This window comes from Bidens hawaiensis, unplaced genomic scaffold (genome assembly GCF_021521415.1).
Source record: "Bidens hawaiensis isolate Kalapana, Puna unplaced genomic scaffold, B.hawaiensis_p1.1 tig00001336_1, whole genome shotgun sequence".
NCBI classification, from domain to species: domain Eukaryota; kingdom Viridiplantae; phylum Streptophyta; class Magnoliopsida; order Asterales; family Asteraceae; genus Bidens; species Bidens hawaiensis.
The window spans coordinates 277,582-349,670 of NW_027491075.1; the positions used below are offsets into that span (position 1 = coordinate 277,582).

The 72,089-nt window shown below is 37.5% G+C and overlaps 2 protein-coding genes and 2 pseudogenes across 3 annotated transcripts; 1 reads left to right on the forward strand and 3 right to left on the reverse strand.

Moving 5' to 3' along the window:
* Positions 1 to 3,111: 3,111 nt before the first annotated feature.
* Positions 3,112 to 10,525, forward strand: LOC143571876 (DEAD-box ATP-dependent RNA helicase 13-like). The gene is made up of 14 exons (XM_077057190.1): positions 3,112 to 3,299; positions 3,968 to 4,434; positions 4,516 to 4,710; positions 6,000 to 6,176; positions 6,281 to 6,654; positions 7,349 to 7,529; positions 7,617 to 7,739; positions 8,159 to 8,275; positions 8,366 to 8,470; positions 8,557 to 8,697; positions 8,804 to 8,869; positions 9,852 to 10,010; positions 10,109 to 10,190; positions 10,283 to 10,525. The coding sequence occupies exons 1-14, from the start codon at positions 3,161 to 3,163 to the stop codon at positions 10,336 to 10,338; spliced, it is 2,382 nt and encodes a 793-aa protein (XP_076913305.1). The 5' UTR covers positions 3,112 to 3,160; the 3' UTR covers positions 10,339 to 10,525.
* A 933-nt stretch (positions 10,526 to 11,458) lies between these two features.
* Positions 11,459 to 13,570, reverse strand: LOC143571313 (uncharacterized). 2 transcript variants are annotated; one of them, XR_013142075.1, is made up of 2 exons: positions 13,213 to 13,570; positions 11,459 to 12,244 (listed from the first exon to the last, which is right to left on the reverse strand). XR_013142075.1 is itself a non-coding variant. In XM_077056772.1 (2 exons), the coding sequence occupies exons 1-2, from the start codon at positions 13,507 to 13,509 to the stop codon at positions 11,715 to 11,717; spliced, it is 822 nt and encodes a 273-aa protein (XP_076912887.1). In that variant the 5' UTR covers positions 13,510 to 13,570; the 3' UTR covers positions 11,459 to 11,714. The 2 variants fall into 2 exon arrangements, 1 of the variants encoding a protein (XP_076912887.1); XM_077056772.1 differs by having other exon boundaries at positions 11,459 to 12,239.
* A 1,440-nt stretch (positions 13,571 to 15,010) lies between these two features.
* On the reverse strand, positions 15,011 to 15,770 carry LOC143571324 (putative calcium-binding protein CML44 pseudogene; annotated as a pseudogene).
* A 227-nt stretch (positions 15,771 to 15,997) lies between these two features.
* Positions 15,998 to 17,852, reverse strand: LOC143571568 (putative F-box protein At1g67390; annotated as a pseudogene).
* Between the last annotated feature and the right edge of the window lie 54,237 nt (positions 17,853 to 72,089).

Here is a 72,089-nt window from a genome sequence, read left to right on the forward strand (position 1 = left end):
TTTAGGGTTCCTCTCCCTTCCTTTGCGACAATCATAGGGTTTCAACCCATCTTCATTTGATTCGTGACACGCGAAACCCTCTTCTTCCAACTTTCTCGACACGTGAAAATCACCAAGAACAACGAGACCATAACTGGGCTTCAGCCTTTCATGACACGCGACGCAGGCTTAGTATCACAAATATTGAGCTAGTCTCGCGGCTAGTCTCTATCTTTGCCGATTTCCGCTAAATTTTTCGGCTTTTGACGATTCCCCGTGTATCTTGACTTGTTACAATCTATGCTCCTTCATGAATTTGATATAACAATTAATTTCTTTATTTATTTGGTTAAAGACTAGACTTTTTATGTGGAGACACTCTTTGTAATACTATCTATCATAATTTATCAATCTAACTATGGTGTCCAAAACATAAATAAACCTTTGTTAGAGCATTCTCATCCTATAATCAAAAAACATGTTAAGGAAGTTTGCAAATTATAGGGAGATGTTGTGAGTGATTATGAGTGTAATTTACAGGGTGAAGAAAGAAAATATAGTAATTTTTTGTAAAATTTGGAGAAACAAAGTTTGCCCCTATTTATTTTAAAATATTTGTTGAATTGGTTATGAGCAGAAAAGACAAAAAACTGTAATGATAAATAGGGTTGAATTATTCTACATTGGCTAACAAAAATGAGAAGTGTGAGAAGCTATAATTAATTAACATATGTCAAGTAGGGACCAAAGGAAAAAGGATAAAAGTGATAGTACACATTTTCTCTCTTCAAATGCAAGTCACATACTAATTTTCCCAACATTTTTAAATGTCTATAACCTTTTCATATGATATTCTTTTTAAAATAAAATCTACCATAATAACAAGCATTTTTATCTTTAATATGAGTATGATTTTTGTTATATAAAAATAAATTTTTTTACGTCATTGTGTCTTTTTGTTTGTCAATGTATTTTTTCGCTGTTGTGTCTTTCAACTTATCATTGTGTTTTTTTAAACTAATAAAATCGTTGCGTAATAATATGTAAATATATTGAAAAACAATAACAAATTATCTCATACATAAAACACAATGATGAATACATATTACACAATAACCTGAAACGTAAAACACAATAATCTATAATATATATAAACGAAGACATAAAACTCTTACGTGTCGCGACGTGGTCGCTCCCCATTTTTTTTGGAGTCACTAGATTCGCTTGATTTTTAAATGCAGGTTTCTCATGCATTTGACCCGAATTCATGGGTATGGGTCTTACCAAACCCAGATATTCCTTAAACGGGTTATAACATCTCATTAAATTAAAAATTATTCTCACCAAATTATTGATGTAAAAATCCTATAAAATAGGATATAATAAAAATTAATATCTTATTTATTTTATATATATATATATATATATATATATATATTGTTTAAATTAAAAAACCAATTTGATAGTAATAAAAATAAACGGATCTTGTGTCTCATCAAAACCATATAGCTTCTAAACTGGGTTATGACATCTCATTTATTTGTGAAACAATTTATCATCAAACCATAAACATATTATTAACTTTCATACAATAAAAAAATAAAAATTCAAAAATAAATAAATATCAGAACAAACAATATAAAACACCCCTCGTAACGTGTCGCGATGTGGTCGCTTCCCCCTTTTTTTGGAGTCACCAGATTTGTTTAATTTTTAAATGGAGGTTTCTCATGCATTTGACCCGAATTCATGGGTATGGGTCTTACCAAACCCATATATTCCTTAAACGGGTTATAACATCTCATTAAATAAAAAATTATTCTCACTAAATTATTGATGTAAAAATCCTATAAAATAGGATATACTAAAAATTAATATCTTCTTTATTTTAATATATATATATATATATATTATTTAAATAAAAAACCAATTTTATAGTAAAAAAAAATTAATGAGTTTTGGATCTCATCAAACCATAAGTATATTATTAACTTTCATATATATTATTTATAATTAAAAAAACCAGTTTTATAGTAAAAAACAAAAAGGGTCTTGGGTCTCATCAAAACCATATAGCTTTTAAACCAGGTTATAACATCTCATTTATTTGTGAAACAATTTATCATCAAACTATAAGTATATTATTAACTTTCATACAAAAAAATATAAACTCACAAAATAAATAAATATTATAACAAACAATATAAAACAACCTCCGTAATACGGGGGATAAAAACTAGTGTATACATATAACACAATGGCCTGAAATGTAAGAAACAATGGTAAATACATATAACACAATGACCTGAAACGTAAAACACAATGGAATCTACATATTACACATTGACTTGAACGTAATACACAATGAACATAATACCATTCTTCTCAACTTAAGTGAATGTTGGGCACAATGACTAAAACATAATGATAAGTAGAAAGACAAATGTTGAGCATAAAGACACAAAAAGACACAATGATGTAATCTTTGTTTTAATTTTTATCTTTAATATGAGTACCAGTTGATAAACACAATGACCAAAATCTATAACACAATGCATAAAAAAATCTAATTAAAAACTTAATGGACAACCAAATAACACAATATAAAAAACCCACTAACTTTTTTTTTATTTCTATATAACAATATGATATTCATATTAAAGATAAAAAAAACGTTTGTTATTATCGTAAACAAATTTATAAAAAAATGTCGTATGAAAAATTTATAGACATTTTTAAAATGATAAAGAAATTGACATGCGCATTGCATGTGAAGAGAGAAAGTCATAATAAGTGGGTTATTACCTTCATGTCATTTTTATCAATTTTTATTCTTAAATTAATCTCTAACATTCAAATTTAAAATCAATGGATTAGATTACTTCTCATCCTTCTCCTTTTTGTTATACTTTGTATTTTAATTTTACCCATGATAAATAATGTATTATTTCGTATTTAAACTTTACCTATGATAAATAATGTATTATTTAATTAGAGATAAATTTAATTTAATGTTTTTTAGATAGATGAATAAGTTGACAAATAAAACCAAAAAAGCAGAAACTTGTACGTTAGCTTTTACCGATTGTACTTGATTAATTTCTATGAGTAGAGCTTAATAATAATAATAATAATCCATCCGCCGCACTCTTCCTTCCATTCAACTAAAACCCTACCGGAGATGGCCGGCCAGAAGAAGCAGAGAAACCGGAATCCGGCCAGAGGAGTAGAACTCGACTCACTCCGGTGGACCTCATCCCTACCTGACGCCGGTGACGGTCCGTTCTCTGCTTTCGCTGGATTAAATGATTTCGAAGGAGGTTCGTATTTAATCTTACATCAACTAACTAATTGTAACTTATTATTTTGCTGATAGTTTAGGTTTATTGTGTTTCTTTCAGTTGAACATATATATAGTCGATTACTCATTGAATTTAATACATTTGCGACTTCTAGGGTTCCCTGTTTATTGTCTTTATTTGCTTTATAATTGAACATTATGAGAATATGAGATGTCAAGTGCTTCTACAACGACTATCCTTGAAATTAGGCCTGTAAACGAACCAGAGGGAAGTTTGTTTATATTTGTTCATTTAATAAATGAACGAAAAGTTTGTGTTCATTTTATTATACGAACAAACATGAACACGTGTTTCGTTTGTTCATTTTTCGATGAATCATCTACTTAATGTTTTATATTTGTTTGTTTAAGCGTCTTCATTTATGTTTGTGTTAATTTACGTTTGTTCATGAATTGTTCGTTTGTATTTTAAATGAACGAACATGAACACAAATATTTGTCCGACGTGTTCGTTTACGAACATGCCCTTGTTTATTTTTGTTCGGTTTGTTTACTGGCCTACTTGAAATATAATATGAAGTGTTTTTGTGTTTTTTTTAACAATTTGAATTCTGAGTATAAGAATTAAAGTATGGATTGGAGCTATGTAAACTGTTTTAATTGATTTTTTTTTCTTTGTTGTTGCAGGCGTTTTGTCTCTTGAAGAGATTGACGCATCCGAGTACGGATTGGAGCTTCCTAGTATTCAAAAAGAAGGGAAAAAACAGAAAAAACAGACAAAGCGGAAACGGGAAGAAAGTAACAATGATGAACTTGTTGAAGAGGAGGATACAGATGGTGAGACTGTAAAAGAGGTTAAAACGAACAAGAAGAAAAAGAAGAAGAAAACAAAGAAAGCTAAGAAGCCTGATGAATCTAAGGACAATGAAGAAAAACCAGTTGATGGTAATGGTGACGATGACAAAACAGTTGCAGATACAAATACAAATGAGAAAGTTGGTGTTCAAGAAGATGAAGTTGATGACTCTGAATATCACGCGTGGTATGAACTGAGGCTTCATCCATTGCTTATGAAATCAGTATGCAGGCTCAAGTTTAAGGAACCAACACCTATACAGAAAGCTTGCATACCTGCAGGTGCTCATCAGGGAAAGGTTAGAATAGGAGTTTATTTGTATAAAGTTCTTGTTTAATATTATACATGCTTCGTTTTGATTTTCTGATTTGTTTCATAGGATGTGATTGGGGCTGCAGAGACCGGGTCGGGTAAAACACTAGCGTTTGGAATACCGATTATACAACGTCTTCTTGAAGAGAGAGAGAAATTTGAAAGGCAAGCTGAAGAAAGAGGACACGCGGATGATAAAATTGTTGCCAAAGGTTTATTAAGAGCGCTTATTATTACTCCTACTAGAGAGCTTGCACTTCAGGTACATGTTACTGTTTTTTTCACCTAATTTCATACATTTTAATTAGACTTGTAAACGAACCGTCCATGGCTTTTAACTGAACAAGCAAAGAACACGGACACTTAAACCCACATATTTTCTTGTTCATGTTTGTTTGTTGTAAAAATGAATGTGTTCGTGTTCATTAACATTATAAACAAGTGGTTCACGAACATAAACGAACAAAATGTTCACAAGCATTAATGAACACCAACAGGCCTAAAATAAGTTAAAAGTAAAAATGAATATTCAAGTTAAAGTTTAAAGTACAATTATTCCTACACCCAAAGGATTGTTCCAAAAATTGATTTTAACGAGTTTAAAAATATGAAAATCAAATTGATTTGAAATTATAACGGTAACTCGGTAAGATGTAATTTGCATGAACATTTAAATAAGCGTAAACAAGCAACATAAATGAACGGATGCAAACGGACATAAAAGAACAGATATAAACGAGTGCAAATGAACTAACATAAACAGACGTAAATGTCTGAACATGACATGTTTCTACGGACGAGACATGTGTTCTTGTTGTGTTCTATGCAGTTAATGCCAAAATTTAGCGGATACCGGTTATTGCGGTGGGATAGCGGTGTGTGTATATATATATAACACCAAAAGTTATCTAATATTAAGTCTTAATACCAAAATCATAAAAGTCAACAGTTCAAAACACAAAATAACAATATTTTTAATTTAAGACATGATTTAATCAATTAATCGAAAGCTATGAAATCATCCTCCGAGTCCACATCAAACAAATCCTCCAATTGTTGTTCAAGGTCGTCCACTTCAATCATATTCAGGGCTTAGGGTTAAATCAAATGGAATTGGGCTCTGGCCAAAAAAAGGTAACGAGAATCATCTTTGGGTCAAACGGTTTAACAAATTTCGGTCAAAAATTTTGAACTGATAAACTCGCCGATAAATCCGATATATCAGTGGTCAATAGCGGCAAAATATCGGTAAATAGCGCCGCAAATATCGGAATCGATATTTGGGCCGATATATCGACCACTATTTTACAGATGGACCGATAACCGCTATGGCACCGCTATTGATAGCATAGGTTGTGTTCTTGTTTGTTTGTTCGTTTAGTTAAATGAACAAAAATCTTTGTTCATGTTTGTTCAATTACTAAATGAACCAACATAAACGAACTGTTCGCTTGATGTTCAGTAATTGCACTGGTTTTTTTCCACCTGTGTTTTCTAAATCCAGATAATATTTGTTTATTCTTTTTTGTATATTTATTTTTCACCAATTAGGTCACTGATCATTTGAAGCAAGTGGCAATAGGGACTGATGTGAAGGTCGTCCCGATCGTCGGTGGAATGTCAACCGAAAAACAAGAACGCCTTTTAAAAGGACGACCTGAGATTGTTGTTGGAACTCCTGGGAGGCTATGGGAACTAATGTCGGGTGGTGAAGTTCATCTTGTTGAGGTAAGTGTAAAGATTAACGTTCAGAAAAACTTAAATCAAAATCATTTCATGACTCTGATCGTTGCTTATAAGTTATAAGCTTGATTTGTTAATGAATGTTGCAGCTACATTCACTATCATTCTTTGTACTTGATGAGGCTGACCGGATGATAGACAATGGTCATTTTCAAGAACTGCAGTCAATTGTTGATATGCTTCCAATGGTTAAAGAAGGGCATGCAGAGGATAGTGAAAACTGTGTGACGGATTTAGGGTTTCAAAGGAAGAAAAGACAGACGTTTGTGTTTTCTGCTACAATTGCTTTATCCTCTGATTTTAGGAAAAAGCTTAAACGTGGATCCGTGAAAGTGAAACAAGACGGTGAGTTGAATTCAATTGAAGCGCTTTCTGAACGAGCTGGAATGAGGTCTAATGCTGCTATTATTGATCTTACAAATGCTTCAATTATGGCTAATAATCTTGAGGAGTCATTCATTGAGTATGTACTTTTCTTTTCCTTGTATATTTTGGGTATGAAAATATCGTCTTCTAAAATTAGATATCGTCTTCTAAAATTAGAGGTGAAAGCGAGCCAAGCCATTTGTGAGCTACTTGAAGTGGGTTTGTTAAAAGCTTGAATTCAGCCGAGGTTAAATAAGCTCGAGTGTTCAAATAAGCATGTTTAATAAAAGAGCCGAGCTAGAGCTTCACTTATTGTGCTCGAGCTGGATCGTGAGCCTAAACGAGCTTATTATTTATATAACTTCTTATTTAATATATTAAGCATATATATGTTTATAATAATAATAATAATAATAATAATAATAATAATAATAATTGTTATATATAAAGCTATGATAAGATTTTCTAAATATATGTTGTGTTATGTGTAAAATTTTAGTTCAAATATATGCAAAAATCTATAAAAAAATATTTATATATTAAGCGAGCCAAGCTCAACCACTCGTTAGTTAAACGAGCCCAAAAGATTTTGAAATAGGGCTTGAAATGAGTGGAGCTCGAGCTTTAGAAATAGAGCTCTTGTAAGTTAAATGAGCCGAGCTTGAGCTTTAGAGCGATATACTGGTTACTTATGACAAAATTTTGCTTGGTTTGTATCCAATTATTACTTTCACTCCGTTCACTTTATCCCAATTACCAAAATTATAAGCCATATACTTGAATGTCTGCAGGTGCAAAGAAGAAGATAAAGACGCATATTTATATTACATTTTATCTGTTCATGGGCAAGGGCGGACTATTGTGTTTTGCACATCGATTGCAGCTCTACGTCATCTTTCTTCACTTATGAGGATTCTTAATGTCAATGCTTGGACCCTTCACGCACAGATGCAGCAACGTGCTCGCCTCAAGGTTATATATGTCATTTTCTTAATTTGTCATTTTGTTTTCTTCTTTTTTTATAATTTCACACTTGTGTACTTATTTCTTTATTTGCAGGCAATTGACCGTTTTCGTGGAAGCGATCATGGAATACTTATTGCTACCGATGTTGCAGCTAGAGGTCTTGATATTCCTGGTGTTAGAACTGTTGTTCATTACCAACTTCCTCATTCTGCAGAAGTAAGTTTTATTGTTTTTCCCCCTTTTTAAGAGAAAATTGCACAAATCGTCCCTGTGGTTTGACCAGATTATAAGTTTCTTCCCCAAATTTTAATAGTTGCAACTATTTGTGAGAGGGTTTCACGTTTAGTCCCCACTGTTAATGCTAACTAGTTTTTAATCGAAAGTGATGTGGTTTTAAATTTGAAAAGGCACAATTACTCTCACATGAGTGGCACATGACATCACTTCTGTTAAAAACTAACTGGGATTAAAGGTAGGGGGACTAAACGTGCAACCCTTTTACAGTTTGCAGTTTTTTTAAATATGGGGACCAAACTTGCAAGAAGGTCAAACCACAGGGACCATTTGCGCAAATTTCTTCTTTTTTAACCTGTTATCTTTGATGTTTTTGTAAGCTGACTAGGATTAACTGTCAGGTTTATGTTCATAGAAGTGGAAGAACTGCTAGAGCTTCTGCTGATGGTTGCAGTATTGCTCTTATCTCCCCAAAGGAATCATCTAAATTCGCTTCATTGTGCAGATCATTTTCAAAGGTTGGTTATTAGACTATATCTGTTTTGGTCAACCGTTTGACCTGAATCCGTTGCACTGATGTTTGTGATTTATATATTTTTCGGATACAGGAAAGTTTTAAGCAGTTTCCTATAGAGGCTTCATACATGCCTGAGGTTTTAAAGAGGCTATCTCTTGCAAGACAAATAGATAGGGTTTTGAGAAAGGAATCACAGGTAAATTTGCTTGTATATATTTTAGGATTAATTTCATATTTTGGTGGATTCTGCTTATTATGGGCTCACAAAATATCTTGTTGTAGGATAAAGCTGATAAAAGCTGGTTTCAAAGAAACGCTGAGTCAATTGAACTGATGATAGATGAAAATGACAGTGACGATGAAAGAGCGAATAAAATTAGGAAAAAGAAAGCAAGTTTTGCTCAACTTAAAAAGCTACAACAGGTTTTTTCTTACTGTCAAATATTAACTGAAATATGGCTTGTATGCAATATGCATCAGCATATTCCATTTGTTGACTTTGACTTTTTTGTGTGTGGTCAAACTGCAGGAACTTAATTCGTTGATTTCTCGTCCACTGCAACCTAAAACATTCTCAAGTCGATATTTGGCGGGGGTATCATCAAAATTTTTATCCCAGTGTTTTATTTTCATTTTTGTTTTTGTGAAGAACTGAAGATTTGATAATATCATACCATAAACACTAAACCAAATCTTTATGCTCTAAACCATAGGCTTGTAAATGAATCGAATGAATACGAATGTGGCATGGTCGTGTTTGTTTAACTTTAAGCGAACAAACAGTTGAACATGAATAGTTAAACAAAGGGCTTTTTAGTTTGTGTTCGTCTGTTTAGAAAATGAACATGCTCTTGTTCATTCGTTAACAGTATAAACGATTCAGGAACAGCGCGTGCTCGTATTTGTATGTTTAGCTTTAACCGAACAAATGATTGAACACACACAGTTTAACAAACGAATTTTCTTGTTTGTGTTCATTAGTTTAGAAAATGAACATGTTTGTTCGTTAGCAGTATAAACGATTCACGAGCGGAGCATGTTCATGTTCGCTTGTTTAACTTTAACGGTGCAAATGATTGAAGTATTGAACATGAAATTTAAACGAATTGGGTTTTTGTGTTCTTGTTCGTTTATTTAGAAAACGAGCATGATGCTCGTTAATAGTATAAATGCACCACGAACGTAAACAAAAGAACATTACTGAGCTAAAGCCAGATAAAAGTAATGTGTACTGTAGAACAATGTATGGGCCACAAAAGTTATAAACACTTGAATAATTTGGAATGTGCCAAAACTTTTTAGTGAATAGTTAACAAACGTAAATGAATGAACTTAAAACAAACGAACATAAATGACTGTACATGAGCAAATTTAAATTCACGAACATCAACGAACAGGCTTGGGTTCATGTTAGTTTGTTTAACTAAATGAATAGTTTTTTTTTGCTAATGTTCGTTTGTTTATTAAATAAACGAACTTCCCGCTAAACTGTTCACTGGACATTCTGTTTGTTTACCAGCCTGCTAATCCATAAACACTAACACTTGTTTTGTTTTTTTTTTGTGTTTGTGTTTTAGGCTGGCATTTCGCCTCTTCTTCAACAACAATTTGTAGAACTGGCAAAACAGAAAATAGGTGACCTTGGGAACACAGGAGATAACAAGAGGAAGAAAATGGTTGTTATTGGTCAAGATTGTGTTGAACCACTTCAAGCACTCAGAAGTAGCGGTCAGGAGGTAATGCTGACAAGTTAACATCTTTTACATTTTTAACTTTAAAATATTAGAATGCGTAAACCGTGTCACATTTTGATGACATCATTTTGTGTTATTAGGTTTCCATGGACATCAAAGGGGCTGCTGAAAAACGAAGAAACTTAGACAACCTACGAAGAAAGAGGAAGGAGGATAAAAAACGTATACTTCTAACCTGGAAAAAAGAATGGTTTTATTTTTTCTTTAATAATTCTGCCTTGATCTTGTTAATAATATTCGATTTTGTCATTCAGGGTTGCATGATCAGAAGAGGAAGGAAAGAAAAAGGTTAAAAGCAGGAGGCGATTAAAACGAATCCAATCGAGCTATAACCGAGAGGTCACAATTTTGTTTCAAATACATTAGTTTTGATGCATCACTTTTCCATACGTTACCAATGACAATGATATCAACTTTGAACCTTGTTATCTACTTTATTCCAGCTTATTATACTTGCAGTTGTATTGAGCAGTTTTTTTATTCAGTTATTTTTCTAAGTTATGTTAGTAGATCATTTTGTAAGTTTAATCTATATAACTAGGGATGGCCTGTCTAGTTTTAAGTGATACGGTAAATATGTTCCCCTAAATAATAATTCAATTACTGCTGCTTAACACGGTATAGACCAGCGTATTAGGTTTGAATCCCACCTTAAATGTGTTAGTTCTGATGCTTGAAGTAGAACTTGTTAACTTAAGGGTTGTTAAACGGGTTCAAATGGGCTACCACCAACTGTGATCAATTTTTGTCTACACCGTCTACTCGTCGCCCGCCACCGCCTACAAACTCTACTGGCGTTATTATCACCACTGCTATTAACATGCTCCCCACAGTCGCCGCCGCCTGTTTTCACCATCGCTTTCGCCGCCACTGCTGCCACCCTCTAGGGGTCTTCACAGTCTGGATTGGCCAGTTATGACTGCTGACCGTTTAGAATAAATTTTTTGTATTATTATTATTATTTGTTTAAATTGGTAAGGATGATTTATGAAACAAAGGTGAAACGTTAATGAACGTATTGGGCTGTATGTTTTATTAAAAGGATGTGAATATCCGTATCTCACATTTCAGAGATTAATTTAATGTATTCAAATACTTACATCAAGAAATTTTGATATCTTAATGATAACCAATGTGCAACAAGACAACCTGTTTGTTCTCTTTCTCAAGTAGTTTAGAAGAGAATTTCAATGCAGCATGACATTGCTGGGGTGACAATGAGAAGCAATACATGTCAGGCCAAACATCTCGCTTTCGGGGACAGAGAGGGCTTATAATTATAGCAGTTGCATTGAGCAGTTTTTTATAGTGGTACCATTTTGTAATCACTTGAAACCTTAAATGTCCATAACTAGAGATAGTCCACCAAGTTTCAAGCAATTCATGACAAATTACAATCATACCCGGTAAAAGCTACCATAACAAAAAAACTGTGCAAAAAAGCATGTCATAGTACACACAAAACATCATAGAGACACCTACGAGGTAAAGGGGGCATGGAAATGCACCAGAAGTATCTATAAAGCTAAACCTCTGAACAAATTTATATACTCGACCATGTTCTTAGAGAGGTACATATCTCGCATAATACACAACAAAATATGTTCACCAAAATTTAATTGCCTGCTGCTTTATGAAAAGAACTGAATATCAATCCTTTTATGCAAGTACACATAGTTTCATAACTTATAACAGTTTAGTCCATGAGCCTAAAAACGGGAAAACCGCAATCAACAACCTCAAAAGCAACGGCGTCTCACTTCTTTTAACCCTTCTGCTCATTTTACTCTTCGATTGCTTTCGGTTTCCATTATTATTATTATTATTATTATATCTTCTTCTTCTTCCTCTTCCATCCAGTTCTTCCCATCCACCAAAACTTGAAGATTCACCATTGGTTTCCTCACCACTTGAACCATCTCCACCAACCCATGCTTGATACCCTGTGGCCCTCTTCCTTTCTCTTTCTACATATTCTTCTTCTTGTTCGTCTTCTTCATCCATATAATTGGCACCACGTGGTGGTTGTCTCTTGCTCTTGCCTCGTCGCCTTGTTTTGGTTTTCGGTCGCCCCCATACGGTTTGAAATAATAAAGAAAGTGCCGACTGGCCCAACGGAATAGCTAATGCCATCAGAAATGCTTGTGGTCCTGATGTTAATAGGAATGATGAGATCATTGCAGGAAGCATCCATCCAAATGATCTAAATATCTGCACTGGTTATACATATATACATTTATTAATTCATGTTCACTATCATATTTGCAAAAACTAAGTCCAAGTTTGACTTTTCTAGTACCCGAAACACGACCTGAACCTGAAATGAAAAAGAAAAAAAGGTTTTGTGTGTGCTAACACGACCCATTTTCTTAAACAGGTCATCCCAAACATGACCCGTTAAAAGTTGACCAGCTAATCCGTTAAGAGTTTTAGAGAAGTTATTTTTATTTTATTTTAGAGATGAGAAGTGTTAAATTTTAGAGTAAAAAATTTTCTAGTTTTTCATATAACTATTATCTTTTAGAAGTAAAAACCTTTTTTTTATCAACTCTTCGTGTATTCTCGTTCACTTATTCTAATCATGAGCTAAATATGTAAACCCAAGATTGTTAATTGGGAACGAGAGATAAATACACAAAAAACAAATAAAAATATCACAAATTATAAAAATGTTTTATGACTCGAGTAAATTGTAGGTAATTAATTGTTGAAATTGTAATTAAGTCACTAGCCATATTCGTAAATGAACGAAAAATGGGTCAACCCAAACACGACACAAATTTAAATAGGTCTCTCCACACCAACCCGATACGAATAACAATCCTAATTTCCAATACATGGCATTTCAAATTTGCAAGAATTAAGTCAAAGTTACGTATCCACTTTATATAATTTATGATGCATATCATCTTCATTCTTCACTTTGCAAGAACTAAATCAAAGTTTGTCTTTTTAAAGTCACTGATGCGTTTCAAGATTCAAAATGATCATAGGACTTTATACAATTTCTAGATGTATTAATTCATTTTCAATTTGCATTGCATCATCTCACACTGGTCAATTAGACTTTTTTGAGGTCAACGATTTGCTATAAATCCAAATGCAAAACTGACATTGATTATATAAAAAAAAAGCAGCTTAAAAATTCAAGCACCATTAAAGTATATTAATTAAAAAAAAAGACCTTAAAAATGGAGACACCGTCAAAGAAGTCCTCTATAATATCAGCCCACTGACTTGAATCATCATCAAAGTCATCATCTTCATCATCAAAGTCAAAATTCTTTGTTCGGAAAGTCTCTGCGTTTGAGTCCCAGCGGCGATTTGCGTGCAGCCGGTGAGGAATAATAATATTAATATGTGATGGGTTTATGGAGAAAGTGGGTGTCGGATATAATAATAATAATAGTTGATGACGGTGAAACACTGGCAACAAAGGTAAAGGTGGTGGTGGTGGGCGTACGCGTGTTAAGAAGACCATATGTTTTTCACTTCATTTGGTGTCCGTCCGTCCGTCCGACCAAAACCGTTATCCACACCACAAATATAATATCCACTCGACCGGGATTCTTTCGTAAAACAAGCGTGGTGGTGTCGTACGTGTTCTTTTCTACTTCATTAATTACTTCCTTTTTTCTTTTTGCTAATTACATTTATACCCTTGATCTACGTTTTATGAAGGATGATTAGTTAGTTAAAAACATACATTGTCATGTTACTATCACGTAGACACTGAGGAAATAATGAACACATCAAACTTGTGCAACGTTGGGAGCCTTAGTTTACAAGTTACTAATCATGGTGATAATTGAACCAATATAAAATATTCAAAAATTGCAATGATGGTGATTTTAAGTGTATATAGAATGGCGATAGTGGGGGGTGGCACCCAATTGATCAGGGTGTGATGGTGTTTGGCACCCCCACCATAATGACATGGAGGTGGGTGGCGCCCACAACACATGGTTTCAAGGAGCTTTTCTTTCTGAAAGCTCTTTTTTAATAGTAATTTGGTTTACTGACAGGTCATTGACTCACCCTATCATCTCTATTCCCAAAGTATGGAATCATGAGTGCTAAGGCGACATGACTCTGAAGAAAAGCTCAACATCCGTCCCATCAGTCCCGACCTAAAGACCACCCTCAAAAATTTTTTCACCATAAATGAGAAATCAAGAAACTCATTTGCCTACTTAGAACCCTTCCTTTTTGTCACATACTCACATTTTTGTCACATACTCACAGATGGGAATTAAACCAAAGCCCATCTCGATCTCTTTTAAATTAAGTATAAGCTTTTGGGGTGTCTCACATTCCCTCTGAAAACCTTTCTCCTTCTTTTTGGTTTTTTGGTAATTAGTTAGGTTAATACTAAAAAAAAGTTTAATTATAATAATAGAACTAAATAACGAGCAAAATTGAACTTTGGTAATTGGTTACATAAGATGTGGTAATTTTTATCGAGCTTTATGTTGGATGGTACGATAAAAAAAATCGGCCTACTGCAACCTTTATTTTACAAACGCAGTTGTATTAAAAGACCTAATGCAATCCTTTTGTTACATAATACAATAATACAACAAATTTTATTTTAGACAAAATGGGAAAACACGTCCTTTATGTTTACATGATTTTTCAGTTGAGGTCCTTTAGCGAAACAAATGTCAGTAAACATCCTTTATGATTAAAAACCTTATCACGTTTTGTCCTTTGGCCATAACCTAGTTAAGTTTTCTTGTTAAAATTAGTCTTTTACTCTTTGAGGGACTATATATGTAGATAGATTAAACTTTGAGTGAAAATATATAAAGATATTTTTTTATTTCTTGGAATTGGTGAAAACCGAAAGAAGTGAAGGATTTGGTCCATGTTCGTTTCACACAAGTCGGGGTCAGGGTTGCCGTCTTATATGTTACGTAATAAAGTGTATATATATATGCATGGCATCATGCAAGTGCATTTGTTAGCTTTTTAATCACATGTAAAGATTGATTCAATTAACTTGATGTAAATAAATATTTAACAGAGGAAACTGACATTAAATTCAAAATGTTACATGTCTAAGCCATCATTTTCTTGAACTCTTGGAAATCAAGAAAACCATCACAATTATCATCATATGCTTTGATCATGCTCTTCACATCCATGTGGCCCGTCTCGTCCCATAATCCCAACCTCGACAACGCCTCTTCGAGCTCTTCATCACAAATTAGTCCGTCGCGGTTTTTATCAAACACTTCAAACGCCTTAAAAAGATCATTTTCCGACTCATTCTCCCCTTCGTTTCCTTGTTTTCTGATCGTACCATAAAACTCCAAAAACTCTGGAAAATTAAAACTGGTTTTCCCGGTTAAGCATTCTAGCTCATTGATGCTTGATGACACTTTGATGGTGTCGAGAAGCCATTGGAGCTCGTGGAGGCTAATAAGGCCATCTGTGTCTTGGTCGAGTGACTTGAAAAGGCGATAAAGGTCATTGTAACTAAGTGTAGACATCATAGAATGACAAATATTTTTGTTATATGTATGAATGATTGAATGTATATGGATTTATTATATGTGCAATACACATATATATAGAAGTCTTATTAGCATTAGTACAAAATATGGGCAAGAACTGAACAAGTCATGGAAATAATGATGAGTCAAGTGTTAGAAGTCAAGTCTTAGCCATTTGGTACCATATTTTGTTTTGTTGAAACTTTCAGATCATTGCATCACATTTGCTGACGGGTTTCTGGATTTTCTTGTTTGACCACACAAAAGTATATTCTATGATTTTAAATTGTTAATTTCCGTATTCTCTATGATACATTTAAAAAAATCACTTAATAAAAACAATTTTGATTATCTTCCTGTTTTATTTATTTAACTTTGTGTACAAAAATCCGTAGACTTGTGATTTTTAGTAATATTGATAATAATAATAATTAGATAATCATACACAAATTAATTAATATTATTTAATCATTAACTTGCACTCCAAATTAATATCCAAGCCACCCCCACGCACCGAGCCATATACCGACTTGGGAATTCCCAACAATCAACAGCTTCTTCTTTCTCCAAAAAGTCAGATGTAACTATAGCTTCCCCAAAAGCATCACATGTAGGATCTATGACGATTTTTTGAGTCCAACAGCATTGCACAAGAAGCTCAAGGTCACTGACTCGGCCGTAGTATTCAATAATCTCAACAAGCTTAAGGTGTTTGTGACCTTCAGGAGCTACAACTCGTCTTACTTTCCTCCTCCTTTTTAGAGGTGATAACCATAGCAGCTGCGGGAAAAAAAAACCACTTTATGGTCTAGTTATAATGCGTTTAATTTAAATATATTATGAAATATATAGCATAAGTACTTACTGATATTGAAAAAGTCTCCAACCTTGGACATGGCTGAGCTATTGCAGTGAACTCTAGTAGACATATTATCTTCTTTAGCTTCCATTGCCAGCTTTAGTTTCTTGACATTTTGAAATTTGTGAAGGCAATAACATCTAAATTTTTTTGAAAAAACATGAAAATATTCCCCCTTTGTGTGTAATTAACCATTGGCATTATAGTGGGAAGAAGATGGTTTGATGTCCTCTGATATTTAAGCGGGCTAGTCATTTAATCATCAAATGTGATATTTGATTGATTTGTGAATGAATCTTATTCGTGGCTGCTGAACATAATTCTTGTTATACACCTGCTGCATCCGTGGTTGATTATGGTATGTTTTGGATATCAGTGGTTGAAATTTGTTACATGTGACGACGAGCTTTGCGCGGTATGATTAGAGAGAGTTTTGATGGCAGAAGATAGGATATTCTGGCCTACACACAACACAGTTATTATAATTATCGTAGAGAATATTGACATCTTTAAATAAATTTTTTGAAAATTTGAAAGAATTTCAGTAGAGCATTAACAAAAGGTTCACTTGTTACCTGAACCATGCAATGGGCCTATGGGAGTAATATTGCTGCTACTAGTCATCATTTGTTGGGGATACTCAAATTGTGACTGCATAGAATCATGTAAATTAATGAAAATTTAAAACCCAAACAAATCATAGGCATAAGTTAGCCTGTTTTTCACCATACCAGTTTTGTTGAATGGATAGATTAGTAAGATGCACTTCTATTTTTTGACCACGGCATTGGAAATATTTAAGGTCAAAATCAGATAAAGAGACAGATTCTGTCCCAGCACAAGCCACTAGTTTAAATTTTTTCAAGTTAATGTCGAATATGAGGGAACAAACCGACCCAAACATGTATAGGGTTTCAAGATGTGGAGAATTCTTCAAGATTGCGTTTAGGGTTGGTTCTTTTAAGTTGACACTACGCAAGACCAACTCTAAGAGTAAGAGACATTGTATTTAATGATGGTAACATGAAATTTTAGTTTATATCTAGATCATGAACACGGTCACTTTTGTCCAGTAAATTCAGTTCCAGCCTCTCAACCTTCTTGTCTAGAGCAAACTGAATCCATTCATCAATACAATCAGAGTAACTGCCATCCAAATCCGAAAATGTTGGACCATCGGGTGGTTGTGACTGCTAATGACTTTATTCACCTGCTTGATGAACTTACCCGTCTCTAAATCACAATGCATTCATCATTGGCCATCTTGTTTAAAGCTTCAGTCCCGTCAAAGTTCAGTCGGGTCAAATTACGCCACAAGTGTTCCCATCTTGTGGAGAGACTGCTTGTGACCACAACATCTTTTACAGACAAGCGAGATAGGATGATAACACGAACATCATCTGGCATTTCGCTGATGAAATCATTCGAATTTGATAGTCCACGACCCCCTTCACAAATACAAGCCATCAATACACAAATAAGAATACTCGCATACGCAAATGAAGCAGTAAACCTAATGTACGGTTTGCGTGTTCAACATCCACATCAATTAAACCCTAAAAAGAAGAATAATATGCAAAATCTTGATAATTAAGCTATGGTCATATGAACAGTGTATTCGTGTGCCTTACATATTTCAATGATCCATAGGAAAATAATGGTGAGTAGTGATTACTCTGGAGGTAGGGTTCTAGGGTTGTAAACAAGCCGAGTCGAGTCGAGCCAGAGTGTGATCGAGCTCGAACTTAATCAAGCTGGCTCGAGCTCGGCTCGTTTTCTTTATAGAGCTGAAAAATCGAGCTCGAGCTCGGCTCGTTTAAAGGCTCGAGCTCGTCGAGCCGGGCTCCTTTAAATTTTTTAATTTTTTATTTATTATTTTGTTTATCTTATATTTCGCAAATTTTGATATATAAAAGACAAAAAATATATTTTTAACATGCATATTATATAAAATTTATAAACTAGAGAATTTATAACTTTATATGTTTTATTTTAGTTATTCTTTTATAAGGTTTTAGGCATCGAGTGACATAATATATGTATAATTGTTATTTATTTGTTTTTTGGTATGCTTTATTATATATAGATATTAGAATTTTGGGTTTAATCTAAATGAGCCAACGAGTCAAGCTAAGACCGAGCCACCAGCCGAGCTGACCCTCGCTCGAGCTCGACTGTAACATCCTAAAATTTTAATGTTGAATAAAGAAAGTTACGTTTAGTGAATTCGCGTTATTAATTATTTAATATCGAGTAAGGAGCGGATCATGGACTTGGATTAATTGAGATGGGTTAAATGAGAATGGGCCTTAGGTCCATGGGATTTAAGGGATATAAATATCCCCTAAACCCCAAACTATCATTCATTTCACCTTATTTTCTAACACTCCAAAACACACACACCACACACCAAACCCCGCCGGCCGGCCGAGGAGAGGGGCGACCAGATCCGAGAGAGAGAGAGAGAGAGAGAGCGTTGGTTGTGATTAAACAAGTAAACGAGATCCAAACAAGCTCAAAAAGGTATGATTCTTGATCTTTGAAGTTTAAAGATCCAAGTTTTATAGTGTAGATACGACCGAAAATGGTTGGGAAACGTAGTGGGTGATGTCGAACCATAGCAAGGGTGTTAAAATCGCCAAAATGCTTGATAGAAACCAAAACAGTGGCTGATCTGGGCAACTTCGCCGCGAACTGGGCAACTTCGCCTTCAAAGCGATAACTTCGCCTTCAAAGCGATAACTTCGCCTGAGGCCAAGTTCGCCTAATTGATAACTTCGCTTACGGCCAAGTTCGCCTAACTGGTAACTTCGCCTAAAGCCAAGTTCGCCTGATAACTTCGCCTAGAGCTAAGTTCGCCTGAGGTTTAACTTCGCCTACAGCCAAGTTCGCCTGATAACTTCGCCTAAAGCTAAGTTCGCCTAAGGTTTAACTTCGCTTAAAGTCAAGTTCGATTAGAAAATAAATTAAAAATCTAATGAAAAATGTGTTAAGACAGTTAATGGAAATAAAATTTTTCCAAGCTGACCAGGTCAGCTCGACCCCAGCCAGGGGCTCTGCCCCTTGGACCCTGCTAGGGGCTGCCGCCCCTAGACCCCGCTGCCAGGGGCGCTGCCCTCGGACCCCCGTTCGTTGTGGGTCATATAAAGATAGAAATACATCATGAGAAGTGATAGTTAATTGATACGTATACTTGTTATACAGTCAGCCATGAACAACTGAAGAAAGGGATTACGATTAACGGTGAACGTAACCGTGTTCAGGTGAGTTCTAGCCCCATTCCTTGTTATGTTTTCGGGGCTGTGTGCATACTTGATGTGTTGTTAATACATTTATCCTAAGTGATAAGTGTATGCCATATGTGATATATGTGATATGTATGAATGATTGCTTGATGGTACGTGAAAGATCTTCGGATATTGCACGTACTGTCAGGTTGTAACGTTATAAATAAGGTAAGTATGATATGTATGTTTATGTGTATGAACGTAATAAAGTTAATAAAAGAAGGAAATGACGGTTGTATGGTTGTATGGTTACGAAAAGGGTACCGAGCCCTAATAATACTCGAGGTATGATGTATGGTTGTATGGTAACGAAGAGGGAATCGAACCCTTCTAATATTCGAGAACTAGGGACCAGACCCTTATAATATCTGTGATGTTAGGGACCAGACCCTTATAATATCTGTGATGTTAGGGAATCGAACCCTTCTAATATTCGAGAACTAGGGACCAGACCCTTATAATATCTGTGAGGTTATAGGGCGAAAGGCTCTTTAAAACGTATGATTATGTATGTAAAAAAAGTATGAAGGTAAAAATGAAAGTATAAGCACTTAGGTGTGTATGAAGGAAAGTTAAGAGTTTAAGTATGAAATGTAAGAATGTGTTGTATGATTATGTGATTAACTAGAACTCACTCAGCGTAGCTGACTTTTAGTATGCACGCAGGTGAGTAGGATGAGGCAGCTCGCTTGAGGAGACACGTGGCACTGAACAAGAGTCTGGCATCTGAAGACTTATGATGTTTTAATTTTAATGCTTTAATGTTGAAAGACAAAGGATGTTTTGAGACAAGTTATGAATTATGTAATGTTTTATGAAAGTTTTATATTCCGCGTAAATGTTTTAATTAACTCTGATATTTAGAACGGTGTTTATGAGTAAATCCAACACGAAAGTAGGGCTACCGGTAACGGGGCCTTACATCGACTTGTTTAGAAATCGAGCCGAGTCGAGCCTAGGTCATTTAGAAAAGAAACTTTTCGAGACAAGCTTTTTTCGAGCTATTTTCAAGCTACCTTCAAGCGAGCCACGCGCTTTTTGAACAACCCTAAAACCCACCCGCGGATTCGAATACACCACAAGATGGTCTTGGGTATCTTCCGCGAGACAACCCTTATCGCCGGTGGGTCAGCCTTACCACACGCGGACCCGTCCTTATCAACTCACAAGAAACCCGTGTGCACCACCAGCGGGGGGAACTAAAGTGCATAACGGTTAGTCCTTAGGCCAGTCATTGTCCAAGATTCTTGAAGAAACTATGACTGCATGAAGAGCCAATCACAAGATGCCAACGCTGTACTCTTGGGTGTCAACCAGCTGTCACAGTCAATCAGAGACCTCGTGCGTGCTCTCCCATGAGAATAGAAGGTTCTACTGATATTGATAGTGACATCTTGGCCAATCCTCTTCTACCTCCACGGCTATAAATACCATACTTGTACCAACGGTTTAAGGATCCTCACTCTCTCACTCTTTCGATTTACACTCTAACAACATTTACTGATTGACACACAGAGGGTGGTTACAAGAAGAACCCCCATTCCCCTTCTCGTAACGAGCTCGCTATGTTTTGTTCTGCAGGCTAATTTGGTACCAACTTGTGTAGATTTGATCTAACTATAACCCCAGTAGAGATATTAGATTAACCTATCCAGGTTGAACTAGTGTTTCTTCGGTTACAATACCTACACAAATGAAGCAGTAAACTAACCTAATGTACGGACTGATGTGCAAATTTCACATGACTGAAACCCTAGAACGATAAGAATATGTATTAGCAATAAACGGCTTTGTGTCGTTCTACATTTTGGTGGGAAGTAAAGAACGTACTGACAATATGATATCGAGAAGGTGGTCCAAAACGTGCAAATTCGTCGGACTGTTTACGAATTTACATGACATATCAGTCGTCGAATGCGAGCGAGCGGGAGTGATGATCATCAAGTCTACAAATTGACATGCGAAGAATGAAAGACCGAAGTGTTTAATAAATACTAGACAGTAACAACGTGGGACGAGGGCTACTTGTGGAGAATACTCAAGTCGTACTCGAAATGGGTTGAATTAGTTCGGATGCTCATGTAGAGATAGACCTAAAAGTGCTCGGGCAATAAGATTACCACACATCCTACGTTAACCAATTGGAAGAGACCGGGGAAAAAGAACAACTACTGATGTCGATTCAGAATTTAACGAAGACATTCGTAAAATATCGAGTAGTATTGCGGTGGCGGCGGCAGAAGCGAGGCTTTCTAAACAAAGGTTGAGGAACTTGGACTTTCTTACCATGGACTTTAGCAAGCTAGATCCGATTCGCCGAGTGGTATTTGGACAACAATATGTGCTTCTTCTAGAGGAAATCAAAGAAGATCAAAGACAAAGAGGAAAAGGTGGAGTAAGGAAATAAATTTGTATTTTTTTCTTAATCTTTTAAAGATATTTAATGTTTTTTGTTAATAAAATATCTTTTAGTTTTTAATATTGTTTTAAATTTTAGAAAATAACAGAAAATTCGTTGAAGCCTCATTGACCTAAATCACGAGTCAGGTGGCTTCAACAAGGGTTTCAACGAGTGTGCAGTAAGTTTCCAGTCAACACTGCATAGTATTACAATATTATATAATGAATTCAGGGATATTTTCAACGACAACACACAAATGATTTTGTTTTATATTATTTAATGATTAACTCTTAATCTTTGATAGTTTTTAACTTTGTTCTATAGAGTACTGCTAATAGTGTATATACTTAATAGTTTGATTGGTAAATAAGATATGTTAGAGTAGACTTGTAAGTTATAATCATTATTTTTTCTCTAATCTTATTTGTGGGCCGAGTAAAATAAAGCCAACACAACAAACCAAATTGAAGCTTCTTTATGCACTTTGCAGACATGAAAGTCCACCAAATAGCATCCATTTCGCAACTTGTTACTTAACCCAATATCTGATTTAAACCAACTTGATATAATTCGACTTAGTAAACCCTAGAACCATAAAACCCAAATCTAGAATGGTGGGTTACTGGGTTAGATTTCCACCCTTGAAAATCAGAAGAACCCAACGCGGTAAACCTAAAACCCGATAAAATCCACATATATAATACTAATAGGGAGTTGAATTAAAATATCATAATTGTAAACGTTAATATTACCATATGAATTAGATTTGCCTTCTATGAACTATCAACATGTTATAACCGCTTATGTGTTCTTCATTGCCCTGCATCATGAAATCAATAACAAGTAAGCCTGCTATATTGGTGAAAGAATCGAAAGCTTACTATAAAATCAAAACATATTTCTCTCACAATAATAACCCCAAACAAGATACAAAAAGAAATTACAAATAACGAAACAAGAACTAAAGAATGCTTACAACAAGATTATGTTTCTTTTCCTCTAGCATTATCAATAAATCGTTACCATTTAGGGTTGCAGACCACGGCGGCGGCTTGGTGTTATTGAATTAACGAATGGAGAATTAGCTAGGTTAATGATTTGGTGTGGGGTGCGGTGTGATATTTAATAGCTTATGTTATGGGCCACTAAAGTAAACTGTTTTATATTATTGGGCCTACACGGCCTGTTGACACCAAAATGAATGCTGAAATATACTGAGTGTCTATAAACACGAAGCAGAGATTCGAACCAAGATCAAGAGGGCCACGGTGTGGAATACTTTTAATAAATAACAACATAATTGATTAAATAATCAAATTACATAATAATATCCCATTACATGAATAATTTTTAAATATGGCCCCAAAACCTTTGAGAGCGAGACCCTTACTTATCTTCATATGGAATTAAAAACCATATTAGGCTTACATGATACACATGTAAATCGTATGTACTTATATGTGTATACATGCTATTTTTCATATAGGTATCTATAAATTAATAAAAGAACCTACAAAATCTAACATATATGCACGTATGCATTTATGTAACGAAAGAGACCAGGATAAGTTAAAGGATAATAATGTGATTGTTAGTAAGGAGATACTCAAGGAAACCGTTATCATCTATGTATTTAACAAATCAAATCCAGTCAATGATTTTTATATCACAAGACATAAATGAACTTTATTGTATTCATTTATACTTTTGTAGTTATTTTAACTTTCAACATGGAGAATAAGAGGGCTTAGAAACTAAAAAAAATTAAGAGAGATTTTCATCACTCGTGTGGTGTTGGAACAAGGGGTGGATCACACTCTTTGGTGCCTTGATTCTTCTGGTGAGTTTACGACTTGTAGTTTTAGGGGCTATCTTGAGGAAAACTCTTACTCTTGGCCTGATTATGTTTTTTATTGGAACGGTTTAGTTCCGAAGAAAGTCGGGTTCATGACATGGAGGGCGGTACTAGGTCGAATGCGAATTTCGACGCCTTGAGGAAAAGGTCAAGCATGTATTTGTTTTGTGTGTCGTTGTGCAAACTTTGTGGAGTTTGATTTTCCAATGGTGTAAGATGCCCAATTTCATTACATTTTATATCCAAGATTTTGTGGAGTCGTATAAGTTTTCCTCGTTTGGAGAGGAGAAGGCGAATGCGTTTCATGCCATTTGTTTAGTTGTGATATGGTACCTATGGAAGAAGATGAACACTTTGGTTCATAATGGGACATCGATTCATGTTTCAAGTTTGCTGAAGTCAAAACACCTCGCTTTCCTTAGATCAAGAATAGATCGCGGAGGCGTGGGTGGTCTTGGGAGGATTGGCGCGGGTTTCGGGTGTGACGACGACGGGCTGTAAAATGGGTTATTTCCGTTGCTAGTTTGCATTTTGTATTATGCTCATTTGTGTTCTATTTGTTTTTTTGGTGGCGTTTCTTATTTGCAGGTCTAGCTTCTTGCTAGCGTTTCAAATTAATGAAATCTTTTTTTAGCTGTAAAAAAATAATATAAATTCAATATAAGTTACTGCATGTGATATTGTTAACTAAAAGAATTTGATATTTAACGTAATTAGTTTTTTACCAGGCGCGTTGCTCTGAACAGATTGGATAACACATGGGGTAGGTCGAATTTGTTTATGTCCCTTGCGTTGCAATTATGCATTACTCTGGGTTCGGTTGATTAACATATAAAACATTAAAATATAAAAAACAACATTTGTTCGAGCGTTGTTGGTTACGAGCGCTGCGACAGTGAGTCGGAAAACCTCGGGCGTTGGTAAAACCTAAACGTTGTCGGTTCCAGGTGTTGCAGCAGCGAGTCGACACGAATTAGGTCAATTTCGGTCATGTTCGTTACGATTCCGGAAGTAAACAAAAAGGTTAGTAAAACCCGGGCGCTGATAAAAACCTAATGTTAAAAGTCCCAAGTGTTTCAATGGAAGTCGAGACGAATAACCATTTAATTATTAAATTTGAAAAAAAACTAAAATGATGTGGACCACTTTGGTGCCACCACTTGGCTAAATAGGGGCTTAGCGGCACCAAAGTTGTCAATTATCTATACTAAGTTTAAAACCCGCGACGTTGTGTCGCCTTGACGAAAATTTGGTTGACATCGGTTAAGTTTGTCACGACACCCTTACTAAATCAAAAAATATATATTCGAACACCCGAAATAGTGTCAGCACACATGCAACTTATGATCAAAGCGACAGATATACGGTCGGCATCAGTTAGGTTTGTACATGTACCGCCGCTAAATTAGAAAAACAACTTAGTAAACGTATAGCATATGATACAACATATATATATATATGTGTGTGTGTGTATATATATAGAGAGAGAGGGAGAGGATGATTTAGGAGACAAATGATATTAATGCGAGAAATGCGAGAAATGAATCATAACCATTGATCGGGTCTAATCAATGGCCAACAACATAGTGGCAATTATGTAATAACATGGAAAAAAAATATGAAAAGGTTTAATGAGAAAGAGTATGAAGGTCATCATCTATTTTAATTAAGTTTTCAAAAATTAAATAACTTAATTGACTTTCCTAAACTTAAGTCACTTTAATTATTTTTTCTACAATTTTCTAAATTTAATCGACTTCATTTTTTTTTCAGTTGCATAAATAACAATAAAAAATTATAGTTTATATATAAAAAAATGCACAACATATGTAGGATTAATTGTGTGTGGGTGGGTAGAATTTAAGAACCTGCAGGTATGCTCTTCATTCTTTTTACAATGATCGTGATTTGTGTATGTGACAACAAAAAAGTTTTTAATTGTGTAGACTATTATAAGTATGTGTAGGTATATGTTAATATGGCTCATCAAATACGTATTAACTGTGTAGACTGTTAAAAGTTTGTGTATGTATGATTCTCCAAATACATATAAACTTTGTAGGCAGCTAGAAGTGTGTAGTTTAGTGTAGGTAAACAATGTATTGTGTGTAGTTAAGTGTAGGTAAATGTGTGTTAGTGTCGTGAACAGGAAAAATTATATGTAGTTGTGTGTGTAGTTAAATATATATTGATGTTTTTATTAGTAATTGTTTTTTTTTTTGACATTTTATGGATGTGAAAGTGTTGAGTGTGTAAACGTAGTATAAAATATAGGCGAAACCCACTACATAACATCCATAATAATAATAATAATTTTGATAATACTACTAATAATAATAACAACAATAATAATAATAATAATAATAATAATAATAATAATAATAATAATAATACTGTTATCTTTGTGAGCGTACTTATAATAAAAAGAAAGTCAGTTTTAACTTTGTTTCGGTAGGTGAGAAAATAATAATTTGGTTAGACAATCTCTGCATATTAAAACAATAAAATTTTATAATTAGAAAAAAGAAAATGAGAAAAAAGAAAGGAAATAATGCTATAAACAAGTAACTCAAAAGTAAAAGCAGAAAAAAAAGAACATTATTCTGATGTTCTACATAATAAACGTATAAATTCAAAAATATGCTAATGTTTTTTATATCTAAATAACAAACTCATAAATTAGAATAATAGTTAAATAAAAGCTTTCAAACACATTAATACTTACCAAATATAAAAATTACAATGCTTACTATTATACCCTTACATTTAATAAAATGAAACAACAAAAGAAAAAAATGTGATTGGTTGGAATGACTTCTCACAGTTCTCACATTAAGATGACTTTTCGATTGGAAAAATACGGGTGTTGTGGTAGGAATTCGGCCCGTATCGATAGGTTCGCCACAATACTGGACTAAACCGAAAAAATAATTTTGCAAAATTAACATATTTAATACCAAAAAAATAAGGGTGTTGCATAGGTAAATCAACACACATTTGGCCAGTATTAGTTAGGGACTTAGGTTCGTTATCATACAAGAAGTAAACATAAAAAATAATTTTGTTATGGGCTGGGTTCGTTACGATACTAAACTAAAGAAACAAAAACATGAGCGTTGTGGTGATTAGTCGATGCGTATTTTGTTGGTATCAATTAGATTCGTTACGATGCTAAAACTAAATCTGAAACTTAATTTTGTCAAATTATTATAGTTATGAAAAAAATTATGAAAATAACATAAATTCTAATATCTATAAAAAACGTGAAGCCACAACAAAAAGCAAAACAATAAGTAGATAAAAAGAAATTTTTATCAATAGTCAACAACAAGGGATTCAAACCCGGACAATCTAAACACAAAACAAATAAGCGGAACCAATTTCAGCCAACTTACTATTGGTAACGGATTTGTTAAAACAATGAAACTTAAATCATAATACTAAAACAATAAGATTTATGTGGCACCAATCGTCGATCTTAATAATAATAATAATAAAACAATAAATGAATTTAAATAATAAGACACAGATAAGATATTCCTTTTTTATTTTATTATCTCGTCCATTTAATTCTTCCGTTTATTCCATTATCACATATCAAATAAACTCTGATTTTGTTTTACAACAGGCAACATTATTATGATGAAGGTATTGAAATATTTTAGGAAAAATTATTCCACATGTAAAAAGCATAATTTGAATATTGAATTATTGTAGCGAAGGTATATGAGAGCATCTTCAATAGTATTACGTGACAAGTATTTGTATTCCAAACAAAACCTACAAAGGGACTTCCATAATTGAATGTTGCGAGATGGAAGAGAGAGACTACAAAGAGTTTGTGAATCAAAACTGGTTTGGAGGAGTATGACATGACCCACCTTAGCAAAATATATAATATACATCAAAAAGCAAACCAAAAGCACATTTAGATAAGTAGTTGGTTTACCCGCGTTTCACGGCAGGAACAATAAGTTTTCAAGCAAAAAATGTAATATAACATACTGTTCTGTGATTATGATGGACCTCTCTGAAATGTATTCAAATAAAGCATATACGCATATAATACGTTATGCATAAATTGTTAAACACACATGACTAACAATTGCAAGTTGAGTATTAAATAATAATAAAATATTTAGAAACACATATGTACCCAAACAATAAAAATGATTTAAAAGAGGGGAGTGTGATACTCACCTTAGCAATTAAGCAAGATAAACGGATGCGGTAAGATGGGTAGCAAACAAGAGTCATGCACTTCGGAAATTACCAACGAGAAATTTTAAGTAACAATAGTTGCAGAAAAATATATACGGATTGAATAAAGAGTCTAACAATAAATAGAGTTTCGGGATTTGATGATCGAGTGTGTTCTTTGCGAAAGTTAAATATTACAAAGATTTATTATTACTTAAATAAAGAGTATATTTTAATTAATAAAATACTTAAATACATATTTATAAAAGATTTGGATATATTATAGAAAAAAAATTGCTTTAAATGTTAATTTTAAACTAAAGATACGTTTAGTATATTAATATCTATCTTTTTAATATTAATAAAGATTTCTTTTATATTAATTTTGTGAATAATAGATAGCAAATAATAAATAATAATACTTATACAAAATATGATCTTTTAATAAATACGTAAACTATATTTTTAATACGTGAATATACGGGGTGAATTTTTAATATATATTTTAAATTAAAACCCTTTAGCAATTTTAATAACTAAAATATATATACATACATACATATACATTTAACCAAGATTCGAAAAACGATTAGTAATGTATCGGTTTGAAATTAAATACTGGTTAATTATTATATTTTAATTAGGGGTGTTCACGGTTCGGTTCGAAACCGTGAAACCGCCCAAACCGGTCGTCTGTTTGGTTTCACGGTTGGTTTTTTTCTCAAGTATTAGTCGATCGGTTTTAATAATTTCAAACCGTAGTGAATGGTTTGGTTTACGGTCTGTACCAATTACGGTTTGTACCAAAACCAGCCGTAAAAAACCGAACCAGACCATATAATTTAGTTATATTAAATTTTTTTAGATATTTCATATTATATACACATGTGTTAGTACATTTTGTTATATATAAGCTGGTAGTATAACTGTGTAAGTATATATAAACCATATATTCCTAATTGTTTTATTGCAGTATGATGAACGACGAACTTAATTATGTATTTAATTACCTTAATCGATGATCCAAAGTGTGTTAGTTTGTATAGACAGGCGGCGGCTGGATGTGGTTCCAGATCACGATACAAACAACAATGATATGTTAATTGTTTATGGGGTTATTGACGGCGATAGATCATAGGTTGTGTATGTAGATTTAATTGAATTTTTATGGTCGTTATATGATGAATCCTTAAACGAGTTATGTCGGTTATTTCATATAGGCAATATGTATCAAGTTTGATCTTGGTTTCTAAATTCGTTTTGACGGCATGATTGATTTGGCAAGTATAATCAAAAACACAATTTCATTACTAAGATTATAACGAGAATTATGGTTCAAGAAATCAATTTGGGTCATCGGGTACGGGCAAACAGGTTTGGATACATGTTTGGTAAATAGGTTATTTGGTTATAGACAATATAATTTATAAATATATAGTATTTGCATTTTACCCCTAGGAGATTGAAGGTGGAAACATAAAGAAATAAAAGTTTAGTTTGGGGTTATATTTGCCATAAATTGATAGTTGTAACTATATAATAAATAATTAATTAAACAATAATATTATAATAATTAATTGACTCAATAAATGCGGTATTTTTATTGAAAAATTTTTCAAACCTCGAAACGGGTTGGGCGATGATTAATAAAATAATAATTTAAAATCTGAGTTGTTACATATGTAACAAGTCGGTGGTGGAAATCGACCCGATAACAACCAAAGAGGCACCGCCGAAAGAAAAGCTGGCCAAAGAGATAACCACCACTGATGATAGCGACAATCACTATAACAACCAAAATGCCACTAGCAAAAGTACTCATGGTGGAAAAAAGAGTCAGGCAAAAACCAATAACACCCAAATCGCCGTTATCGCTATGCACGACCGGAGTTGGTGACAATGGAAATGGAAAATGTAGATTAGATCACCATCGCCACCACATACGGAAGGAACCGCCAGCAACAACATGCGACCGTCTAAGCCTTGGCATCTCTATCTACAACCACCATCCAGGTAATCGTTGTGCCTGCTTTTGTCTCTCTCTTTGTGTTTCTCTTTCTATATCAAGATAAAGAGTTGCAGATCCACTGCCCCGTGTAATCATCCCATGCAGTCATGGACTCGCCGGGAAAGTAATATAACTCTTGGTGTTTAGAGAGAGAAACCTTAAAGATGACAATGAATTAATAAGGAAGGAGTATGTGTAATAAGTGAGAGAAAGAAAGAGATAATGCAAAAGCTTAGCTGACTTGCAAAAACACAAAAGCAGGGAGCGTGTATTGAAATGTGATAAATTCAACATGCTTTAAAGACTTGTTAATGGTGCATAAATTGTTGGACAGTAGGACAACACCAATATTTGAGACACCAGCCACTTTCAAATATATATATTTATATATATATATATATTCATGAGAAGTGTAAGAAGCAATATGAACCATTATATGATCTATAACACAAAGGGAAAGGATGATCCACTTTGTTTTCAATTATTTTAGGAATTAAAGTTAGTAGTTATTATGATTCCTATATTTTTGCTCATCAAATTAAAAATCACAATAAACTCACGGGAGACCCTCTCAATTGCCGACCACCATCAATCGCGATCACCATCAACACCACCATATCACCAGCATACCTTCCTATATTCTTCACCACCGCAACACCCTTCCTGACATCAATTAAACACTGCTACCTGCCAACGATTGTATTAACACTATGCACAACCACCGTTGGTCTAAAATCCCCGACCACCTTCACCATCAATAGACCACCATCGTTTTCTCTCTGGATTTCAGATTTAGAAGTCTTGTCACCGAGTAGGGTTAATACGGAGGTCTCCAAAGTTGTCGTGCATCGGACTTTGCCTAATATTTGCAGGTTTCCTCTTCGAACCCCAACCATGGTTGGCGGTGCTACCAATAAATCACCACATCGATCTCAATTGGCTCAACCGCCATCTTCGTCCACCGCTCCAGCGGTTATGGTGTGACTTTTTGTAAGGCCCCGATTCCGGTGCCCTACTTTAGTGTTGGATTTACTCATAAGCACAGTTCTAAATATCAGAGTTAATAAAAACTTTCGCTGAATAAATAAAACTTCAATAATTCAATACAAACATTCGATACTTGTCTTAAAAACAAAACATGAATGGTTTATTTAAAACATCATGACGAAACTTCTCTGGATGCCAGTCCCTTCAATCCTGCCATGTGTCCTTCTCTCAAGCCAACTGCTTCAATCTCTTCACCTGCGTGCATACTAAAAGTCAGCTCCGCTGAGCGAGTTCTAGTTAATCAGGCAACATAAATACATACAATCATACATTTACTTTCATATACGCAACTGAAGATACAAATATATACTTTACATGTTACCTTTCTTTCGTACGTTCATCCATTCATCCATATATTCTCTCGTACTGTCACACTCTCATACTTTCATACTACGTACATACTATCTTTAACATCTCAGATATTATTAGGGTCTGGTCCCTTTCTTCTCTATCTCATATATTATTAGGGTCCGGTCTCTTACTTCTCTATCTCAGATATTATTAGGGTCTGGTCCCTCTCTTCTCTATCTCAGATACTATTAGGGTCTGGTCCCTTCTATCTCAGATATTATTAGGGTATGGTCCATTCTTTCCAAACAACCATACCTATGCTTCTTTATACGTGCATTCTATAACATACATTCATATATATATATATATATATTCTTACACATTCATATATCATTCATGCATCTTATGTAAGACACACCTTCCTTGGCGATACGTGCAATATCCGAAGATCGTTCACGTACCGACAAGCATACATTCATAACATAAATATAACTATCACACCTATCATTAGGACATACACTTACCACTTAAGGTAACTGTATTAACATTCACATTGAGTATGCACACAGACCCAAAAACATGACAAGAAAATGAGGCTAGAAACTCACCTGCGTTCTGTTACGTGCACTGTTAATGGTTATTCCTTTCTTTAGCTGTGCGCGGCTAACTGTTTAATAAACACAACATTAAATACCTCTCTAGCCATTCTTCACTGTTTGCTTGATAAATCCTAAGCGTCAAAGTCGGTTTTACTTCATAAATCTTTAATCGGTTAGTTAACTTTTAAGGTATCTTTCATTAATTAATAAAGTCCAGGGGCTATTATATCATTAACTCATTCTTTTCTAAGTCCAAGGACCTTTCTGTCTTTCGTTCAAATTCTAATTTGTTATATATGTTCTTTGATGAATGGGCGGGGGGGGGGGGGGGGGGGGGGTTTCATTTGTTGCTTCTGTCTTTCATAACAAATGGACTCATTCGTTACTTCATAACCAATTGGCCCTTATAACGAATTGGTCTTTATAACGAATAACCCTTATAATGAACTGGTCTTTATAACGAATGAACCTTCTAACGAATGAGGGTTCATTCATTATCTCTCTGTTGCGAAGGACATAACGAATTGCTTGATGAATTGCTTAACGAACGAAGCTCATTCGTTATTCTTTCTTAACGAATGGCATAACGAATTAAGGCCCATTCGTTAATCTTCCGTAACGAATTAGGGTTAGGTGACTAGGTCAGAAAATGTCAGAATATTCTCTGACATTCCCTTTAACCTCGCACGCCATTTTCCGGCGCCGTCATCGCCGGAAAACTGGGATCTCTCCGGAAAAGCGAGATCTCACTCGTTTTCCACCGTTTTGCACCGTTTTCCACCCATTCGATCTAGATCTGAGCTAGGGAGACCCCTAAGCTCATATTTTAATCAGTTTATACCCGATTCCATCCGGATCTCGTGACATTAACGGTTTAGGGTGTCGGCTCATCGTTTCGCAACTAGATCTAGCAGTTTTGGATCCATATAAAATCATAACGTTATTACCTCGGATCGATGCTCGGGTTTTCTTTGTTATTTCGGCTAGAGAGAAGAGAAAGATGAGAGATAGCTTAAGTGTGTGTTTTTGATGGTGTATGGAATAAGTGGAACATGAACGGATTATGGGTTAATTAAGGCATATATATCATGGGTCATGGGCTTAAGCCCATGTTCTTTCTCCTTTTCCTTATTAACCCAAGTCCATTACCCATATTACTTAACCCAATACAAGCCCATCTCATAACATCTAATATTATTATTTTATTAACCAAATGGAAAACGGGATGTTACAAGTCTTCCCTCCTTAAAGAGGTTTCGTCCCCGAAACCTACCTATTACTTAAACAATCCCGGGTAAAACTTGCACATCTCTATCTGATCCTTTACGGTGCTTCCATATCACCTTCACCAAAGGAATAACTTTATGACGAAGCTGCTTTTCCTTTCGGTTAACTATCCCTACCGGCTGTTCAATATAGTTTAACTGTTCATCAACCTCGATGTCTACTAATGGCACACGAGACGTGTCATCAGCTAGAAATTTTCTCAGATGGGAAACATGAAAAGTAGAATGAATTCCTTCCAACTCTTCTGGTAAATCTAGCTTGTAAGCCACTTCACCCACACGATCAACAATCTTAAACGGTCCAATGTACCTTGGACTTAGCTTTCCTCTCTTCCTAAAACGAATAATTCATTTCCAAGGCGAGACCTTGAGCATCACATTGTCACTACCGTTAAACTCGATTGGTCGTCGCCGCTTATCAGCATAGGACTTCTGTCGGTCTTGAGAAGCTTTCATTCTAGCTTTGATCCGATCAACCTTTGGAAAGGTTTCTTGCACTACTTCTAGGCTTCCTATCTTTTCCTGACCAATCTCTCCCCAACATATAGGAGTTCTACAACGTCTACCGTATAGCCTCAAACGGGGGCATACCAATACTCGAATGGTAGCTGTTGTTGTAAGAGAATTCTACAAGATGCAAATGATCATTCCAATTTCCTCCAAAGTCTAAAACACAAGCACGTAGCATATCCTCAAGGGTTTGGATAGTCCTTTCAGACTGCCCATTTGTTTGAGGATGATATGCCGTACTGATGCTCAGTCTGGTTCCCATAGCTTCATGGAAGCTTCTTCTAGAATCTTGAAGTAAAGCGAGTATCTCTATCAGACACAATCGATAACGACACTCCATGTTTAGCCAATACCTCCTTAATGAACACATTTGCTAACGCTTTTGACGAGATGGCCTCTCGTATAGGCAGAAAATGAGCACTTTTAGTCAAATGGTCCACAATCACCCAAATGGTATCATGATGCTTAGCTGTACGGGGTAGCTTAGTTATGAAATCATGGTGATGTGTTCCCACTTACATTCTGGTATCTCTAAAGGTTGCATCTTTCCATAAGGTTTATGGTGTTCAGCCTTGATTTGAAAACAAGTTAAGCACTTACTAACATAATCCACTATATCATTCTTCATACCCGACCACCAATAGTCTCTCTTTAGATCTTGATACATCTTGGTGGATCCCGGATGAATCGAGTATCTCGACTTGTGAGCTTCATCTAAGATTCGACCTCTGAGATTTCCAAGGCGTGGAATCCACATACGGTCAAACCTAATCTTAACACCATGAGTGTTTTCCATCAGCTCGTCTTGTTGTCCGACAATTCTTTCCTTCTTCATTAGCCCTTCAGCTGCCAACACTTTAGACTGCGCCTTGATGATTTCTTCAAAGAGATCTAAGTTAATAATTAACTTACACAACCTTAAAGTTGTAATGACTTCTTCATTCTTACGGCTTAGTGCGTCGGCGACCACATTAGCTTTACCATGATCGTATTTGATATCACAGTCGTAATCCTCTATCATCTCTAACCATCTTCATTGTCTCATGTTCAATTCTTTATATTCGAAGAAATACTTTAGGCTCTTATGATCTGTGTAGATAGTACACTTAGTACCATACAGATAATGTCTCCATATCTTTAGAGAATGCACTACTGCTGCTAACTCTAACTTCTAAGTCATGCATCGGGTAAGTACTCTCGTGAACCTTCATCTGTCTGGATGCATAAGCTATCACTTTTCCTCGTTGCATTAACACGCAACCTAACCAACGATGCGAGGCATCGGTACGAACAACCAAATCCTTATCACAATCTGGTAGAGAAAGGATTGGAGCTTGTGTGAGTCTTTTCTTCTATTCTTCAAAAGCTTCCTCTTGAAACTTACCCCAACTTAATACCACGGTCTTTTGGGTCATTCCGGTCAACGGTGCGTCTATCTTGGAGAAGCCCTCGATGAATCTCTTGTAATAGCCAGCCAACCCTAAGAAACTTCGTATATCAGTCGGATTTTGTGGAGTCTTCCATTTTGTTATCGCCTCAATCTTAGCTGAGTCCACACTAATCCCTTCAGGATTGATCACGTTACCTAAAAACTGCACTTCATGCAACCAGAATGCGCATTTTGAAAACTTAGCATACAACTTCTCTTCCTTCAAGATCTCCAATACTTCTCTCAAATGGTCTGCATGGTCAGGCTCGCTCTTTGAATAAATCAATATGTCGTCAATGAAAACGATAACTGACTTGTTTAACATGGGCCGACATACCATATTCATCATATCCATATCACTTTTCCTCGTTGCAATAACACGCAACCTAACCAACGATGCGAGGCATCGGTACGAACAACCAAATCCTTATCACAATCTGGTAGAGAAAGGATTGGAGCTTGTGTGAGTCTTTTCTTCTATTCTTCAAAAGCTTCCTCTTGAAACTTACCCAAACTTAATACCACGGTCTTTTGGGTCATTCCGGTCAACGGTGCGTCTATCTTGGAGAAGCCCTCGATGAATCTCTTGTAATAGCCAGCCAACCCTAAGAAGCTTCGTATATCAGTCGGGTTTTGCGGAGTCTTCCATTTTGTTATCGCCTCAATCTTAGCTGGGTCCACGGTAATCCCTTCAGGATTGATCACGTGACCTAAAAACTGCACTTCATGCAACCAAAATGCGCATTTTGAAAACTTAGCATACAACTTCTCTTCCTTCAAGACCTCCAATACTTATCTCAAATGGTCTGCATGGTCAGGCTCGCTCTTTGAATAAATCAATATGTCGTCAATGAAAACGATAACTGACTTGTTTAACATGGGCCGACATACCATATTCATCATATCCATATCACTTTTCCTCGTTGCATTAACATGCAACCTAACCAACGATGCGAGGCATCGGTACGAACAACCAAATCCTTATCACAATCTAGTAGAGCAAGGATTGGAGCTTGTGTGAGTCTTTTCTTCTATTCTTCAAAAGCTTCCTCTTGAAACTTACCCCAACTTAATACCACGGTCTTTTGGGCCATTCCGGTCAACGGTGCGTCTATCTTGGAGAAGCCCTCGATGAATCTCTTGTAATAGCCAGCCAACCCTAAGAAGCTTCGTATATCAGTCGGGTTTTGCGGAGTCTTCCATTTTGTTATCGCCTCAATCTTAGCTGGGTTCACGGTAATCCCTTCAGGATTGATCACGTGACCTAAAAACTGCACTTCATGCAACCAGAATGCGCATTTTGAAAACTTAGCATACAACTTCTCTTCCTTCAAGACCTCCAATATTTCTCTCAAATGGTCTGCATGGTCAGGCTCGCTCTTTGAATAAATCAATATGTCGTCAATGAAAACGATAACTGACTTGTTTAAGATGGGCCGACATACCCTATTCATCATATCCATAAATGCTGCAGGAGCATTAGTTAAACCGAACGACATCACGAGGAACTCGTAGTTTCCATACCATGTCCAAAACGCTATCTTAGGGATGTATGCCTCTTTCAGTTCAGCTGATGGTAGCCTGATCTAAGGTCTATCCGCGAGAACCAGCTCAAACCTTGTAATTGTTCAAACAAATGATCAATCCTTGGCAACGAATATATGTTCTTCACCATAAGCTTGTTCAATTCTCGGTAGTCTATACACATTCTCATACTTCCATCCTTCTTCTTAACAAACAACACCGGTGTACCCCATGGGGAAACACTCGGTCTTATCGAGGAGTTCTTGTAGTTGAGACATCAATTCTTTCATCTCGAACGATGCCAGGCGGTAAGGTGTTTTCACGAAGGGTTGGGCTCCTGGTATTAAGTATATCTGGAATTCTTTCTCACGCTCCGGTGGCAACCCCGGAAGGTCCTCAGGGAACACTTCTGGATAGTCGCACACAATAGGAACATCTTTCACTTCTTTCATCTCGGCCGTAACTTTGATAACATACGCCAGGTAGGCACCACACCCTCGTCTTGACAACCCTTCGGCTTTTATCATCGAAATGACATTAAGCCCTGAACTTTCTTTATCACCATAGACAGTGTGTGTATGTAACACCCCGCAACCGCAGCGGAAACGTAAACGGGGTGCGACAGACTCGTCTGATATCAACAGCATTGCTTATAAAGAAAACACCACTACATTAATTTACAGCGTATTACATTGTTCCGAGTTTCGTTACCGTCTAGGCGTTATCACATAAGTTTTACCGATAATACATTAACATATTTAATACAAAATAAAGATCCTTAAGCTTCCACAAAATAGCACACATCATCAAGCACGTAACACTCATTCCAATTTGGGTGTACCTAGAAAGTATGTAAAGAAAACGGGTCAACTACGAATAGTTGGTGAATTTCACTAATTTAAGTAAACGATGACAAATCATTATAATAATCATATATTAGCGATGTCATTATGCTGAACCCACAAGTGAAACCTATGTTAACCCAGAAACATTTCTAGTGACATCTGGGGACACTGTTAACCCAGTACTGTACCCATTCTGGGGGCAATGTTAACCCAGAAACACTTCTAGTGACATCTGGGGACACTGTTAACCCAGTACTGTACCCATTCTGGGGGCAATGTTAACCCAGAACACTGTTGCGGAACCTTACAATATTAGCATCTCAGATAATTACCATTTTAGTACATTTCCGTACGATTCCCGTATAATAAACAATATAAAAATACACGCAATTTCCAGACGTTCAGTATGTACTTAAACATTTTGATAGGAACATGCTTTCCGCCCCGGGAAATTATTTAAAACAATTCAGTAAAAAGGGGCTCGTGAAACTCACCTTTTCGTGAGCAAATATGTAACACTGTGCACGGCTACCGGTCCGGATCTGTAATACGATCCCTAAGTCGTTACTATACAATTTCTATTAATATAACTTAAATTCGTGTTAACCGGTACGTCTGGGGACACTGTTAACCCAGTACCGTACACGATCCGGGGACAATGTTAACCCCGAAACACTTCTCAGAACTTAGATTGTGATATCATTTAGAGTTCTTTAGTCAAAACTATCATTAGTTTGTTTTCCCGTTTTGCGTGCCTAGCACGGTTATCCGTTTTTATGTTTTCAAAAAAAAAATGAGTTTGGTCACACACGACCCGAAAATAGTTGTTACTGATATTTTAATTAAAGTGGTGAAATTAGAGCTCGGGTTAGATACCCCGTTTGGCAGCGGGGCCCGTTTCCGTCTTTAATACACCGGAAACTGCTAAATCGGGTAATATTACCCAAATCATCCGAATTATTTTCGGATGATTTATTTTTACTTGATTAACTTAGTTTCATGAAAATAGTCCATTATTAGGGTTTTTATACACCAGTCAGCTCGCTTAGGCGAACTTTGCCGGTTTACGCGTTTTAAGCTTTAAAAGTTTGTTTTTATTTTCTTTTTAGAACAAATAATTATCCGTTTAGTCTCGGATCTTGAAATTTTGAAAAAATCACTTTTTGACAGTGGGGAATTTTATAAAATTATTTCCAGAATTAAATTTTATATTTAACATTTATTTATCTATTTTTAAACGTCATTTAAACACTAAATATGTCGAAAATATCAAACGACCTTAGAAAAATCCCAAATTTTTCCTGGATGGCCCCTGCCATCCCCAAAGTCCCCTGTAATTTTTCCAGAACCAAAATCTCATTTTACATGCCATTTTCACTAAAACCGAGCTAGAAAACCCTAGAACTCGTTTTACCGAAAAGCCTACTTAGACTTCTCCAACGGATCTGAAATTTTGTGTGTGACTTGTATATGTTATAAAAAGATTATCTGGAATTTTCCAGAATTTTTCATGATGTTTAACTATTTTTCACCATTTTTAGCCAAAACCGAGCATTAAATTCACCAAATATTCATCCTTTGTCCAAAAATTACCAAATTTTCACAGATCTCATATTTTCATGTGTAGATCATCTCTGTGAAATTTCATGACCCAACTCTAAGTCTATCACAATCTGTCCAAATCATATAAATCATACGAAAAACCGAACTACCTTGTGTTTCTAGCTTTAGATCGCAAAGATCTTGCTTTCTAGCCTTTGCTAGCAACTAGATATAACACCTACAAGCACAATAACACCACACCAAGCAAGTTACACCCACAATCAAGCCAATTCTTTCATGGTTTCGGTTATGATATAGAAACAAAGATTTTAACCGTAAAAATTCGTGTTTGACTCTTTTAACTCCTTTCTTGGACCAAGATCCCTTGTATAACTTGTATACATCACTTGATCACGCAAGAATCGGTTCCATCTCGGGTTTTCACCCATTTTTCACTTGGAACCTCATTTTCTTGTAAAAACTCAAGATCATGGAATTGAAACTAGAATTTATGCATTTACAACATGCATTTACCTTGTGTTCTTGGTGTAAATCAAAGGAAAATTGGATGAATGTTTGAAGGGTTGAGAGAATTGTGGAGTTGGGATGTTAGAAAAAAGAAAATGAAATGTTAATCCATATGCATGGACCGATCGGTCCTCATAATGGTGTGGGGTGGGGCCCACACCTCAAATCTTGGCCACACATTCGGATTGTGTAATCCGGATAATGTTGTGGATAATCTGGTTCAGTTCGTTTTTCGGTTAAACGTTTAATTCCGCTCAAAACGAGGCCAAAACGGTCGTTTTTCGGCTTAAAAATAAAATTTATATAAAACCGATTTAAAACTTTTAAAAAACTTAAACCATGACATTTATTTACTTGAAACATCATATTATTAATAATTGTGCATCTTTTTCAGCTTGATCGATCATCTCTTGCTTGGTTTGGTATAAAAGATTTCGTTTAACGTACCAACGTACCATTAAATCGAAATTCTTTTCTGTGCTTTATTTCACTTATCCCGAAGCTTTAATACTTCGTAAACATCACTAAACATTATATATTTCGTCTATAATGTAATCCCCGATTCATTCGGGTTTCAATAACCGTCAATCGGTTAACCGTACTTCCAATACGATTAACTGTATAATCGAGTATAATTCGTACCGTGAATCATACATACTCGTATAAATTCATATATTCAATATTAAATGACACATAAATAGTATATACCGGCTAGGGTATACCTGAATTTGCCGGAATCGTTACATTCTCCCCTCGTTACAAAAATTTCGTCCTCAAAATTTTACGCGTCAACTACTTCTTTTTGAGGAAATAGGTGGGGGTATTTCTTCCGAAATTCGTCCTTTCGTTCCCATGTATATTCTGGGCCTCGTTGCGAATTCCATCTAACTTTGACCAACGAGATCTTATTGTGTCTAAGTTGCTTGATTTTCCCGTCCACTATTTCTATGGGTTCCTCTACGAAATTAAGCTTATCACTTATTTGGACACCCTCTAAGGGTAACACCGATGTCTCATCCGACAGACAACTTTTCAAGTTCGACACGTGAAACACATTGTGAACTGCACTCAGTTCATCAGGCAGTTCCAATCGGTATGCTACAGGACCGATTTTTGCAGTAATGTCGAATGGTCCAATGTATCTAGGGGCTAACTTCCCCGCCTTTCCAAATCTGACTACTCCTTTCCAAGGTGATACATTCAAATACACTTTATCACCTTTCTCAAATGATAACGGTTTTCTACGGGTATCGGCATAACTCTTCTGCCGATCCCGTGCGGCCTTCAGATTGTTCTTAATTTCAAGGATTTTGCTGGTCGTTTCCTGGACCAGGTCCGATCTAATAACCTGCGTGTCGCCCACTTCAGTCCAACAGAGTGGTGATCGGCACTTCCGTCCATACAATGCTTCGTAAGGTGCTGCCTTTATACTGCTCTGGTAACTGTTATTATAGGAAAATTCAACGAGTGGGAGATGTTGATCCCAATTTCCCTTAAAATCCAGTACGCATGCACGAAGCAAATCCTCCAGTGTTTGGATGGTCGTCTCAGACTGACCGTCGGTCTGAGGGTGGTAAGCTGTGCTTAGATCAATACGCGTTCCCAGCGCTTCTTGTACAGCTTGCCAAAAATTGGAGGTGAAATGGCTATCTCGATCGGAGGTGATTGAGATGGGTATCCCATGACGGGGCACAATTTCATTTATATAAATCTGCGCAAGTCTCTCGGTGTTATAATTATTTCTAATCGGAATAAAATGTGCCGACTTGGTTAATCGATCCACGATTACCCAGATTGCATCGTGTCCACGGGACGTCTTAGGGAGATGTGTCACAAAATCCATCGTGATTTGCTCCCATTTCCATTCGGGAATTTCCAGTTGTTGTAACATCCCCGAGGGTTTCTGGTGCTCCGCCTTAACCCTCGCACACGTCGTACACTTGCCGACGTATGTGGCTATATCCTTTTTCATACCCGGCCACCAGTAGAACTCCTTCACATCCTTGTACATCTTATCCGATCCCGGATGTATGGAATATTTCGATTTATGCGCTTCGTCCATGATTAATTCACGAAGGTTATGGAGGGTCAGGATCCAAATCCGATTTTTGAAATAGAGAATTTCGTCCACGCGCTGTTCGAAATTCTTCTCGTTACCGTAAAGTCCCTCTTTTTCCAATTGTTCCTCTTTCAACGCCTCGCGTTGAGCGACTCGAACCAGGTCCGAAAGGTTCGACTGGACTATCATCCCCAGCGCTCGCACTCGCAATGGCTTAACCCGATCCTTCCTACTCAAGGCATCGGCTACGACGTTAGCCTTGCCGGGGTGATAACGGATGTCACAGTCATAGTCGCTTAATAACTCGACCCATCTTCGTTGCCTCATATTCAGTTCTTTCTGTTCGAATATGTGTTGCAAACTTTTATGATCGGTGAAGATGGTGCACTTTGTACCGTAGAGATAATGTCTCCAGATTTTAAGTGCGAAGATAACTGCTCCCAGTTCTAAGTCATGAGTAGTGTAATTTTTCTCGTGTACTTTTAACTGTCGAGAAGCATAGGCTATAACCTTATTATTCTGCATCAACACGCATCCTAACCCTCTACGGGATGCGTCACAATACATGACAAAACCATCGTCTCCGTCGGGGAGACTTAAGATCGGCGCTTGGCACAATCTTTGTTTTAGCGTTTGAAACGCCGTTTCCTGCTCTTCTCCCCATTCATACTTTCGATCCTTTTGAGTCAGAAGGGTTAAAGGTTGGGCGATGCTGGAAAAGTTCTCTATAAATCGACGATAGTATCCAGCTAAGCCTAAGAATTGGCGGATTTCCTTTGGCGATTTAGGCGCTTGCCAATTCTTAACTGCTTCAACCTTACTTGGATCAACGTGTATTCCTTGATGGTTTATAACGTGACCAAGGAATTGCACTTCTTGTAACCAGAAGTTACACTTGGAGAATTTTGCATACAACTTCTCCTGTTTTAGAAGCTCTAAAATTAATCTTAAGTGTTGCTCGTGCTCTTCTTTACTCTTCGAGTATATCAGAATATCGTCAATAAACACGATGACGAATTTGTCGAGGTAGGGTTTACAGACTCGATTCATGAGATCCATGAACACTGCTAGCGCATTTGTTAGCCCAAAAGGCATAACTAAGAACTCGTAATGGCCGTAGCGAGTCCGGAATGCGGTTTTTGGGATATCCTCCTCCTGAATTCTAACCTGATGGTATCCCGATCTAAGATCTATTTTTGAGAAGTAGCTCGCACCTTGTAGTTGGTCGAACAGGTCATCAATTCGGGGAAGAGGGTACCTATTTTTGATTGTTAACTTGTTCAATTCCCTGTAATCAACACATATCCTAACACTTCCGTCCTTCATTTCCCAATTAAAACTGGTGCACCCCATGGTGACTAACTAGGTCGTATAAAATCTTATCCAACAATTCTTGTAACTGATGGGATAATTCTTGCATCTCGGACGGTGCAAGTCGGTAGGGTGCTTTAGCAACAGGGCCAGCTTGAGACATTAAATCGATTCTGAATTCGACCTGTCGGGTTGGCGGTAATCCAGGGAGTTCTTCTGGGAAAACTTGTGGAAATTTACGTACCACCGGGATATCTTCTATATGTTTTCTTTTAAATACTTTGGCAATCACGTTTGTTAAATACACCAGGTCTTCTTGTCGTAAATATTATAACATCTCAAGATGAGATTTGAGTGGCAACATAATACCGTACACTTTTCTCTGTATTTAATCGCTTCATCGTCCGAAAGAGAGCTTCTAATCATCTTCTTTTCATATTTGATTTCTGCTTCATGTTGAGTTAGCCAATCCATGCTAACTATTACGTCAAAACTTCTTTGCTTTACTGGTCGTAGGTCAATAAGGAAAGGTTAATCGTTCAGAATAATAGGACAATTCCGTACAATTTAGTTAACCATTAGGGATTTACCGTTAGCGATTCTACAGTATAGGGTTCTATAGTTTCACTAATCGGTATCTTTCCAAAGGGTAGGAGGTTAGCAGGAACTAACTTCTATCGACGACCGTAAAAATATCACTGAAGCCTATTGATTTAAAACTACAACGTACTTAATACCACTTTTGGATCATGACGTGCTTTATTTGAATTACTCACAAAAGCACGGCTCCTTGCTTGATCAGAGGTTGATGCTTGTCATGAGGTTCATCTTCCACGACACCTTGGTTCAACTTTGGGCAATCTCTCTTGAAACGTTCTGTACTGCCACATTCATAGCAAGTACAACTGTTTGGCATAATTTGATTTCTTCGGATGGATTGTTATTGAAGTTGTTGGGTTCGGAGTGGTTGTACATGAATGGGTTGGGGTTGCCGGTTCACATGGCTTCAATTGGTTATACAAATGTGGCATTACGTCCATCTTTACCACACCCGTGGCCTACTATCACTCGACATTCTTCTTCCTGCCGATAACCATATTTTCCACAGTTAGGGAAGGACCCTTCATGTGGTTCATGTTTTCACACCAGAACTAGTCTTAGTATAATTCTGGGTTGTAGGACATACCTACTTATTCAAAGCCTATCTTGCACTATACCTTTATCATTTCTCTTCTTTATTACTAGACGTCTCACCTAACGTCCTTCCAGTCCACTTCCCATAGAGTAAAATATATCAATGCTGGCTTGCGACACAACCCTTTCAAAGGTTGTATATTTTACAGGATTGACTATACTCTTTATCGATGGAGTTAGTCCCCAATATTGCGCTCACTTCGCTTAGTTTCAGGAGTAATTAGCCATGTTACCAGACATGACAATTCCTTCAAATGATTAGCGTGTTCCAAGTGATCAGCACACAACATTTCTACCTTTCATAGCTCAGTTTCCAATCTCTGAACTTAACTACTCGAATAAAAGTGTTATAGCCCAAGAATTTTAAATTCCGACCATAACATCTGAGTAACAATTTTCTAACTATAATTTTGTACCATCGTGTTCCATCCCGATACAACATAATCTACCAACATATCTGTAGCATATTTCACTACACAATGTTCTAGACTCATACCAATATCCTTAACCATTTCGATCTTTTCTATCCACTCGCTAATCTATTCCTCCCTTTACCATCAGTAAACTATTAATAATTTCCTTAACACAATCAACAGACATATCCTTCATACCGGATCTAATTCATTACGACTACTATTCATGTTTAGTTTATAACTAATACTTGTAGTCATAATAGTATTCGGTGGAACATTATCACTTTTAGTAATACCACCAAGAATTGAAATATTCATATTCATGTGATTGCTCGATCTACAATCTTGCGATCACATTTGCATCAACACTAGCAGTGATCTATGATACGACATTCGGTATCATCATCTGCTATCTTTGAGCAATCAACTGAATCATATCAATCTCCATCATTGGAGTTACTCTTTTTATGTCATTCTGCCGTACTCATCCCGTACGCAGTAATCAATACTAATCTCACCGTATAACTCGTTACCAGCTCAATCATGACAGCAGGTACACATACACACCAAATATTATCATACATATTACACATATCAGTATCTAATATATATGTCCCACAAATATAATAACATATGGACTTAACCTGACGTCGGTTAACGTTCAAATATGTTTCATAATCCTTGTCACCAACCGACGTATAGATCTTTCTCAACAAAGATTAATGTTTAACAGGCTTGATTTCAATATCCTTCTGCATGTCATCATAACCGATACATACTCACCGTGAGCACCAAACGATTACGTACCACGGAGTTATAATATCCGTGTCTATTCGTATATCCGGCATACACGGTATACGACCTACGAACGAATAACCAACTATGCTATAATGATTTCAACACCTCTTTGTGTATGGGTAATCATTCTATTCGAGTATACATGGGTATAGGCATCTAACGGATGTAAGGTTAACATAGGGAGTTGCAAGGTTCAAGGTAATCGAGCAACATGGGTTGCCTTCAAATATTATTAATTACTATTAGGGGAAACTCTATCACTTGCTCAGTCAATGTCCTCAGGCGTTCTAGCTTTGCTAAAATCAGTAATTCTCGATCCGGATGTGGTATGTCTCATATGTTTGAGAGTGAGCAATACATATATATATTTCTATATATTATTTTTATCTGCTCATTTATTATCCATTTTATTATTATTATTTTATTTTTATTTTAATGGAACAAGAATGGGTTCAGGTACAGGTCCGTCCGTACGTGAGGGTCGGCGGTTCGGGTGAACATATGGGGTTATTAGGATATACGGTACCGGTGTTGGTAGGGTAAGGGATTTATCAATTTTGGTTGGGACTGACGGTTACTAGATATTTCTGGTTAATGTCAAACAGGAGATCTAACTTGGTACTATCATAACTATAGCCCGATAAGTCAGACTTATCATCAACCGATGCTCTAGAAATTTCAGCATCCTCGGTACTTTTATTATTTCATCCCCCGGTTCCTTATCCGGGTCCCATTTCTCAATACATGTACCCACAAGATATGTACATATATATATATACACATTAGCACGTATAAATAATATTATATACTTTACACATATGTTGCCATTTTTACCTATTAATATACCCAGTGACTTTCCCTGAATTCCCTCGTGCAGACAAGTCTGTTATTATGTTCCGGACCATAATAACTCACTTGTCCATTCAAGTTCATCCAGATCCCGTCACTATATATTATTAGTCGATATTCAGATCCTATAATACTTGAGCTACTGGTTATATTTTTAGGTATCTTTTAAAGACATCCTAATTCCTTTATAACCAATGGCTCTGATACCAACTTCTGTAACACCCCGCAACCGCAGCGGAAACGTAAACGGGGTGCGACAGACTCGTCTGATATCAACAGCATTGCTTATAAAGAAAACACCACTACATTAATTTACAGCGTATTACATTGTTCCGAGTTTCGTTACCGTCTAGGCGTTATCACATAAGTTTTACCGATAATACATTAACATATTTAATACAAAAAAAAGATCCTTAAGCTTCCACAAAATAGCACACATCATCAAGCACGTAACACTCATTCCAATTTGGGTGTACCTAGAAAGCATGTAAAGAAAACGGGTCAACTACGAATAGTTGGTGAATTTCACTAATTTAAGTAAACGATGACAAATCATTATAATAATCATATATTAGCGATGTCATTATGCTGAGCCCACAAGTGAAACCTCTGTTAACCCAGAAACATTTCTAGTGATATCTGGGGACACTGTTAACCCAGTACTGTACCCATTCTGAGGGCAATGTTAACCCAGAAACACTTCTAGTGACATCTGGGGACACTGTTAACCCAGTACTGTACCCATTCTGGGGGCAATGTTAACCCAGAACACTATTGCGGAACCTTACAATATTAGCATCTCAGATAATTACCATTTTAGTACATTTCCGTACGATTCCCGTATAATAAACAATATAAAAATACACGCAATTTCCAGACGTTCAGTATGTACTTAAACATTTTGATAGGAACATGCTTTCCGCCCCGGGAAAATATTTAAAACAATTCAGTAAAAAGGGGCTCGTGAAACTCACCTTTTCGTGAGCAAATATGTAACACTGTGCACGGCTACCGGTCCGGATCTGTAATACGATCCCTAAGTCGTTACTATACAATTTCTATTAATATAACTTAAATTCGTGTTAACCGGTACGTCTGGGGACACTGTTAACCCAGTACCGTACACGATCCGGGGACAATGTTAACCCCGAAACACTTCTCAGAACTTAGATTGTGATATCATTTAGAGTTCTTTAGTCAAAACTATCATTAGTTTGTTTTCCCGTTTTGCGTGCCTAGCACGGTTATCCGTTTTTATGTTTTCAAAAAAAAATGAGTTTGGTCACACACGACCCGAAAATAGTTGTTACTGATATTTTAATTAAAGTGGTGAAATTAGAGCTCGGTTTAGATACCCCGTTTGGCCGCGGGGCCCGTTTCCGTCTTTAATACACCGGAAACTGCTAAATCGGGTAAAATTACCCAAATCATCCGAATTATTTTCGGATGATTTATTTTTATTTGATTAACTTAGTTTCATGAAAATAGTCCATTTTTAGGGTTTTTATACACCAGTCAGCTCGCTTAGGTGAACTTTGCCGGTTTACGCGTTTTAAGCTTTAAAAGTTTGTTTTTATTTTCTTTTTAGCACAAATAATTATCCGTTTAGTCTCGGATCTTGAAATTTTGAAAAAATCACTTTTTGACAGTGGGGAATTTTATAAAATTATTTCCAGAATTAAATTTTATATTTAACATTTATTTATCTATTTTTAAACGTCATTTAAACACTAAATATGTCGAAAATATCAAACAACCTTAGAAGAATCCCAAATTTTTCCTGGATGGCCCCTGCCATCTCCAAAGTCCCCTGTAATATTTCCAGAACCAAAATCTCATTTTACATACCATTTTCACTAAAACCGAGCTAGAAAACCCAAGAACTCGTTTTACCGAAAAGCCTACTTAGACTTCTCCAACGGATCTGAAATTTTGTGTGTGACTTTTATATGTTATAAAAAGCTTATCTGGAATTTTCCAGAATTTTTCATAATGTTTACCTATTTTTCACCATTTTTAGCCAAAACCGAGCATTAAATTCACCAAATATTCATCCTTTGTCCAAAAATTACCAAATTTTCACAGATCTCATATTTTCATGTTTAGATAATCTCTGTGAAATTTCATGACCCAACTCTAAGTCTATCACAATCTGTCCAAATCATATAAATCATACGAAAAACCGAACTACCTTGTGTTTCTAGCTTTAGATCGCAAAGATCTTGCTTTCTAGCCTTTGCTAGCAACTAGATATAACACCTACAAGCACAATAACACTACACCAAGCAAGTTACACCCACAATCAGGCCAATTCTTTCATGGTTTCGGTTATGATATAGAAACAAAGATTTTAACCGTAAAAATTCGTGTTTGACTCTTTTAACTCCTTTCTTGGACCAAGATCCCTTGTATAACTTGTATACATCACTTGATCACGCAAGAATCGGTTCCATCTCGGGTTTTCACCCATTTTTCACTTGGAACCTCATTTTCTTGTAAAAACTCAAGATCATGGAATTGAAACTAGAATTTATGCATTTACAACATGCATTTACCTTGTGTTCTTGGTGTAAATCAAAGGAAAATTGGATGAATGTTTGAAGGGTTGAGAGAATTGTGGAGTTGGGATGTTAGAAAAAAGAAAATGAAATGTTAATCCATATGCATGGACCGATCGGTCCTCATAATGGTGTGGGGTGGGGCCCACACCTCAAATCTTGGCCACACATTCGGATTGTGTAATCCGGATAATGTTGTGGATAATCTGGTTCAGTTCGTTTTTCGGTTAAACGTTTAATTCCGCTCAAAACGAGGCCAAAACGGTCGTTTTTCGGCTTAAAAATAAAATTTATATAAAACCGATTTAAAACTTTTAAAAAACTTAAACCATGACATTTATTTACTTGAAACATCATATTATTAATAATTGTGCATCTTTTTCGGCTTGATCGATCATCTCTTGCTTGGTTTGGTATAAAAGATTTCGTTTAACGTACCAACGTACCATTAAATCGAAATTCTTTTCTGTGCTTTATTTCACTTATCCCGAAGCTTTAATACTTCGTAAACATCACTAAACATTATATATTTCGTCTATAATGTAATCCCCGATTCATTCGGGTTTCAATAACCGTCAATCGGTTAACCGTACTTCCAATACGATTAACTGTATAATCGAGTATAATTCGTACCGTGAATCATACATACTCGTATAAATTCATATATTCAATATTAAATGACACATAAATAGTATATACCGGCTAGGGTATACCTGAATTTGCCGGAATCGTTACATTCTCCCCTCGTTACAAAAATTTCGTCCTCAAAATTTTACGCGTCAACTACTTCTTTTTGAGGAAATAGGTGGGGGTATTTCTTCCGAAATTCGTCCTTTCGTTCCCATGTATATTCTGGGCCTCGTTGCGAATTCCATCTAACTTTGACCAACGAGATCTTATTGTGTCTAAGTTGCTTGATTTTCCCGTCCACTATTTCTATGGGTTCCTCTACGAAATTAAGCTTATCACTTATTTGGACACCCTCTAAGGGTAACACCGATGTCTCATCCGACAGACAACTTTTCAAGTTCGACACGTGAAACACATTGTGAACTGCACTCAATTCATCAGGCAGTTCCAATCGGTATGCTACAGGACCGATTTTTGCAGTAATGTCGAATGGTCCAATGTATCTAGGGGCTAACTTCCCCGCCTTTCCAAATCTGACTACTCCTTTCCAAGGTGATACATTCAAATACACTTTATCACCTTTCTCAAATGATAACGGTTTTCTACGGGTATCGGCATAACTCTTCTGCCGATCCCGTGCGGCCTTCAGATTGTTCTTAATTTCAAGGATTTTGCTGGTCGTTTCCTGGACCAGGTCCGATCTAATAACCTGCGTGTCGCCCACTTCAGTCCAACAGAGTGGTGATCGGCACTTCCGTCCATACAATGCTTCGTAAGGTGCTGCCTTTATACTGCTCTGGTAACTGTTATTATAGGAAAATTCAACGAGTGGGAGATGTTGATCCCAATTTCCCTTAAAATCCAGTACGCATGCACGAAGCAAATCCTCCAGTGTTTGGATGGTCGTCTCAGACTGACCGTCGGTCTGAGGGTGGTAAGCTGTGCTTAGATCAATACGCGTTCCCAGCGCTTCTTGTACAGCTTGCCAAAAATTGGAGGTGAAATGGCTATCTCGATCGGAGGTGATTGAGATGGGTATCCCATGACGGGGCACAATTTCATTTATATAAATCTGCGCAAGTCTCTCGGTGTTATAATTATTTCTAATCGGAATAAAATGTGCCGACTTGGTTAATCGATCCACGATTACCCAGATTGCATCGTGTCCACGGGACGTCTTAGGGAGATGTGTCACAAAATCCATCGTGATTTGCTCCCATTTCCATTCGGGAATTTCCAGTTGTTGTAACATCCCCGAGGGTTTCTGGTGCTCCGCCTTAACCCTCGCACACGTCGTACACTTGCCGACGTATGTGGCTATATCCTTTTTCATACCCGGCCACCAGTAGAACTCCTTCACATCCTTGTACATCTTATCCGATCCCGGATGTATGGAATATTTCGATTTATGCGCTTCGTCCATGATTAATTCACGAAGGTTATGGAGGGTCAGGATCCAAATCCGATTTTTGAAATAGAGAATTTCGTCCACGCGCTGTTCGAAATTCTTCTCGTTACCGTAAAGTCCCTCTTTTTCCAATTGTTCCTCTTTCAACGCCTCGCGTTGAGCGACTCGAACCAGGTCCGAAAGGTTCGACTGGACTATCATCCCCAGCGCTCGCACTCGCAATGGCTTAACCCGATCCTTCCTACTCAAGGCATCGGCTACGACGTTAGCCTTGCCGGGGTGATAACGGATGTCACAGTCATAGTCGCTTAATAACTCGACCCATCTTCGTTGCCTCATATTCAGTTCTTTCTGTTCGAATATGTGTTGCAAACTTTTATGATCGGTGAAGATGGTGCACTTTGTACCGTAGAGATAATGTCTCCAGATTTTAAGTGCGAAGATAACTGCTCCCAGTTCTAAGTCATGAGTAGTGTAATTTTTCTCGTGTACTTTTAACTGTCGAGAAGCATAGGCTATAACCTTATTATTCTGCATCAACACGCATCCTAACCCTCTACGGGATGCGTCACAATACATGACAAAACCATCGTCTCCGTCGGGGAGACTTAAGATCGGCGCTTGGCACAATCTTTGTTTTAGCGTTTGAAACGCCGTTTCCTGCTCTTCTCCCCATTCATACTTTCGATCCTTTTGAGTCAGAAGGGTTAAAGGTTGGGCGATGCTGGAAAAGTTCTCTATAAATCGACGATAGTATCCAGCTAAGCCTAAGAATTGGCGGATTTCCTTTGGCGATTTAGGCGCTTGCCAATTCTTAACTGCTTCAACCTTACTTGGATCAACGTGTATTCCTTGATGGTTTATAACGTGACCAAGGAATTGCACTTCTTGTAACCAGAAGTTACACTTGGAGAATTTTGCATACAACTTCTCCTGTTTTAGAAGCTCTAAAATTAATCTTAAGTGTTGCTCGTGCTCTTCTTTACTCTTCGAGTATATCAGAATATCGTCAATAAACACGATGACGAATTTGTCGAGGTAGGGTTTACAGACTCGATTCATGAGATCCATGAACACTGCTAGCGCATTTGTTAGCCCAAAAGGCATAACTAAGAACTCGTAATGGCCGTAGCGAGTCCGGAATGCGGTTTTTGGGATATCCTCCTCCTGAATTCTAACCTGATGGTATCCCGATCTAAGATCTATTTTTGAGAAGTAGCTCGCACCTTGTAGTTGGTCGAACAGGTCATCAATTCGGGGAAGAGGGTACCTATTTTTGATTGTTAACTTGTTCAATTCCCTGTAATCAACACATATCCTAACACTTCCGTCCTTCATTTCCCAATTAAAACTGGTGCACCCCATGGTGACTAACTAGGTCGTATAAAATCTTATCCAACAATTCTTGTAACTGATGGGATAATTCTTGCATCTCGGACGGTGCAAGTCGGTAGGGTGCTTTAGCAACAGGGCCAGCTTGAGACATTAAATCGATTCTGAATTCGACCTGTCGGGTTGGCGGTAATCCAGGGAGTTCTTCTGGGAAAACTTGTGGAAATTTACGTACCACCGGGATATCTTCTATATGTTTTCTTTTAAATACTTTGGCAATCACGTTTGTTAAATACACCAGGTCTTCTTGTCGTAAATATTATAACATCTCAAGATGAGATTTGAGTGGCAACATAATACCGTACACTTTTCTCTGTATTTAATCGCTTCATCGTCCGAAAGAGAGCTTCTAATCATCTTCTTTTCATATTTGATTTCTGCTTCATGTTGAGTTAGCCAATCCATGCTAACTATTACGTCAAAACTTCTTTGCTTTACTGGTCGTAGGTCAATAAGGAAAGGTTAATCGTTCAGAATAATAGGACAATTCCGTACAATTTAGTTAACCATTAGGGATTTACCGTTAGCGATTCTACAGTATAGGGTTCTATAGTTTCACTAATCGGTATCTTTCCAAAGGGTAGGAGGTTAGCAGGAACTAACTTCTATCGACGACCGTAAAAATATCACTGAAGCCTATTGATTTAAAACTACAACGTACTTAATACCACTTTTGGATCATGACGTGCTTTATTTGAATTACTCACAAAAGCACGGCTCCTTGCTTGATCAGAGGTTGATGCTTGTCATGAGGTTCATCTTCCACGACACCTTGGTTCAACTTTGGGCAATCTCTCTTGAAACGTTCTGTACTGCCACATTCATAGCAAGTACAACTGTTTGGCATAATTTGATTTCTTCGGATGGATTGTTATTGAAGTTGTTGGGTTCGGAGTGGTTGTACATGAATGGGTTGGGGTTGCCGGTTCACATGGCTTCAATTGGTTATACAAATGTGGCATTACGTCCATCTTTACCACACCCGTGGCCTACTATCACTCGACATTCTTCTTCCTGCCGATAACCATATTTTCCACAGTTAGGGAAGGACCCTTCATGTGGTTCATGTTTTCACACCAGAACTAGTCTTAGTATAATTCTGGGTTGTAGGACATACCTACTTATTCAAAGCCTATCTTGCACTATACCTTTATCATTTCTCTTCTTTATTACTAGACGTCTCACCTAACGTCCTTCCAGTCCACTTCCCATAGAGTAAAATATATCAATGCTGGCTTGCGACACAACCCTTTCAAAGGTTGTATATTTTACAGGATTGACTATACTCTTTATCGATGGAGTTAGTCCCCAATATTGCGCTCACTTCGCTTAGTTTCAGGAGTAATTAGCCATGTTACCAGACATGACAATTCCTTCAAATGATTAGCGTGTTTCAAGTGATCAGCACACAACATTTCTACCTTTCATAGCTCAGTTTCCAATCTCTGAACTTAACTACTCGAATAAAAGTGTTATAGCCCAAGAATTTTAAATTCCGACCATAACATCTGAGTAACAATTTTCTAACTATAATTTTGTACCATAGACAGTGTGTGTATGTAACACCCCGCAACCGCAGCGGAAACGTAAACGGGGTGCGACAGACTCGTCTGATATCAACAGCATTGCTTATAAAGAAAACACCACTACATTAATTTACAGCGTATTACATTGTTCCGAGTTTCGTTACCGTCTAGGCGTTATCACATAAGTTTTACCGATAATACATTAACATATTTAATACAAAATAAAGATCCTTAAGCTTCCACAAAATAGCACACATCATCAAGCACGTAACACTCATTCCAATTTGGGTGTACCTAGAAAGCATGTAAAGAAAACGGGTCAACTACGAATAGTTGGTGAATTTCACTAATTTAAGTAAACGATGACAAATCATTATAATAATCATATATTAGCGATGTCATTATGTTGAACCCACAAGTGAAACCTCTGTTAACCCAGAAACATTTCTAGTGACATCTGGGGACACTGTTAACCCAGTACTGTACCCATTCTGGGGGCAATGTTAACCCAGAAACACTTCTAGTGACATCTGGGGACACTGTTAACCCAGTACTGTACCCATTCTGGGGGCAATGTTAACCCAGAACACTGTTGCGGAACCTTACAATATTAGCATCTCAGATAATTACCATTTTAGTACATTTCCGTACGATTCCCGTATAATAAACAATATAAAAATACACGCAATTTCCAGACGTTCAGTATGTACTTAAACATTTTGATAGGAACATGCTTTCCGCCCCGGGAAATTATTTAAAACAATTCAGTAAAAAGGGGCTCGTGAAACTCACCTTTTCGTGAGCAAATATGTAACACTGTGCACGGCTACCGGTCCGGATCTGTAATACGATCCCTAAGTCGTTACTATACAATTTCTATTAATATAACTTAAATTCGTGTTAACCGGTACGTCTGGGGACACTGTTAACCCAGTACCGTACACGATCCGGGGACAATGTTAACCCCGAAACACTTCTCAGAACTTAGATTGTGATATCATTTAGAGTTCTTTAGTCAAAACTATCATTAGTTTGTTTTCCCGTTTTGCGTGCCTAGCACGGTTATCCGTTTTTATGTTTTCAAAAAAAAAATGAGTTTGGTCACACACGACCCGAAAATAGTTGTTACTGATATTTTAATTAAAGTGGTGAAATTAGAGCTCGGGTTAGATACCCCGTTTGGCAGCGGGGCCCGTTTCCGTCTTTAATACACCGGAAACTGCTAAATCGGGTAATATTACCCAAATCATCCGAATTATTTTCGGATGATTTATTTTTACTTGATTAACTTAGTTTCATGAAAATAGTCCATTATTAGGGTTTTTATACACCAGTCAGCTCGCTTAGGCGAACTTTGCCGGTTTACGCGTTTTAAGCTTTAAAAGTTTGTTTTTATTTTCTTTTTAGCACAAATAATTATCCGTTTAGTCTCGGATCTTGAAATTTTGAAAAAATCACTTTTTGACAGTGGGGAATTTTATAAAATTATTTCCAGAATTAAATTTTATATTTAACATTTATTTATCTATTTTTAAATGTCATTTAAACACTAAATATGTCGAAAATATCAAACGACCTTAGAAAAATCCCAAATTTTTCCTGGATGGCCCCTGCCATCCCCAAAGACCCCTGTAATTTTTCCAGAACCAAAATCTCATTTTACATGCCATTTTCACTAAAACCGAGCTAGAAAACCCTAGAACTCGTTTTACCGAAAAGCCTACTTAGACTTCTCCAACGGATCTGAAATTTTGTGTGTGACTTTTATATGTTATAAAAAGATTATCTGGAATTTTCCAGAATTTTTCATGATGTTTAACTATTTTTCACCATTTTTAGCCAAAACCGAGCATTAAATTCACCAAATATTCATCCTTTGTCCAAAAATTACCAAATTTTCACAGATCTCATATTTTCATGTTTAGATAATCTCTGTGAAATTTCATGACCCAACTCTAAGTCTATCACAATCTGTCCAAATCATATAAATCATACGAAAAACCGAACTACCTTGTGTTTCTAGCTTTAGATCGCAAAGATCTTGCTTTCTAGCCTTTGCTAGCAACTAGATATAACACCTACAAGCACAATAACACCACACCAAGCAAGTTACACCCACAATCAAGCCAATTCTTTCATGGTTTCGGTTATGATATAGAAACAAAGATTTTAACCGTAAAAATTCGTGTTTGACTCTTTTAACTCCTTTCTTGGACCAAGATCCCTTGTATAACTTGTATACATCACTTGATCACGCAAGAATCGGTTCCATCTCGGGTTTTCACCCATTTTTCACTTGGAACCTCATTTTCTTGTAAAAACTCAAGATCATGGAATTGAAACTAGAATTTATGCATTTACAACATGCATTTACCTTGTGTTCTTGGTGTAAATCAAAGGAAAATTGGATGAATGTTTGAAGGGTTGAGAGAATTGTGGAGTTGGGATGTTAGAAAAAAGAAAATGAAATGTTAATCCATATGCATGGACCGATCGGTCCTCATAATGGTGTGGGGTGGGGCCCACACCTCAAATCTTGGCCACACATTCGGATTGTGTAATCCGGATAATGTTGTGGATAATCTGGTTCAGTTCGTTTTTCGGTTAAACGTTTAATTCCGCTCAAAACGAGGCCAAAACGGTCGTTTTTCGGCTTAAAAATAAAATTTATATAAAACCGATTTAAAACTTTTAAAAAACTTAAACCATGACATTTATTTACTTGAAACATCATATTATTAATAATTGTGCATCTTTTTCGGCTTGATCGATCATCTCTTGCTTGGTTTGGTATAAAAGATTTCGTTTAACGTACCAACGTACCATTAAATCGAAATTCTTTTCTGTGCTTTATTTCACTTATCCCGAAGCTTTAATACTTAGTAAACATCACTAAACATTATATATTTCGTCTATAATGTAATCCCCGATTCATTCGGGTTTCAATAACCGTCAATCGGTTAACCGTACTTCCAATACGATTAACTGTATAATCGAGTATAATTCGTACCGTGAATCATACATACTCGTATAAATTCATATATTCAATATTAAATGACACATAAATAGTATATACCGGCTAGGGTATACCTGAATTTGCCGGAATCGTTACAGTGTACCACCATCCAAGGATCATAACCTTATCAATGTATTCTTACACACTATCTGGGCCTCAAAATCAGATAGCCAATCCATTCCCAAAACCACATCGAAACCTCCTAAGGTCATAACATACAAACTAACAGGGAACTCATGTCCCTCTAATTCTATCTTACAATCCTTAACCATTCTCAATATTCTAACCGAGGTCTCACTCGCGGTTTCTACTTTAAAAGTGCCAGGCACACGAAAACATTTCATCTTTGCTAACTTACTAAATGTCGTAGCTTCAAAACTTCTATTCGCACACAAATCGAACAATACGGAAGCAGAAATACCATTCACTAGAAACGTACATGTGACAACATCAGGGATCTGTCAAGCTTGTTTCTGGGTCAGCATGTAGGCTTTAGTCCTTGGCCTAGCTTTCTCAGCGTTCTTCCATCCACTTCCTCCAGCTTCATCAGTGCATTCACTAGCCATATGACCCGTCTTGCCACACTTGTAACATGCGGGCTTTGCAGTGAAATCAGGAGCATAATGCCCCACTTTTCCACACTTATAACAGGAATTCGATCCATGTCTGCATTCTCCATCGTGATCTTTGCCACACTTGTAACAAACATCAGTACCCTTACCCCATTTGCACTCGCCACCGTGTATCTTACGACACGTCTTACATGAACTCTCCTCCCACACTCTCTGCTTATTATCCCTAGGGTTCCACAACTGGGTACCGGGTCATTTTGCAGGAATAACCCATTTCTTCTCTTTCTTCTCTTCCACCACCACCTCATCCACAGCCAGATCTTCATAAACCATCTCTACGAGTTCAACATCAGAGTCGAAAGTAGCAGGTTTACTTGTGTTGACCAAGGTGCGGATGTTCTGTGGTAGTCCTCTCACATAACACTTGATCTTTATGGCTTCGGTGTTCACCATGTCAGGCACCAACGTCGACATGCGGTTGAATTCAATAGTATACTCGCGGTGTGTCATCTTTCTCGCCTTCAAGTTTAGAAACTTCATCTCAGCCCTTTCAACCTCAGCATCAGCGCAGAACCTCCTCATCACTAATTCCTTTAGGTCATCCCATCTCATCGCCTTAACTTCTTCTCGAGTCTTCCTATGCTCCACCGACTCCCACCAGTACATAGCTTCATCTCCGAAGGATTGGGTAGCATAACCCACTGCTTGATCAGGACGACACGCGCTAATTCGGATAACCTTGTCCATGGAGGTTATCCATTAAAGAGTAGCGGTTGCGTCCCCTAAACCAGTCAAATTCGGTGGGTCACAGCCTTTGAATGACTTGTAGTTACACCCTCCTCGGCCTCTCCTTCTGTCATCAACTATCACAGATCGAACTTCACTCGAGTCACCTTCTCCATCATCAGCTTTCCCACCTTCATCCTTTGCCCTCTCAGCAGTCCTCACATGGCTTCCCGCAGATTTCTCGGGTTGCAGGTTCTTCACCGCAGACGCTACAGCTTGAGCAATGGCCTCTTGAACGGCAGGGTCAAGTTGATACCCTTCATTGTTGCTCAGATTCCGTCCAGCTGCACATCCTTCTTCTCTGGTGTTAGCAGCTGATTCCACAGAAGGTTCTCGGAATACGTGGCCTACCATAACGTCCAGTGCGAACTACTTGACCAACAACATTCCTTGCTCCAGCCATTCGTATTCTATAAGGAAACACAAACACCATCACTCAAGGAACCATTTAGTACAATGATAGTGTGGCTAAAAAGTAATAAAGTGGCTAGCTGTGATTAGCTGATCACGTTACTCTCCGTGTCCTATACACTCCCTTTGTGAGTCCACTTGTGCTAGTTCTACTTCTAACAGTTAGACAATCAAACATTTCACATAATCAATTACTCCTATCTCTAGCAATTAAGCTACTTCATACACTTTCTTACATTACACATGAATTTAATCATGTACTTTACCGTTACTTAGCTTGCTTGAGCGATAAATGACTATCTTGAACTGGCATGTTCTTTCTTTTCTTACTTACGTTCCATTCTTTGTTCAAGTCTAAACATGTAGGATGCTTAATTCTCTTGAACTTATGCTCTGATACCAACTTGTAAGGACCCGATCTCGGTGTCCTACTTTAGCGTTGGATTTACTCATAAACACAGTTCTATAAATCAGAGTTAATTAAAACATTCGCGGAATAAATAAAACTTCAACAATTCATTAAAAACATAAGATACTTGTCTTAAAAACAAAACATAAATGGTTTATTTAAAACATCGTGACAAAACTTCTTTGGATGCCAGTCCTTTCAATACTGCCATGTGTCATTCTCTAAAGCCAACTGCTTCAATCTATTCACCTGCGTGCATACTAAAAGTCAGTTACGCTGAGTGAGTTCTAGTTAATCAGGCAACATACATTCATACAATCGTACATTTACTTTCATATACGCATCCGAGTATACATGATATATACTTTACATGTTACCTTTATTTCGTATGTTCATACATTCATCATACATTCTTGATATGGGTTAAATTATATACAAATATTATAAATATTTCCTAAATTTTAAATAGTTTTTGACTTTTTTTTATTTAATATTACTCTCAATTGACTCATATTTAAAGTTTAAAGGTTTCATGAGACAACGAGTTTAAAACTAAATAAATGATTCTATGAATGCATTGTAGGTGTTGAAGTCTTGGACATCAAATCTTAGAAGACATATGAGCTGGGCCCACAAGAAGATCAAAAGAAATAAATTAACAATGGCCATGGATCAATAAAAAAGGGGCTTATGTGGGCTTTAATATTTTTTGGAGCTAAAAAAATAAAACCATACAATATTTATATATTATAAAGAGAGAGCATGAGAAGAGGTAGAGAAAATTAGTGAGGATGACACATTATTTTTGAAGGTTGGTGGTTTTCTTTTTTATCTTCATTTATTTTTTCTATGAACAATAACAATATATATATATATATATATATATATATATTACTTTTGTTTTCTACAAAATTATGAGTGACTAAACTGTTATACTACCTAGGTTTTGGTTGAGTACTATGTTAGATTAACTGTGAACTATTATTTGACGTTGGTTGATTTAATATTATGGTAAAAGTTTTTAATTGGTTTGGTCATGGTATTGTTGAGTAATTGAATCTAGTTTATTATTCTAATATTTATTCCACTTGTGTTTAATAGTTTTTGGTGATTGTTAGACGCATGATTAGGTTGTCTACTTTGTGTTTTCAACTTGTTTGCGATTTATGGTCGAAATAACCGTAGGTATAATTTATAAAGTTTATTAGATTTTATTGTTCTTTCACTAGAGAGGCCGGGAGGCAATTTAGTGTTGTGTCATCTTTGTCTTTTGCGGGTTTGGGTAATAATTGAACGAGAGTGAGTTATCCTAGGTCCCTTAGATTATTGTGATACAAGTTGGGTTCAAGTTAATTAAAAATACCCCTTTATATTAATATATATTGTATTCAAAGAGACCGGGAGGTGATTTGGGTTTTGGGGTACCATAGTATTATTAGGTAAGGTGAGACCGGGAGGTGATCCAAACCTTTAACAATTCCATTAGAATTATAGGGTGTCGTTGGTGAGGCCTGGAGGCGATCTAGCGTACTTTAGTGGTTTTTATTGTCATATTTTTAAGATATTGTTTTCCAACCAAGTCAAGTTCGTTAACTATTAATTTAACTAGTAGGATTCCATTACCTAGGTAGTCGTTTCTCATATTTGTTTTAAAACCCAATTTTTATAAAGTTTTATTTTTAGTTCAATTATTAATTAGTTAAATATTATTAGTTCAACTAATATAAAAAAATAACAAAAATCAAAAGAAAGTCTAGGTTAGTAATCTTTTAGGTTTAATAATTAGGGTTCACCCATAGTGTCCTAGGTTCGATATCCGTTGTTACATGCTAACTACATTGCGACCGGTACACTTACCGATTGTGTGTTTTTTTAGGTGAATTCGGTAAAGCTTGGTTTTTAATATTATATACATTTTTCACACATCAATTCTCTCGTACTATCACACTCTTATACTTTCATACTACATACATACTATCTTTACAATCTCAGATTTTAATAGGGTCTGGTCATTTTCTTCTATATCTCATATATTATTAGGGTCTGGTCCCTTCCTTCTTTATCTCAGATATTATTAGGGTCTGGTCTCTCTCTTCTCTATCTCAAATATTATTAGTGTCTGGTCCCTTCTTTCCAAACAACCATACCTACGCTTCTTTATACGTACATTCTATTACATACATTCATATATTATATTTACTCATTCATATATCATTCATGCATCTTATGTAAGACACACCTTTCTTGGCGATACGTGCAATATCCGAAGATCGTTCACGTACCGACAAGCATAAAATTATAACATAAATATAACTACCACATCTATCATTAGGACATACACTTATCACTTAAGGTAAGTGTATTAGCATTCACATTTAGTATGCACACAGCCCCGAAAACATGACAAGAAAATGGGGCTAGAAACTCACCTGCGTTCAGTTACGTTCTGTCACACCCGGCCCTGGGCGGCGGAAACAGCCGGGCGCGCGCGAGTGGGGATTGATAATTAAGCACGGGCCATTGCAAACATTCAAAGTAAGATTTTCATTGCGCATGAAATGTTTAATACAAATACATTACATTGTTTAAAAATTACATAAAAACATCCAAGTATAAAAACTGTTGAAGATTTCCACGCCATATCCCCTCGCGCGGCGGGAACAACCACGCGCATCGAAGGGATAGAACTAAAGTCTTCCAAAAAGCTAGTTTTAGATGTTCAGCGTGAGGTGCTCTAAGTGTGACTCCATGCGCTACTTAGTTATCTCCTGAAAGACACGTAAAACATTTGAATCAGTATAAACTGAGTGAGTTCACAAGTTTTAGTAACTTGATAAATCGTATTGCATCATAATCTTGATACAAATCATTCCGAAACATAATTCTGATAGCATCATTAAAACACATGCTTGGTAAAACATAGTTCTATCAACATATTCTGATAAAATCGTTCCGCGGGTTACGCGCGAACATTTCTGGGAACTATGCTCGTCTGTGTAAGTGGCGCTGCCACTACGAGCGAAACAAGTAATACTGTCCCGCGGGTTACGCGCGGTCACTTCTGAAAAATCGTGCTCGTCTGTGTAAGTGGCGCTGCCACTACGAGCGAATAATACCGTCCCGCGGGTTACGCGCAGACGTTGTGCCGGAAAACAAGGCGCTCGTCTGCGTAAGAGGAGCGACCTCTACGAGCGGGCTCAAACCCATAGTACTGCCCCATGACCATACTAGGCACTCGTCTGTGTAAGTGGTGCTACCCCTACGAGTGGGCGGATCAAACCAGCACTCCCTACCCTTAGAGTTCCAATGGTAAAGTGATCACTTACTCGAGTTCTAGCGCACATACATCGAAAACCTTAGATAACCGTTCGCATTGCTCATCATGAAATATAATTTAAACACATAATCGCTTGCATAGCTTGTAAGTATACCATGATAAAACATTATTTAAGTACGTGTCCCTCGCCCCGAAAACAGTTTAAAAACAGTGAAAACAGCGAGAATAGGGGCTGTGAGACTCACCTGAGGTTCTTGTTAAGGGATTAATCGAGATTCGGGTTTTCTTGGTGTTGGCCTTTGAATTGAAGGTCTAGTAACTGGAACGGAATTGAAAATAACGGATGCTTGGGAGATGTTTAGTGCAAGTTTGCAGTTCTTAAGAGAGAAGTTTGAAGTGTGTTTTGGGTGATAATTTAGGTTACATATTTATAGGCAAACTCAAGGGAACACAATCCCTTGCTTTAGGGGATTGTAATCTTTTCATATCTAGGTGTAATGATGATAAAGTATGGAAATTATTATTATTTATTTAAGAGTGGAGTAGTGGATAAAAGATTTTGATTTTGATTTGGTCAGGACATGCAGGTCTGGGGTTGGTGAGAATAGGGTGGCTGACAGTTGACTTTTCGTGTTATAGTGTGCTTTTTCAGGTACTTTTGTCAGTGTACAGTAAAAAGTGGAAAATCTCTGAAACACGCTACTGTTTCCTTTTGGGCGGGAGTAATCCCCTTACGTCTGGAGAATAGACTAAGTGTTCTGCGCGTATTACTTTGTGCGCATAGCTTTCTGCGTGAAGGACATTTCTTTGCTGCGGGTAGGTGCGTGACCTTCTCGCAGTCAGGGACATTGAGTTTCATTTGTAGATTCTCCAGGTGGTCTTGGTATTTCAACATAGTGATCAGTTATGTTGAAGTCAATTCCATCTTGGAGCTTCAGACAAACTAGCTCTCAATGTTCCCGCCATGCGGGGAGGTTAGTTCCCTTCCGCACGCGCATAAACGATTTAGGATGCACCCGCCTTAGCATCATGCGGGATGGTCAACCCATTAGACAACATAACGTTAAGGAACATGAAAACATAAAGCCAAAACATTCGCGCATGGCGCATATAACATATGCTCACGCTGGTTCTTAACATGGCGTGCTCGCGCAGGGCGCACATAACAAATGCACGCGCTGTTTCTAACATGGCGTGCTTGCGCAGGGCGCATATAACATAATTACCTAATATTTAGGTTGATTACTTGGTTTAAGGGATTGGGAATTTACCGGGTGTCACATTCTCCCCCTGTTAAGAGAATTTCGTCCCGAAATTTAGGAGACGTTGCTGGCAGAAGCCATGCTCTGAAAGAGGTGTGGGTATTTCATGCGCATCTGGTCTTCTCTTTCCCAAGTGAATTCAGGCCCACGCCTCGAGTTCCATTGAACCTTTACTAACTTGATTCTGCTTCTGCGCAACTTTTGTTCTTTCCAATCGGTTACTGCTATAGGTTCTTCTACGAAGTACAGCCGTTTGTCGATGTGAATCTCTTCCAACGGCAAAATCAACATTTCGTCAGATAAGCACTTTTTGAGGTTGGACACATGAAACGTATCATGAACTCCACTGAGTTCGGCGGGTAAACGGAGTTTATAAGCAACCGGACCGATCCTTTCCAGGATCTCAAATGGTCCAATGTAGCGTGGATTCAACTTTCCTCGCTTGCCGAAACGGGGGACTCCTTTCCATGGAGAGACTTTCAAAAGTACTCTATCCCCTACTTGAAACTCCAACGGTTTCCTTCGCACATCTGCGTAGCTCTTCTGTCTGTCGCGCGCTGTCTTAAGGCGATCCCGTATCTGAAAAATCTTGTCTGTTGTTTCTTGGATCAATTCTGGCCCAGTCATTTGCTTGTCACCCACTTCAGCCCAGCACAGTGGGGATCTACATTTGCGCCCATACAAAGCTTCGAACGGCGCAGCCTTGATACTTGTGTGATAACTGTTGTTGTAAGAAAATTCAACCAATGGGAGATGAGTATCCCAGCTACCACCGAAATCGATTGCGCACGCGCGCAGCATATCTTCCAATGTCTGGATTGTTCGCTCGCTTTGCCCATCCGTTTGAGGATGATAAGCTGTACTCATATCAAGGCGAGTACCTAGAGCTCCTTGTAACGATCTCCAAAACCTTGATGTGAACCGACTATCTCTATCAGAAATGATGGACACTGGGACTCCATGTTTTGAAACTACTTCTCGAATATACAATCTGGCTAACTTTTCCATCTTATCGGTTTCCTTGATCGGCAGGAAGTGCGCTGACTTAGTTAGCCGATCTACAATAACCCAGATCGTGTCATAACCCCCAGGTGTCCTTGGCAGTTTGGTGATGAAGTCCATAGAGATTTGTTCCCACTTCCACATGGGAATTTCTGGCTGCTGAAGTAACCCCGACGGCTTCTGATATTCAGCCTTTACTTTTGAACACGTCAGGCACTTACTGACATACGTCGCGATGGCGCCTTTAAGATTGGGCCACCAATACAGCGCTTTAACATCTTGGTACATCTTGTCTGCGCCAGGATGTACGGAATACCGCGTCTTGTGAGCCTCGTTTAATACTCGCTCACGCAATCCTCCCTTGAGAGGGACCCATATGCGGTTAGCGAAATATAGATTGCCGTTCTTAAGTTCCAAATTCTTAATCATACCCCCAAGGGATTCGTTTTTAGCAAACTCTGGTTTCAAGGCTTCTTGCTGAGCGTCTCGGATGCGGGTAGAGAGATCTGCGTGAATGGTCAACCTTAGAGCCTTGACTCGCAGCGTTTTTATTCGCTCCTTCCTACTTAGCGCGTCTGCCACCACATTCGCCTTTCCAGGGTGGTACTTAATTTCACAATCATAATCATTCAACAATTCTACCCATCTTCGCTGCCTCATGTTTAAATCCTTTTGATCAAATATATGTTGAAGGCTCTTGTGATCCGTAAAGATTACACACTTTGTACCATAGAGGTAATGGCGCCAAATCTTTAGCGCGAAGACAACCGCTCCAAGTTCCAGATCATGCGTTGTGTAGTTCTTTTCATTGGTCTTGAGTTGGCGCGAGGCATACGCTATGACTTTGTCTCGCTGCATAAGGACACATCCAAGTCCCTGATGTGAAGCGTCGCAGTAAACGACGATGTCATCCGTCCCCTCGGGCAGAGACAAAATTGGCGCACTACATAACTTCTGTTTCAACATTTGAAATGCTGTTTCCTGATTTTCGCCCCAAACAAACTTCTTGTCTTTCTGAGTTAGCGCGGTCAGTGGTAGAGCTATCTTGGAGAAGTTCTCAATGAAGCGTCGATAGTAGCCAGCTAGTCCTAGGAATTGCCTCACCTCAGTTGGGGTTTTTGGCGCTTCCCAGTTTTCGATGGCCTTGACTTTGGAAGGATCAACGTGTATTCCTTTCTCGTTTACAACGTGACCGAGAAAGTGAACTTCTCTAAGCCAGAACTCGCACTTGGAAAACTTCGCATACAACTTTTCTTTCCTCAACAATTCCAAAATTAATCTCAGGTGTTGCTCATGCTCGGCCTTGGTCCGAGAATAAATCAGAATATCATCTATAAACACAATCACAAACTTGTCCAAGTATGGTTTGCACACGCGGTTCATCAGATCCATGAATACAGCCGGCGCATTAGTTAGCCCGAAAGGCATCACTAAGAACTCATAATGGCCGTATCTAGTTCGGAAGGCTGTTTTCGGCACATCTTCCTCATGGACCCTAAGTTGGTGGTATCCGGACCGTAGATCTATCTTCGAATAATAACTGGATCCTTGCAACTGGTCAAATAAGTCGTCAATCCTCGGTAAGGGGTACCGATTTTTGACTGTCAGCTTATTCAGCTCCCTGTAGTCAATACACATTCTGAACGAACCATCCTTCTTCTTAACAAACAGTACTGGAGCTCCCCAAGGTGAAAAGCTTGGGCGTATGAAACCCTTATCCAATAGTTCCTGTAACTGATTGGATAGCTCTTGCATCTCAGATGGAGCTAATCGATAAGGCGCTCGAGCTACTGGCGCAGCTCCTGGGACTAAATCAATACGAAATTCTACTTGTCGCGGCTGCGGCAATCCGGGCAAATCTTCAGGAAAAACTTCTGGAAATTCGCGCACTACTGGTAAGTCTTCAATTCTTCGCTCATCTCCTTTCTTCTCTACGACATGCGCCAGGAAGGCGTAGCACCCTTTCCTTAGGCACTTACGCGCCTTTAGGCACGAAATTAGTTTCGTCGCAACTCCCCTTCTTTCCCCTTGAATCACCAAGGTTTCTCCGTTCAACAGTGGGACCCGAACCTGCTTCTCATGGCAAATAACTTCCGCGTGGTTCTCGACTAACCAATCCATACCTATCACAATGTCAAAACTTCCCAAGTCTATTGGCAACAAGTTAATGTTGAACCCGTGACCCTCCATGACTATTACACATTGTTCAGTTCTTTCGTTCGCGCATAACTGCCTACCATTGGCTAGTTCTATAGTATAAGGCGTGTCTAGCCTACTGGTTGCTAGGCCTAGGGAGTTTTTAAACTCAGCGGATATAAAACTTAGGTCAGCGCCAGTATCAAATAAGACAGATGCAAAATGGCCGTTAAGCAAAAACGTACCGGTTACCACATTCGGCTCTTCTTTAGCTTCACCCGCGCCGATCACAAAAGCTCTCCCGCGAGCTTGGTTTCCCCTTTGCGGGCAATCCCGACTGAAATGCCCCGGTTTTCCGCATGCGTAGCAGTTGTCGCTCGCTCCAGCTTCTCTGACACGGCAATTCACCGTCTTGTGCCCTGGCCTGTTACATTTGGCGCACGTGACGCTCGCGCATTCACCCTCGTGGTGAAACTTGCATTTGTTGCACCATGGGTAAGGCCCGCTGTATCCTTTCCTTGATGGCTCCGCGGCTTGGATCGCGTAAGCCCTTGCGCTTTCCTGCTTCTTGAACGGTGGCTGCTTGGAGTCGGACCCTCGGTGGTGAGAGTTCCATTTCCTCTTGGAGTCAGAGGTTCGCTGCTCGTTTCCGCGCGTAGTCAACATACCCGCACGGACCGTATCCCTTGTAAGGGTGATGGCCCGCGCTACCGCCTCATCAAAGGTTGGAGGCGCTGCGGCGTTGAGCGGAACCCTAACAACAGGAGGTAACCCAAAGATATACCTCTCGATCTTCTTTTCCTCCGTGTTTGCCAGGTCTGGCACCAACTGGCAAAGCTCGTTGAACCGGTTGTTGTAGGCGTCGATATCCGTTCCTACCATTGTGTGGCTCCAGAATTCCTGCTGCAGACTCTGGATTTCTGCGCGAGAGCAGAACTTTTTCATCATCATTTCCTTCAGTTCTTCCCAGGTCTTGTGAAGAGCAACTTCTCGCCCCAAAGTCTTCACTTGAAGTTTCCACCAAGACGAAGCTGCTTCTTGGAACATGCATGTCGCGTAAAGAACCTTCTGGTTCTCACTACATCTGCTAATGGAGAGAACTGTCTCCATCTTGTCAATCCAGTTGTAGAGCCCAATGGCCCCTTCGGTACCCTTGAATGGCCAAGGCCTACAGGCCATGAATGTCTTATAGGAGCATCCTTTGTCCAAGGCTCCTGATTCGGGTTCTGGGGTCTCGTTCTGACGACCCTGACTTGATTCGGCCTTGCTGGCCTCATGCGTCGCGATCGCTTGCGCGATTATTTCCGCGAGTTCCTCGGGTGTCATGGTAATTCCCTTGGCTTTAGTTGGAGGCATTCTCGCTTTAAAAGAGAATGAAAATATATTAAACTTAGCGCATTTACTCTGAGCACATAATGTTCTTTATATTTATTCACTAGACACTGTGTGACCCGTGTTCCTAAGTGTGTGTATAGTTTCTTTTGAAAATATTTTCTTTGAAAAATATTTCATGCGATTCCCCAACGGTTATAGTCTAGGTTAAAACTTCTTTTCCTAGTTCGCTATAACCAGTGCTCTGATACCAATCTGTCACACCCGGCCCTGGGCGGCGGAAACAGCCGGGCGCGCGCGAGTGGGGATTGATAATTAAGCACGGGCCATTGCAAACATTCAAAGTAAGATTTTCATTGTGCATGAAATGTTTAATACAAATACATTACATTGTTTAAAAATTACATAAAAACATCCAAGTATAAAAACTGTTGAAGATTTCCACGCCATATCCCCTCGCGCGGCGGGAACAACCACGCGCATCGAAGGGATAGAACTAAAGTCTTCCAAAAAGCTAGTTTTAGATGTTCAGCGTGAGGTGCTCTAAGTGTGACTCCATGCGCTACTTAGTTATCTCCTGAAAGACACGTAAAACATTTGAATCAGTATAAACTGAGTGAGTTCACAAGTTTTAGTAACTTGATAAATCGTATTGCATCATAATCTTGATACAAATCATTCCGAAACATAATTCTGATAGCATCATTAAAACACATGCTTGGTAAAACATAGTTCTATCAACATATTCTGATAAAATCGTTCCGCGGGTTACGCGCGAACATTTCTGGGAACTATGCTCGTCTGTGTAAGTGGCGCTGCCACTACGAGCGAAACAAGTAATACTGTCCCGCGGGTTACGCGCGGTCACTTCTGAAAAATCGTGCTCGTCTGTGTAAGTGGCGCTGCCACTACGAGCGAATAATACCGTCCCGCGGGTTACGCGCAGACGTTGTGCCGGAAAACAAGGCGCTCGTCTGCGTAAGAGGAGCGACCTCTACGAGCGGGCTCAAACCCATAGTACTGCCCCATGACCATACTAGGCACTCGTCTGTGTAAGTGGTGCGACCCCTACGAGTGGGCGGATCAAACCAGCACTCCCTACCCTTAGAGTTCCAATGGTAAAGTGATCACTTACTCGAGTTCTAGCGCACATACATCGAAAACCTTAGATAACCGTTCGCATTGCTCATCATGAAATATAATTTAAACACATAATCGCTTGCATAGCTTGTAAGTATACCATGATAAAACATTATTTAAGTACGTGTCCCTCGCCCCGAAAACAGTTTAAAAACAGTGAAAACAGCGAGAATAGGGGCTGTGAGACTCACCTGAGGTTCTTGTTAAGGGATTAATCGAGATTCGGGTTTTCTTGGTGTTGGCCTTTGAATTGAAGGTCTAGTAACTGGAACGGAATTGAAAATAACGGATGCTTGGGAGATGTTTAGTGCAAGTTTGCAGTTCTTAAGAGAGAAGTTTGAAGTGTGTTTTGGGTGATAATTTAGGTTACATATTTATAGGCAAACTCAAGGGAACACAATCCCTTGCTTTAGGGGATTGTAATCTTTTCATATCTAGGTGTAATGATGATAAAGTATGGAAATTATTATTATTTATTTAAGAGTGGAGTAGTGGATAAAAGATTTTGATTTTGATTTGGTCAGGACATGCAGGTCTGGGGTTGGTGAGAATAGGGTGGCTGACAGTTGACTTTTCGTGTTATAGTGTGCTTTTTCAGGTACTTTTGTCAGTGTACAGTAAAAAGTGGAAAATCTCTGAAACACGCTACTGTTTCCTTTTGGGCGGGAGTAATCCCCTTACGTCTGGAGAATAGACTAAGTGTTCTGCGCGTATTACTTTGTGCGCATAGCTTTCTGCGTGAAGGACATTTCTTTGCTGCGGGTAGGTGCGTGACCTTCTCGCAGTCAGGGACATTGAGTTTCATTTGTAGATTCTCCAGGTGGTCTTGGTATTTCAACATAGTGATCAGTTATGTTGAAGTCAATTCCATCTTGGAGCTTCAGACAAACTAGCTCTCAATGTTCCCGCCATGCGGGGAGGTTAGTTCCCTTCCGCACGCGCATAAACGATTTAGGATGCACCCGCCTTAGCATCATGCGGGATGGTCAACCCATTAGACAACATAACGTTAAGGTACATGAAAACATAAAGCCAAAACATTCGCGCATGGCGCATATAACATATGCTCACGCTGGTTCTTAACATGGCGTGCTCGCGCAGGGCGCACATAACAAATGCACGCGCTGTTTCTAACATGGCGTGCTTGCGCAGGGCGCATATAACATAATTACCTAATATTTAGGTTGATTACTTGGTTTAAGGGATTGGGAATTTACCGGGTGTCACACGTTCACTGTTAATGGTTATTCCTTTCTTTAGCTGTGCGCGACTAACTATTTAATAAACACAATATTAAATACCGCTCTAGCCATTCCTCACTGTTTTCTTGATTAATCCTAAGCGTCGAAGTCGGTTTTACTTCATAAATCTTTAATCGGTTAGTTAATCGTACTCGTTAACTTTTAAGGTATCTTTCATTAATTAATAAAGTCCAGGGGCTATTATGTCATTAACTCATTCTTTTTAAGTCCAGAGACGATTCTGTCTTTCTTTCAAATTCTAATTCGTTATATTGTTCTTTAACAAATGGGGGTGGGGGGTCATTCGTTGCTTCTGTCTTTCATAACGAATGGACTCATTCGTTACTTCATAGCGAATTTGCCCTTATAGCGGATTTGTCTTTATAACGAATAACCTTTATAACAAATTGGTCTTTATAACGAACGAACCATCATAACAAACGAACCTTCTAACGAATGAGGGTTCATTCGTTATCCTTCCGTAGCCAATGACATAATGAATTGCTTGACGAATTGCTTAACGAACGAAGCTCATTCGTTATTCTTTCTTAACAAATGGCATAACGAATTAAGGTTCATTCGTTAATATTCTTAATTCTCTGACATTCCCTTTAACCTCGTACGCCGTTTTCCGGCGCCGTCATCACCGGAAAACCGGGATCTCGCCGGAAAAGCGAGATCTCACTCGTTTTGCACCGTTTTTCGTCCCGTTCGATCCAGATCTGAGCTAGGGTGACCCTTAAGCTCATATTTTGATCGGTTTATATCCTATTCCATCCGAATATCCTGACTTTAACGATTTAGGGTGTCAGCTCGTCGTTTCATGATTAGATCTAGCGGTTTTGGATCTATATAATATCATAGCGTTATTACTGTTTTGGACAAAAATCTGTGAAGGATAATGTATCCAAATCTGTTTTGTGAGATTTAGTGCTAAAATGGTAACAACGAATATATGAATGAAATCAAGATGAACACCGTGATTTGTTACGAGGAAAAACCCCTTGATCTTGTTTAGATCAACGGAAAAAAACCTCGGGTGACGACAATTGTCTATCACCACTTTATTAATAACGAAAAATAGGGTTACAATGGGTGGAGTTTATGATCAACGAGTACAATAATGCTAAGTGAATGTGATTACAGAGAGCTATCAGCTAAAGAGTGCGAGTGTAATTGTGTGACCTAGAGTTGATCATAGACTCGGTTTTATAATGAAAAGAAAATTCAACAACTAACTAACTAGCCCTATAAATCCGCCATTTCTCCACTCTCTTCCTTCGTGTCTTTCGACCACGTGCCGTTGAAGTCCAGTAGTGAAATAGATGGTGGACTTAGTCTTAGAGCCGTTGTACTTGATAAATATCAGCCTACACATAAGAAACAATCGTTAATAATACCAACACCTGAGGATCCTCGATCCTATCACAGTTCCGGAGCCCTTCAAAAGGATAATAGATCCGTATATGTCAATAAGAATAACATATCCTTAGAGTCAAATTTATTTGGCTTAACAATTGCCCCCAAAATGGCGGGTATTATGCTTTACAGCTGGCATTTTGAAATTCAAATTTGCTACAAAAGATTAGTTGATAAGACAGCCGTCAGAGACATTTATCATCCAACCCTT

Coding starts and splice junctions, on each gene's coding strand:
- LOC143571313 (XM_077056772.1), bottom strand. CDS start 13,509: ATGGTCTTCTTAACACGCGTACGCCCACCACCACCACCTTTACCTTTG. Junction 12,240..13,212: donor ACGGTGTCTCCATTTTTAAG/GTCTTTTTTTTT, acceptor TAACCAGTGCAG/ATATTTAGATCATTTGGATG.
- LOC143571876 (XM_077057190.1), top strand. CDS start 3,161: ATGGCCGGCCAGAAGAAGCAGAGAAACCGGAATCCGGCCAGAGGAGTA. Junction 6,655..7,348: donor CTTGAGGAGTCATTCATTGA/GTATGTACTTTT, acceptor GAATGTCTGCAG/GTGCAAAGAAGAAGATAAAG. Junction 8,276..8,365: donor TGTGCAGATCATTTTCAAAG/GTTGGTTATTAG, acceptor TTTCGGATACAG/GAAAGTTTTAAGCAGTTTCC.